At 39.0% G+C, this 63,944-nt stretch overlaps 1 protein-coding gene across 1 annotated transcript; it reads left to right on the forward strand.

Annotated features, from left to right (window-relative positions):
• The first annotated feature begins 33,689 nt into the window (after nt 1-33,689).
• NEMP2 (nuclear envelope integral membrane protein 2) lies at nt 33,690-59,457 on the forward strand. The gene is made up of 9 exons (XM_036253340.1): nt 33,690-33,798; nt 44,021-44,136; nt 48,952-49,174; nt 49,314-49,386; nt 50,594-50,687; nt 51,733-51,847; nt 53,711-53,924; nt 57,517-57,690; nt 58,434-59,457. Exons 1-9 carry the CDS (start codon nt 33,690-33,692, stop codon nt 58,555-58,557), a joined length of 1,242 nt encoding a protein of 413 aa, XP_036109233.1. The 3' UTR covers nt 58,558-59,457.
• Nucleotides 59,458-63,944: the final 4,487 nt, after the last annotated feature.

Here is a 63,944-nt window from a genome sequence, read left to right on the forward strand (position 1 = left end):
GAAGAATCATAACTGTTCACATACCCTTTGACCCAAGAATTCTAGTTCTGGGAATTTATCCTAAGGGAATCATCCCAAGAAGATGAACAAATTATACTCATGGAAAGATCTACTGTGACATTGTTTATAAGAGTGTAGAACTGGAAAGAATATCAATTTTTAATAGAAAGAGTTAAAGAATTTATTGATTATATACTCCAGGAGTTTTTATAATACTGTTACTTTATAATGATGAAGACTATGTTGTAATGAAAAAAACCTTTTGATATAATGTTAAGGTAAAAGCAAAATAAAATTGTTTTTACTGTATTACAGCTATGTGATACATTTGTGTGACAAAGACTGCTAACATACTCCATATTTCTTCTGTCTGTTTCCTTTTGGTAATAGAACCCACATCCAGTTTAAGCCGCACAGGGACAGCCAGCTACAGACCACATTTCCCAGCCTCCCTGCAATCCAAGTATTGCCATAAGACTAGGTTCTCGACAATAGAATATGAGCAGAAGGAATGTGTGCAACTTCCCAGTTCTTATGAGGCACATGTTCTTCGTGCCCTATTTACCCCCTCTCTAGAATGGAAATGGCAGCAACTAAAGCAGTTGCCTCAGGTCCAAAAGTGAAAGCCACATGTTAATGGAAATATGATATTTTTTTTAAGACTGCCTTAATATAATTTTTATTATTAAAAAGGTGAGAGAATGTTTTAGCTATAGTTTCAATGCAATTAATCATCAAAATTTCACTTAAATATTATTTTTCTGAAAGAAAAATAGATCGATCCTCTTATATTTGTGGGGTTGTTTGAGGAAGACCTCAAAAAAAATAAAATAAAACCACCCAGAAAATAATAGAGAAACACATGTAAATGACATTTTTGCTTCAATCTGGGCAGTTTATAATTTTGAGGAGCCAGAAATGATCAGAGAGCATGACTGGGAGGGACTCTGGATGGGCAAGGCATGCTACCGTGCTAGGGGTTGAAATAACAAGAATCTGTTCAGCCCTGGGACAACAGGAGACTGTTAGACCTGGTGGAGGGAGTGTAATATCATCATTACAATCTATTAAATGGAAGAAGTGGCAGAAATGGAGGGAAAAAGAGACAAGCCAGTTATTGTTCAGTGTTTACCAATGCCTAAGTTTTTTTCCTTTCATAATGCTAGTATGGGATATAACATTTATTAGCTCAAGTAAAATGTTTGACTCCAGGGATCAGCATTTTTAAGCATCTACAAGTGTAAAATCAGGAAAATATTGCATACCTGGAAATTCTTAGTAGAAAATCAGATTGTCACAGCTAAATATGATTTTAAAAGAAAATGTTTTAATTTAAGTAAAAGATATACGAATAGCTAACATTTGTTGAGCACTTACTACATGCCAGATACTGTTCAAAGTGTATTAACATGCATTAACTCATTTACTCCTCCCAAACCCTATTAGATAGGTATTATTATTTTTATCTCACCTTACCAAAAAGAAAACTAAGCACATAAGCAGTTTTCCCAAGGACACACAACTAACAAATGGAAGCCAGGCAGTCTGCATCAGAATCTGAGTTTTTAACCCCCTAGTTACACTACCATAATCATGAATTATTCAATCAAACAAAAAATATTAATCCAGACTTCAAGTAATGAATTTGCTAATTGGCCTTCCTTAATGCTTATGTTGGCATTTTTAGCAGTATATAAAATAACTGACAGACTGATTTTTATTCCACATGAATTACATAGCAGTTACTAAAACATTATGCAGACTGCTGTTCACATAGCAATTATTCATACTTCTCTCAAATTAATACAACTCCTATTTTAAGATGGACATATTGCACCTAATAAAAGACCACAATATATGATCATGTTCGCAGCTATATGGTCATGTGACTAAGTTCCTCACAATGAGACCTAAATGGAAATAGGATGGTGACTTCTGGGAAGTCTCCCTAAAAGAAAAAGGGCACACCTTTCTTCCCCTCCTCTCCAGCCTGCTCTTTGGGGTGTGGATGTGCTGGCTTGCATTCCCTAGCTGAGACTCACGCCTGAGCAATGTGCGAGCACAAGCTAAAAGCAGTGGGATCTGGTGATGAGAAGCACTGTAGCCTTGCTCTAGCTTTCTCCAGAATTCTCTTTACAGGAGAGAGTAATGATCTAATCGTCTAAACTACTAACTTGGGGTCTCTGTTAAGTTATAGCTGAATTTAATCCAAACTCATATATAAATCTAAGATGACCTAATTTCCATTCAGATTTGTGAGACATCTAAATATTATTCAAAGACTTGCTAATTTAACTACTTCTCTTTTAAATATAATAAGGAAGTAACTGAAAAAGACTTTACCTAAATGGCTATCAATTCTTATAATGTATTGTTATGGCATCTGTTTAAGGCAGTGTTTCCCAACATTTTTTATGACATAGCACAAGAAAAAATATAGTTGTATAGTACCCTGTAAAACAGGCAGCTCTGGGCCAAAGGCTGTTTGTCTGTTCCAAGAAATGTGAGGATCAATGCCTCAGTTCCCCACTCCTAACCCATTCACCACAGCCCAGCTTGAATGGCATCCCACAATTGGTGGGTTGCTTCCAGTTACTATCAGATAAAATCTGAATCTGGAACCCATTCAAAAATCACAAAGGCCTGAGAATAGCCAAGTGAGGAAACTATATTGCACTTTATTATTGAAAAAATGCACTCATTAAAAGATTAGTTGGATTACACAAAGGACATTTCTTATTTCACATAGAATATTTTTTAAATCACTTTGTTATTCACATGTACACTGAGTATTCTTTTTATACCCAAAGAGTAATGAAGGAGTCCTCTGAATCAAGGGAAAAAGAGGAGTTTCAAAGAATTAGATTATACTACTGAAAACTATTGCCTTTGTTTTATTTGTAAGAGGAAAGAAGGGGACGTTAATTGATCGTTTTCAATCTACAGAAGCTTCCAAATGTGTTTTTCATGAACTATTTATTTTAAAGATTAGGAACCTGCAAGCAGCAGAGCTAAAATTCAAAGACTTTCCTAAGTTTCTACATGCCTGGATTTATTCCTTCAAATTAATTGTTTTTATTTTTATTTTAAAATTTTCTTGAAAGTAATGTCCTCACCAGTCTACAAAACCAGTGACGACCGACTCCTCCTGTCCTGCTCCAGCACAGGAAACTACTTTCAAGCTTTATCTTTTCGCTTTTAGGGTGGTTGCCTCCAAATCTCAAAAATAATATGCCTATATTGTCATTTTTTTTTTCTAAAGTCGTTTACATTTCATTTAAGTTTAGAAGCCAAAATAAAGTCTAAAAGAAAAAGAGCAGCCCCTTTTCTTGCACAGCCTATAAGATCTAGTTCATTTCCATTCCCAAGAGCAACCCCGCTTAATTCTTTCAGCCATTTCTTCTGGCATTTATCTCCCCGTTTCTAACTGTTATTTCTTTATTTTTCTCAAGTTCTAAATATTATCTATGGCTTCCTTGTATGGAAGATACGGATTTAGTTTCTTATAACCTCTTATTCTCCCAATATAGTTATATCAAAATGTTTTTCTCAGATCACTATTCAGTATTTATATAATTAAGATTATGTAAATATTATTTAAGGCTGAGATGTAATATACTGTGATTATATTGCCTTTCTTGATACATATTTGCTTTCCCTAGAATTGATAATTACCTCATTTTATTTGAATGCTTACTTTTCTATGTACCTGTCAAAAATTAAATCCCAGAAGTGTAAATCTCTCAATACATTCAAATGCATGAAGCATTATGTTTCTTTATTTTCTTGGAGACACCCTTCCTGAAACCCTGCATTCTCTTGCTTCAAACGGAACTTGTTGCTCTCTAGGCTTCTTGCAGAGCTGCTGTGCTCCGATCACCTTCTCAATGATCATGTGGATTCCCTTTTCATATCAAATGTGACGGATCCCTTATTTCTTGGATCTTAAAGCTTCCTCTTTCTTTTGTTTTCCCCTTATTTTTCTAGATCATATTCAGCAGTAGCTTTTTATAAAAGAGGTAAATTTTCTGAATTCTTCTGCCTGAAAATTTCTTTATTCTGCCTTAACTTTGATAATTTGGCTGGGTATTATTGCATTCTAAGTTTTTAAAAAGTATCCCTCATAATTCCCAAGGCATGTCTCCATTTCTTCCTTGAGTTCAATACTGTTGTTGAGAAATCTGATGCATTCAGTTTCCACTTTTTAGTATAAAACTATTTGTTTTTCTTTTTATGGAAGCTTTAGAGAGTTCTTCATTATTTCCAGTGATGTCTCACACTTCTCAATAATGTGCCCTTTTTTATTTGTTGTGCTGAGTATTGGTAAGCACTTTTAATTTTGACACTTTGCCTTCCACTTCTGGGAAAATATTTTTACATATATATATAATTTTTCCTCCATTTCTTAATTTTTTTGGAGCTCCTTTTAGTCAGATATTGTACCTGCTGGATTGAATCTCTAAACCTCATGTCTTTTCTTTCTTGTTGTTCATCTACTCATCTTTTTATTCTATTTTCAGCACATTTCCTTGACTTTATCTTTCAATTCTTATACTTATAAAGCTTTTTTAAATTATCATATTTTTTATTTTCAAGAGCCTTCTCTCCTTTCTTCTTTTGCTTTGTTGTTTTTTGTTTAACAACATAAATTTTTTTCTTTTCAGTTTTATTGAGAAATAATTAACACACATCACTGTATAATCTAAAGGCATACAGCATGATGGTTTACTTTTCCATTTTTTCTTAATTGTTTTTTCATCATAGCATTCTGCTTTTATTTTATGTATATAAATCTTCTCATACTTTTTGAGGCTATAAATCAGCATATAAACAATATTTTTTAATCTCTATGATTTCCTTTTGTAGTCTGCTTTCTGTTTTTCATATTGATTCTTCTCTTTTAGGTTAGAAGTTAGCTTATATGCCTGGTGGTCCATCCCCCACCCTCCCCATCCCCGCCCCATTATATTTAGGAATAGGGAGCTAAAAAGCGAATGAGAAACTCTACGTGGGTGGATTGGCGTTACAGAGTGATAGGCTTTACTTTTCCATGATGGAAAAAACATTTTGTTTCTCTCTGGATCTGTTTAGCTTTTTCAGAAAACAGCCCTCTAATTTATTGCCTAAGGAAGTGACTTTTAAACATTTTTAAAATTAAGAAATGATTTTTTATCACATCCCAGTCTATATACATACATAGATATATAACTATTTAGATATGCAAAAAAGTTTGATGAAACAATATTTACCTTTTCTATATATAATGCATTCTATTCTCTATCTAGGCTTTTGGATTTTATTTTCTTTCATATTTGTGATGGACCTTGTGATATACTAATCAGATCCCTTGCAGTGAGGGACTGATTGCTCCAGTCCCTGAGAGTGCTCCTGGTGGGCAATCTTTAGCTGTCAGCCTCTTCAGGGACCGTCTCAGTGCAGAGAGCTGCCGTGCCCAAGGTCACACTTCCTGGGATAGCCACATCCAGGGAGAGGGGATATATTAATTTGCGAGGACTAACATAACAAAATGCCACAGACTAGGTGACTTAAACAACAAAAAATTATTTTCTCACAATTCTGTAGATTAGAAGTCTAAGACCAAGTGTCAGGAGTTTGTTTTCTACTAGGGCCTCCCTCCTTGGCTAGCAGATGACCACCTTCTTGCTGTGTCCTCATATGGCCTTTTCTGTGTGTGTGCATGCCCCTGATGTTTCTTCCTTTTCTTACAAGGGCACCAATCACATTGAATTACTGCGCTACCTCACTTTAACTTATCAGTCATCTCTTTAAAGACCTTAGCCCCAGTCGCCCTGGCTGGTTTGTCTCAGCAGTTATAGCATCAGTCTGCGGACCAGAGTCACTGGTTTGATCCCCGGTTGGGGGCACATACCTTGGTTGTGGGTTTGATCCCTGGCCCCATCTGGTGTGATTTCTCTCTCTCTTTCTCTCTCTCTCTCCCTTCCACTCTATCTAAAAAAAAAAATCAATGGAAAAATATCCTCTGGTGAGGATTAAAAAATAAAAAAGACCTTAGTCCCAAATAATGGGTAAAGAGGATAAAAGCCTGGCCATCTTGGCCTGACTTGAAACAATTCTGAAGAGCCATGTAGCTTCAGGATCCCCTGTGGGCCTGGCTAAAAACGTCATTGGGCCTTGAATCACAGTTCTACTTCTTTTTGCGGATATTGATCCCAAGGGCATGCCCTGATAAACATTCTGAACTTAGTTCTGTCTCAGACTCTGCTTCCTGGGGAACCCAACTCATGACCATGTTGGTTATGATTTATTAAACTGATTCCATAATCCACTAATCATAACTGATTTCATAACCCACAGTTTGAAAAACACTGGCCTAGCGGTTAGTTGCCTGATTTACAGGGACTTGATTGTGTGGCAGGTGAGAGAGTACAGATACTCCAATCATTACCTGTGTAGACTTCCGACTCACTTAGCTGTTTACATCCCCATGTTATCCATGCCTTCTGTCAGGCCTGATTTCTCTGATGCTCAGGCCTTTCCTATTGAGTGTCTCTAGGAAATAATCATCCTATCTCCTCTCCTCATGGGGCAAGAGGGCTTAGCCTGGCTGATGATTTTCTGTGCCTGAGGGTACAAGAGTAGTTGGCTATTCCATATATAAGCTTTCAATTTATCTCATGCTTTGTAACCTACACTTCACCCCCAATCTCTTCCAAATTTGGTGACCACAAGTCCTGAGCCTCTGTCTTGTTTTCAGTATCCCCCACTATTCTATTCTTTTCCCATCAAATATTTGTTGCTGTCTCTCATCCATTCATAACCTCTTTCCTGGTCTCTACTGAGAGGAGCTATACATACCTATGTTTATTCTACCATCTTTAAATAGAAGCCAGCAACTAGAAATTTCATGGTAATCATATTACACTGTAGCTGTGTAATAAGCTAGGAGGTATTTGTTTCTTGTTTTTGTTTTTTTGCATTTTGCTTGCATCATTTTGTGCAAAGACTTTCTATGTAAGGAGTTATACTCTATGAGAGGATAAAATTAAATCATATAGAGATCTAACTTAGTCCTTATGAGCCATGAAGAGTTCTAAGATTAAATATGATACACGAGAGACAGTGATAAATGCATAAAAGAGCAGATCCAGCATTGTGGGAATTTAAAAGAAAGAGTGTTCTATTCAAAATAAAGAGTAAAATGCTGGTAGATTAAAAAGTAGAATAAAATGGGTCTAAGGTTTAGTGCTGACAAGATAAATGACCAGGGATAGGAAGCAATTTTCCAGTCATGGACTGAGTGTCCCTACACATGAGACATGGTGTTACATACACCTCAGAGAGAAAAATGAGGAAGAGAAATGGTCCCAGCCTTCCTTGAGGAGTTCACATCAATTATAATATTGAGAAAGTCAAACAATAAAACCAAACAAAAATATACCAACACAAATTCAGTTGTGCATTCCTTAAAACCCACTATTATGCTCATATTTCCTATTAAAGAGTGGATTTGTAATATTGCAGAATAGATTCTGTTCACATTATGTGGCATATAATCTGAGCTCCTTGAAAAGATAAAAATAGTTGCCATGAATGGTAAGAAACTCCAGCAATATTTTTTCTTCAAACTTTAAATGTTGAGAAGGTTCAGGAATTACTCTCTAGTGCTGCAATTTTAGACACAGCAACATCAAGGTGAGGGTGCTTTTGGGAAGACCTTTCTGGTAGCCTTAAACATACACACATAAGCCCTGGCCAGTGTTGCTCAGTGGTTAGAGTATCAGCCCTCACACTGAAGGGTCTCCCTCATATCGATGTCTCTCTCTCTCTCTCTTTCCCCCATCCCTCCCTTCCACTCTCTCTCAAAATCAATGGAAGAAATATCCTTGGGTGAAGATTAACTCACACACACACACACACACACACACACACAGGTAGCAGAGGCTGGCCTCCCCAACTCAGCTGGGGCCTGCCCCACTTGGTTGGAGGAGGTGGACTTGGCAGGGATTTCATGAGCTAGCTGGCCCTTATTCCTGATGTTGGCACTGGAGTTGCTCTATCGTAATTCACAGCCAGTTAATACTGTCAGGCAGCCTGTTGATTCCAGCTATCGCTCAGACACTGTCATTACAAATAACCATCCCTATGAGCCATTGTTTCGGTGTATCCATTCATTTCAAAATGTGAGTAAAACATTTCAATTTGGGCAAAAGATAGGGCATCTGTTTTCACTAAAAAAAAAAAAAAAGATACAACCCCTCAGAAGTGCACATACATTTTGGTAGAGTTTTCAAAAATAGAAAATCCAGTTTTTGTGTATGAGGGAGTTTTTTAAAATAATCTAATAATAAAAGAACTGTTTATCAACTACTCATTTGTGGCTAGAGCTTGTTAAATTAAAAAACAAAACAAAACTATAATGGTCATTGGAAAAAATACATTTTTTCCTCTCTAACCCATTATTGTTCTTTGGCTGCTAAGCAGTGGGAGTATGAATATGTCTATCTGTGTGAAGGAGAGAAGATGAGTGGATTTGTGGGAGAATAAAGCAGAGAGTGGATAGTGGGTGCCAGGTCACTGAGTGTGTGTGTGGGAGGAGGCTGGGCCCATGAGTCAGCAAGGAGGAGGAAGCCAGGTATGTGTGGGTGATGAGTGGGCTAGAGGAGAAAACAATACAAAGCCACTTTCCAAATGTGAAGGTTTTAAGAAAATAGCCATAGAACCTTACAAGAAAAGCATTAGAAAATAATTCATTAGCAATTCTGATTTTAAAAAGCAAAGGTTTCTGATAATGCCATCTTACAGAGAGCTGTTTTGAATTTTTTAACTTTTTTTTTTAGAAGTATTTTTGTGTTATTTAGCCTGATAATTGGTGGTAAACCTGTCAATGACATTGATGAAGAATGTTTCAACATATATGTAGTTTTAAGAGGGATCTCTGAGTTGCTGCCATAAACAGGAGTGGCCCAAGGCAGTGCCAGGAAATGAGCTGAAGACTCCTTGTTGAGGTGAGCTTCAATTTTCCATCTAAAATAAGCCTTAAAATCCCAGGAAGAAAGGGGTCCCTTTCTTTCTCTGTTAGCCAAAGCCATTTATATTAAGTTTCTTTTGTAACTATAAACAGGATTTTTTAAAAATCTGCATTAACGTCTGAAACTGAAGCATACACTAATATAATATTAGGGTAAGATGGATTCTTAGAAATCATTGTGATGAACAACCACATCTACAGAATGAATTAAACTGAGACTCAGAGAGCTGAGAAGGACTTGGCCAAGGTGTGGGGTAGGGAGTCTATGAAGTTTGATGAACGAATCAATCAATCAATCAATCAATCAATCAATCGGCGAACATGAGATATAAGGGCACTGGCCTCCACCCACAGCAGTCTTTGGAATAAATGTGAAGTGGGGAGCTAGGAGGCAGAAGCTGAGGAGTGTTTATACCACCAGCAGGTGGACCAGGCAGTTGGAAGCAGACAAGAAAGAGCTACAACTCTGGTGCTGAAAGCATATCTATAGGTAGCAGGGAGGGGGACTGGGGACACTTAGTAACTATGTAACAGTTGAGCTTCCTGGCCAGGAGGTGGCCTTATCAGACTGTAGCTTAGCTAATGAGTTCATATCCCATTTCTACTGGCCTTAGCCTGTGTTTTCCCTTTGAGCTCATTCAGATCTACTGGCCTTAATTCTTGTTGAACTTCCCAAAGAGGGAGAAGACTGTTGGGATTTTTTTTTTTTTTTCAGTCAGCCTAGTGAATCCTAAACCAAAGATTGCTTGTCTTTCTATTCTCTTCTCTTCTCTTTTACAGAAGTCCTTTAATTATCCTTTTAAGGCTAGTTTTTCATGCAAATGTTTTCTATGTATTGTGGACATACAGTCAAGGGCAAGATGAAACAGTGGGCAGCAGTAACTACACAGTAAAATAAAACCTAAGATTTCCTTCTTTTAAAAAAATAAAGTTGGGTCCTGGCTGGTGTGGCTCAGTTGTTGAGCGTGGTCCTCTGCACCAAAAGTCACTGGTTTGATTTCTGGTCAGGGCACATGCCTGGGTTTTGGGCTCGATTACTGGTATGGAGTGTGCAGGAGGCAGATGATGGATGTTTCTCTCTCACATTGATGTCTCTCTCTCTCCTCTCCCCCTCCCTCTCTCATTCTTCCTTCCTCTGTTTCTAAAAAAATCAATAAAAACATATTTAAAAAAATTTTTTTTAACATGGTAGACTCTGAGACTCTTCCAAGGGCCACTAAAATAGGAAATCTATCCACAATACTATTATTTAACTAAACTCATTATACTATAAGAATAGCTGTGATGTTGCCCTGGCCGGTTTGGCTCAGTGGTTAGAGCGTTGGCCTGCAGTCCAGAGAGACCCAGGTTCGGTTCCCGCTAGGGGCATGCACCTCGGTTGCAGTTTGTCCCCAGCTCTGGTTGGTTGGGCAGGTTGGGCAGGTGGCAGCCACTCGATGTGCCCCTTTCACATTGATGTTTCTCTCTCTCTCTCTCTCTCTCTCTCTCTCTCTCTCTCCTTCTCTCTCCCTCCCACTCTATCTGAACAAAAAATGGAAAAAAATATCTTCAGGTGAGGATAAAAAAAAAAAAAAAAAAGAATACCTGTGATGTTATTTGTAATACTGGTATTTTGGCATTTATTTTGCAAAATATATGAATGTCTGTATTTGACTTTTAAGAAATAGACATGTATGGTGCTATGGCTGAATTGTGACACCTCACCACCACCACCACTACCCCCCCCACACACACAAAGAAAAAATTCATGTGTTGAAGTCTTAACCCCAGTACCTCAAAATGTGACTGTATTTGGAGATAGGGCCTTTAAAAGAGTAATTAAGTTAAAATGAAGTCTTTGGGTATGCCTCAATTCAACATGACTTGTCTTATAAGAAGAGATTAGGACACAGACACACAGAAGGAAGACCACGTGAAGACACAGGAAGAAGTCTGCCATCTACAAGCTAGGGAAAGAGACCTCAGAAGAAACCAACCCTGTTGACATCCTGATCTTGACAGTTAGCCTTCACATCCTTAAGAAAATAAATGCCATCCAGTCTGTGGTACTTTGTTATGGCAGCCCAGCAAACTAATACATACGGCCTTCTTTCTGTCATCCACTTTGCCCTCAGGTATTTTTATCTGAAAGAGGGTAAAGGTTCAAGACAGAGATTACCCTCTCCCAGTTCTTGGGTGTTCTCAAGAAGGATGATTGGAGAAGACTCTGTTTGAAATAAATTATCCAAGGAGAGAAGGGGGCAGACTGCAAGAGAATGCGTAGTGCAGAGGGGAGCAGGGAGAATCCCACCCCAGCGCAAAGGGCGTGCAGGCTCCTGGGAAAATGGTGGTGATGGGGTCTGGGAACCTCCCCTCCTCTTTCTGTTCAATAACATTAAAATGCTTCTTAATGAGTACAACTCTGTCCCATAAATTCTCTGGATACCTTTCACATGAATGATTCAGATTTCTGATTTTTAAAAATACTAAATTAATAATATCGTGCCAACACAAATACAGTGTTTCAGTACTTAAAAATAGCCTGAAGTATGAAGACTGATATTTGGATTCCTAATACTACCCAGAACTCAACCCACTAAGCTACAGTAGACAGGATTAAGTCAAAGTGGTTATACCTCCTACTCACCTGGAGGATCAGCATGTGAATGAACTGAATTCACAATAGATCCATGGCACTATTCAACAACTTTTAACATTCTTTTTTTTTTTTTAATCCTCACCAGAGGACATTTTTCCATTTTTTTGTTCAGGTAGAGTGGGAGGGAGAGAGAGGAACAGAGAGAGAAACATCGATGTGAAAGGAACACATCGAGTGGCTGCCACCCGCACAACCGACCAGGGCCAGGGACAAACCGCAACCGAGGTACGTGCCCTTAGCGGGAACCGAACCCGGGTCTCTCAGGACCGCAGGCCGACGCTCTAACCGCTGAGCCAAACCGGCCAGGGCTAACATTCTTTTTGTCAGAAGTTAATAGCTATCAACTCCTTGCCCAGAGTATGTGCTCAGTAAATATTTGTTGAATTAAAGCGATATCACCAACAAATGGCATATTTGTCCAGAAGTTCAGAGATTTAATCTAGATGCCCAACTTGTTTTTAAAAGAAGAATGATCCGTAATGGTTAGAGAAAATGTCATATTTTTTAAAATTTTGGATTATTTATGCTGTTAGAGTATAATTTTCGAAAAGATAAAATGATGAACATGCAAATAGTAAATGAATACATAGAAAACTTTTGTTCAGCACATTAAAAATGAGAAAGCAGGTACAGCACAGGGAATATCATAATAACTTTTTACAGTAACAGAGGGTTATTACATTTATCATGGTAATGGCATCATAAGGTATCTCTTTAAATGTAAAATTACACTATTTTGTACATCTGAAATTGATATAATATTGTATGTCAACTATAATTTAATATTTAAAAAAAATAGAGTAGTAAGATGTTAAAACCAGTTTAATGAGCATTTGAGAAGATAGGTGTATATAAGTAGTTGACTAAAAGAGAGAAGTGTGACCTGTGGTGATAACTAGCCTGCAGCCACTTCACTCATTATTTGCCTCTGCCCACTGCTCCCAACCCTATTAAACATTCCTGTCCTCACAACAGGGATTGCTCGACTCCTACCTACAGGCTCATAACTTAATTTAGTACTCCTTCCAGGCTGGAGAAATTGAAGCAGTTTTTATTTGAACACTCTAGAACTCAGCAATTAAATCACCTAACTTCTTATTCTGCCCTGAATTTATGTATCAGTACTTCCAAGTGGCCCTCTGCCCTGTGTCCTGAATCTGGCCCACACAATATACACCAGAGTTGGCAGCTGCCTTAATCCCTGTGCCTCAGTCACAATCTCAGAGGCCTGGCTAGAACTGCCACCCCTTAGGATTGAGCCCCTGTCTCATTCTCACCCTCCTCCTTTTCAGAAACTGGTGACTTGTCCCTGAATCCCAGAACAAAGGTAATTCTGCAACTCACTGACAGTTTTCCCAGGGCCAACTACCTTCCGGGAGCAGCCAAACCTCAGCTGTTCCTGGACCCTTTGTCATCTACCTCTCAGAACATACCTGTCATTTTTTATGACCCTTCTCCCCTAACTGCTTGCCTAAGCCACCAACCCATTTTATAACTATTTCTCAAGAAATATTGTCCTCTTTTTTTTTATAATCTTCATCCAAAGATATTTTTTCCATTTATTTTTACAGAGGGTGGAAGGGAGGGAGGAGAAAAGAGAGAAGGAGAGAGAGAGAGAGAGAGAGAGAGAGAGAGAGAGAGAAACATCGATGTGAGGAGGGACACCTGGATTGGTTGCCCCCCAGGTGCTGGGGCCAGGGATTGAACCTGCAATCCAGGTATACACCCTTGACCAGGAATCAAATCTACAACCCATTGGTCCACAGGCTGAATTCTAACCACTGAGCAACACTGGCCAGGGCAGAAATAATGTCCTCTTAATTGCTAAATCTTATTTTACTTTCCTCTGGCATTGGACACTGCTGACTACTCTCTCCTTGAAATTTCTCTTCCCTTGGCTTATGTGACACTCTGTTCTCATTTGTTTCTCAGGTTCTTCTTTCTCTGCCCTCCTCTTGAATGAAGGTGCTCTTCAGGGTTCTGTCCTTGGCTGCCTTCTCATTTGATTTTTTCCACTCACTCTTGCAATTTTTTACTCTCATTCCTTTGGCTTTAATTGGGACCCAAACCTTGCCCACATCTTCCTAAACCCCAACTCTCCTCCCCAGGTAGCTATTAGATATCTTACATGTACTTCAAAATCACTTCCATACAGAATTCATTATTTTTCCTTCTCCACTTGTAGTTTTGTTTCCCTACTCAGTAAATGGAATGGATATTCACTCAAGCCAGAAACCCAAAACCACTCTCATGAGCAATTGGAAACTAATTTCTGTGGATTCTAGCTGCATCCCCACTGCCACTGCCTTGCTTTATATCCTAGTTATTCAGACCGATCTGTACTTTGAATGGTCTTGCTGTCTCTCTTCCACCACCCTTCCTCCTTACTGCTACCAACATGATTTTTTAAAAATTTAAAAATTTTAAAAATCTATTAGGGGTTGGGCAACCAATTTAGTGGATTGCATTAACTTTTCCTAGGTGAAATAGATCAGAATGGGAAATATAAGGATAAGTAAAGTTTCATTAAATTTTCACTTCGTATATACACTGACAGAAAGTAACAATGATTTGAAGCAACTTCTGGTGAAAGTGAAAGAGGAAAGTGCCAAAGTAGGACTGCATTTGAACAACAAGACAAACATCATTGATTACGGAAGAAATACACAACTTTAACATAAAAAAAGACATTGAAGTCATTAAAAATTGTTGTCAACCTTGGTTCAGCTATCAGTTCAAATGAGACTGCAGCCAAGAAATCAAGAGAAGGCTGAGACTCACAAGGGCAGCTGTGGAAGAATTAGGAGAGATCACCACAAGCAAAGATGTGTCATTAGAGACCAAGGCTAAGATCATCCACGCCCTCATGTTCCCAATTACTGTATATGGATGTGAAAGTTAGACAATGAAGGAGCCTGAAAGGAAAACATTGATTCATTTGAAATACGGTGTTGGTGGAGAGCTCTATGGATACCCTGGACCTCCGGAAAGAGAAACAAGTGGGTCCTAGAGCAAATTAAGCCTGAAACATCGCTGGAGGCAAAAATGACAAAACTGAAGTTGTCCTACTTCAGGCACATCTGGAGAAGGCAAATTCTTTAGAAAAGACAATAATGCTGAGAAAAATAGAAGTTAGCAGGAAAAAAAGGAAAGCCAACTATGAGATGGAGTGTTTCCAAAAAAGGAACCATAGGCATGAGCCTACAGGAGCTGAGCAGGGCTGTTGAGGACAGGACATTGTAGACATCACTCATTGATAGGGTCTCCAGCAGTTGGAGTGAACTCATTGGCACATAACACACACACACACACACACACACACACACACACACCCATGTGTGTGTTTTGCAGAGATCCCTGAACAGAACATGGGAAGAATACATTCCCATGTATATATATACATATGCATATATATTATATAGTACATATATATAAATAAAATCTGTGTATGAATTGCCATGTAAAATGTATTTAGCACTGTAGATGATTATCAAAGAAGTTCAAAGCAATTCCTCTAAAATACATATTCACTTTCTTTCTTGAAATGCTTTATTGACTCCTCAGTGTCTACAGAATAAAGTCCAAATATTTAGCAAGACCTTCAAACTCCCATGATGGAGCCACAGCCTACTTCGCTCCACTTCCTCTCATGCTTCCAAACTAGGGAACACCTTAGGACTACAAGATAATATGCCAGGAAGTACTAAAAGCCATGGGAGAAACAGTCTAGGTCTCCCTATAACAGCGGTTCTCAGCCTGTGGGTCGCGACCCCTTTGGGGATCAAACGACCCTTTCACAGGGGTCGCCTAAGACCATTGGAAAACACATATTTCCAATGGTCTTAGGAATCGAGACACCGCTCCTCTATCCATCTCCTGGCGGGTCCGCCCACATGCAGATACGCTCACATACAACATGAGGAACTGTATTAAAGGGTCGTGGCATTAGGAAGGTTGAGAACCACTGCCCTAAAACAACAATTTTGCTTGCTGGCAAGTATGAAAAATACTCTTTTTGTGTTCAAATAGCATAGATATACTGCAAAGTAGAATTTTAAAGTTGCGTGAATTTTAATACTAGAATGTAATGAGAGACTCCCTGAAGGTATAATACAGGTTTCTCCTCTGCTGCTCAGGGTATACATTGGAGTAGTACTACCACAGCACCAGAAATGCTCTCACACTGTCCTTTCACATTTACCATGAATCCAAGCTACTCATGTCCCAAAACATGTAGGTGTAGAGCTAGTCTGTGCTGCAGGTCACACAAAGCTCACTGCTAAAGCTGACTTAGCTCGCAGGAAAAAACACACCAGAGGGTCTAGAGCCTGAAATTCTAGGTTCAAATGCCACTTTGTCGTGTACAAGCTCAACAGAGCTAGGCAAGGCTCTCTTAACAGAGAGATCTGCCTATAGCACCTGTTACCCCTGTGTCCTCAGGAAATAGACTGATGGAGCTGGCTAGGCAGGTTCTACTCACTCCCACGTGCTGATCAGGGATCTCTCCAAAATAACCTTCCATGAAAGAGTGAACACTTTTCACATAGAGGCAGTAGGAGTCCTTCTTGCTAAAATCTTATATCAAGTCATTTAAGTCCTCTAAGCTCAATTTCTTCTTCTGAAGAATGGGACTCATAATAGCAATACCTCCCTAAGAGGGTCATTTTGAGGATGAAATGAGATAATATATGTCAAAATACTGTATAAACACACCTCCTCTATTACAACAAGATTATTATTTTTATAATATTCAATTTATAATCTGCTTCATACCAAAGTTTTATATAAAGTTGGTTTCCCTAGAGTATCTCATATATTTAACTGGTTTAAGGACACAGAAATTTTATCTTTTTTTTTTTCCAGATAGAGTGAGGGAGAGGGAGAAAGACAGAGACAGAGAGAAACATCGATGTAATAGAGTCACATCGATTGGTTGCTTCCTGCATGACCCAACCAGGGCCAGGGACGAACCGAAGCCGAGGTATGTGCCCTTGACTGAAATTGAAACAGCGACTCATTGGTCCACAGGTTGACGTTCTAATTGCTGAGCCAAACCGGCCAGGATGAAACGTTGTCTTTTTAATTGTATCAGAAGTAGACAAAATATGCTACTCTCAAGCTCTCAGAGAGATTTTTGATGCTGAGAATACATTCCCTAAACCCTGTTGATGCTATAACAAAATGATCAAAGGTTAAGAAGTTATAAGCAGTTCACCATTTCTGATTCTTGTGAAACTATGGATTCTACTTAAAGGGAATATTTTAAATCTATTTGGTGGTTTCTGGAAACATGGCAACAGCAGAAGCATAATTTTGAACCCAAATCTCAATATAGAAACAGAGCAACAATTTAGGAAAATCAATAACCCATGGACAACATTTATACTGACACGAGGTTATAAGGCATCTACACAAAGTTCAAAATACATGTGAGTGAAGACAAACCACCAACAGCCTCCTGAATCGTACCAGCAGCATCTGAGCAGGAAATGCACAGAAGCAGTGAAGTTTGACAGTCTTTGACAGACTTGAGAAAGGAAGAAGCCCCAAACAATGACAATTCATTGGAAAGCATGTGGATAGGTTTTGCCCAATCCAGTCGATGGTGAGTTGCAAGGGCTTGTTACAAAGACTGAGGATGCTTAAGCAGTCTAGGCTTCTGAACTCTCTCTAAAGACTGACGTTCCAGTGCTTCCTTCCAGGACAGAATGTCATACTGAAGAGAAATGCTAAGAGTGGAATAAAAATTGAGCTGGACAGACAATAGAACAGACAGAAGAGGCCCAGATAAAAGTGAAGGAAGAGAACAGAACCAGGAAATCTCATAAAGCAAGAAGACCGTTCTTAATCGTACCTGAAACCAACAGAAGAGGAAGTCTGTGAACTTAGAAATGCTACTCAGCCACATCTCCTTCTAAAAGTTCTGGAAAACCATTTTCAAATTAAAATGAGAAACATGTAAGTATTGAAATCAAATCCTTTGCAATCCTTTTCTAAGATAAATAATGAGCAGGATAATATCCCCATACCTAAAAAACATGCTCACAGAAGAAAACCTATAATCTTTATCTCAAAAGAAGCTAAAATACATTTTAAATGATGTAAGATATGAAATAAAAATATTAATAAAATTTTTAATATTCAGACAATTTAAAAACTGCCACCAAGATAGCAGAATTCAGGAGACAATTAGGCATTTAAAAAAATCATTTCAGAAGTGACACTGAACTAGAAGGAACACAAACACAAACATAATAAAACATTATGCTTTAAGAGAAATAAAAGATAAAAGGAAATTTTTTAATTAAAAGATAAACATTTAACGGACAGTGAAAAATATTGAAGATGGATAAAGAACATTCAAGCACAAATAACCAAAGTCCTTGAAGAAGAAATACTAAACAAAGGGACAAAATAAATACTAAAAACTATAATTAAAGAGAGAATGTTCCTTAAATTAAAAAAATATGAAACTACATATTGAAAAAGCACACTATGTAGCTAAGAATATTGATCCAGAGTAATTAACACCAAGACATATTTCTAGTAAAAAGAGTAAATCTTTTTTAAAAAAATTTTATTGCCCTGGCCGGTTTGGCTCAGTGGTTGGAGCATCAGCCTGCGGTCCAGGGAGACCAGGGTTTGGTTCCCGCTAAGGGCATGTACATCCGTTGCGGTTTGTCCCCGGCCCTGGTTGGGTTGTGCGGGTGGCAACCACTTGATGTGTCCCTTTCACGTCAATGTTTCTCTCTCTCTCTCTCTCCCTTCCATTCTATCTGAACAAAAAATGAAAAAATGAGGAAAAACAAAATTTATTAATTTACTTTTGTTACAGATGATTCTCCTTTTCCCCCCATTGACACCCTCCTCCCAATTGCCCCCTCCCTTCACCTTGTGCCCAGCATTGTTGTCTATGTCCATGGTTATGCATACATGAATATAAGTTCTATAGTTTATCTCTTTCCTGCCCCCCAAACCCCTTCTGAAGATTGTCAGTCTGAACCGTACTTCTATGTCTCTGGGTCTATTTTGTTAATCATCTTGTTTGTTCATTATATTACACAAATACATTAAGTGAGATCATGTGATGTTTGTTTTTCTCTGATAGGCTTGTTTCACTTAGGATAATACTCTCCAGGTCCCTTCATGTCATCCCAAAGGATAAGTGATCTTTCTTTCTCACAGCTGCATAGTATTCCATTGTGTATATGTACCACTGCTTTTTTATCCACTCATCTACTGATAGACACTTGGGCTGTTTCCAGATCTTAGCTATTGTAAATAGTGCTGCTATGAACATAGGGGTACATATATTTTTTTCTGATTGGTGTTTCAGGCTTCTTAGGGTATATTCTTAGAAGTGGGATCACTGGGCCAAATGGAAGTTCAATTTTTAAATTTCTAAGGTAACACCATATTGTTTTCCATAGTGGCTGCACCAGTCTGCATTCCCACCAGCAGTGTATTAGAGTCCCCTTTTCTCCACACCCTCACCAGCACTTATTGTTTGATGATTTGTTGATGGCGGCCATTCTGACAGGTGAGAGGTGGTACCTCGTTGTTGTTTTAATTTGCATCTCTCTGATGATTAGTGACGTTGCGCGTTTCTTCATGTCTCTTAGCCTTTTGTATGTCCTGTTTGGAGAGGTATCTCTTTAGGTCCTCTGTCCATTTTTAAATTGGATTCTTTGTCTTCCTTTTGTTGAGTTGTATGAGTACTCTATATATTTTGGAAATTAACCCTTTATCTGATGTATCATCGGCAATTATGCTCTCCCTTATAGTGGGTTCCCTTTCTATTTTGATGGTTGTTTCTTTTGCTGTGCAGAAACTTTTGAGCATGATGTAGTCCTGTGTGTTCATTTTTTCCTTTGTTTCTCTTGCCATAGGCATTGTACCAATGAAAATTTTGCTGCATGTGATGCCTGAAATTTTGTTGCCTACATTTTCTTCTAGAATTTTTATGGATTCATGAGTCATATTTAAGTCTTTTATCCATTTTGAGGTTATTCTTGTGTATGGTGTAAGTTGGTGGTCTAGCTTCATTTTTTTGCACATAGCTGTCCAATTTTTCCAACACCATTTATTGAAGAGGTTGTCTTTACTCCACTGTATGCTCTTGCCACCTTTGTCTAATATTAATTGAGCATAATGACTTGGGTCAATTTCTGGGTTCTCTGTTCTGTTCCACTGATCTATATGCCTGTTCTTGTGCCAGTACCAGGCTGTTTTTATTACAGTGGCTTTGTAGTATAAACTGATATCCAGTGTTGTGATCCCTCCTACTTTGTTCTTTTTCACGATTGCTTGGCTATATGGGGTCTTTTTTGGTTCCATATGAACTTCTGAAGTATTTGTTCTAGTTCTGTGGAATATGTCATTGGTATTTTGATGGGGATTGCATTGAATCTATAGATTTCTTTGGGTAGTATGGGCATTTTAATGATGTTAATTCTTTTAATTCATGAATAAGGTATATGCTTCCACTTTTTTATATCTTCCTCTATTTTTTTTCAATGACCTGTAGTTTTCTGCAAATAGGTTCTTTACTTCTTCGGTTAAGTTTATTCCTAGGTATCTTAATTTTTTTTTTTTTTTTGCCTAAATGGTAAATGGGATTTTTTTTTTAGTTTCTCTTTTGGTGAGTTCATTGTTGATGTATAAAAATACCGTCAATTTCTTAACATTAATTTTGTATCCTGCTACTTTGCCAAATTCATTTATTAAATTGAATAGATTTTTGATGGAGTGTTTAGGATATTCTATGTACAATATCATATCATCTGCAAATAATGATAGTTTCACCTTTTCTTTTCCAATTTGGATCCCTTTTATTCGTCCTTTATATCTGATTGCTGTGCCTAAGACTGCCGGTACTATGTTAAATAAGAGTGGCAAAAGTGGGCATCCCTTTCTTGTTCCTGTTCTTAAGGGAAATGCTTTTAGTTTTTGCCTGCTGAGTATGATGTTGGCTGTAGGTCTTTCCTATATGGCCTTTATTATGTTGAGATATGATCCCTCTATTCCCACACTGCTGAGCGTTTTTATCAGAAATGGGTGCTGGATTTTGTTGAATGCTTTTTTAGCATCTATTGATATGATCATATTGTTTTTGTCTTTCATTTTGTGTATGTGGTGTGTCACATTTATTGATTTGCGAATACTGTACCATCCTTGCATCCCTGGGATGAATCTCACTTGGTCATGACGAATAATTTTTTTTGATGTATTGCTGGATTTGATTTGCTAGTATTTTAGTAAGGATTTTGGCATCTATGTTCATTAGGGATATTGGCCTTCCGTTTCCTTTCTTTGTAGTGTCTTTATCTGGGCTTGGAATTAGGATTATGCTGGTCTCATAAAATGAGTTTGGAAGTCTTTCATCTTCTTGGATTTTTTTGAATGGTTTGAGGAAAATGGGTGTTAGATCTTCTTTGAGTGTTCGGTAATACTCCCCTGTGAAGCCATCTGGGCCTGGGCTTTTGTTTGCTGGGAGAGTCTTAATTACATCTTCAATTTCCTTAGTTATTATTGGTCTGTTCAAGTTTTCTATCTCTTTCCAGTTCAGTTTTGGGAGTCTGTGTGTTTCCAGAAATTTGTCCATTTCACCTAGATTGTCCAATTTGTTGGCATATAATTGTTCACAGTATGATCCTTGTATTTATGTGATGTCAGTTGTCACTTCTCCTCTTTTGTTTCTGATTTTGTTTATTTGGGTCCTTTCTCTTTTTTCTTGGTGAATCTAGCTAAGGATCCATCAATCTTGTTTATCTTTTCGAAGAACCAGCTCTTATTTTCATTGACCTTTTCAATTGTTTTGTGTTTTGTTTTGTTTTTTGTCTCTATGTCATTTATTTCTACTCTGATCTTTACTATTTCTTTCCTTCTACTTGCTCTGGGTTTTGTTTGTTTATTTTCTAACTTCTTTAAGTTGTAGGGTTAGAAAGTCAATTAGGAATATTTTTGGTTGTTGAGGTAGGCTAGTAGTGCTATGAACTTCCCTCTCAGGACTGTTTTCACTGCGTCCCATAGATTTTGTGTTGTTGTGTGTTCATTTTCATTTGTTTCCAGGAATTTTTAAATTTCTTCCTTAATCTCCTTGGTAACCGATTTGTTGTTTAATAACATGCTATTTAGCCTTCTTGTGTTTGAATGTTTTTGTTGTAAATGATCTCTAGTTTCATGCCATTGTGATCTGTGAAGATGCTTGATATGATTTGAATCTTCTTGAATTTGTAGAGTCTTACTTTGTCTCCTAACATATGGTCTTTGTTTGAGAATGTCCTGTGTGCACTTGAGAAGAATGTATATTCTGCAGCTTTGGGGTGAATGTTCTGTAAATCAATTAAGTTCAACTGATCTAGTTGGTCATTTAAGGACTCTGTGTCCTTGTTAATTTTTTTGTGTAGAAGATCTATCCAGTGGTGTCAGTGGGGTGTTAAAGTCACCCACTATGATTGTATTGCTATTGATCTCTCCCTTGAAGTCCTCCGGGATTTTTCCATATATTTTGGTGCTCCTGTATTTGGTGCATATATGTTTACCAGGGTTATAGCCTCTAGTTGGATTAGTCCCTTTAATATTATGTAGTGACCTTCTTTGTCTCTTATTATGGCCCTTGTTTTGAAGTCTCTCTTATCAGATATGAGTATTGCTATACCAGCTTTTTTTTTTCATTTCCATTTGCTTGGAAAAATTTTTTCCATCCCTTCCCTTTCATCCTGTGTGTCTTTTGTTGTGAGGTGGGTCTCTTGTAGACAGCATATATATATGGGCCATTTACTTTTTTTTTTTTCTTCTTTTGGGCACATGCCCCCAGTGGGAACTGAACCCGGGCTCTCTGGTCCACAGGCCAACGATCCAACTGCTGAGCCAAACCAGGCAGGGCTGGGTCGTTTTCTTATCCAGTAAGCTACCCTATGTCTTTTGATTGGAGTATTTAAGCCATTTACATTTAAGGTTATTATCGATAGTTATTAGTTGCCATTTTTATTTTATGCCTGTGTTCCTCTTTCTTTCTCTGTTTCTTCTCCTTCTTACCACAGTCATTTCTTGCAGTGCTGGTTTGGTGGTGGTAAATTCCTTTAGCTTTTTTTTCTCTATATTCTCCTTCAATTTTGAATGATTCCCCTGCTGGATAGAGTAGTCTTGGATTCAGACCCTTGCCTTGCATTACTTTGTATACTTCATGCCACTCCCTTCTGGCCTGCAGTGTTTCTACTGAGAAATCAGCTGACAGTCTAATGGAGTTTCCTTGTAGGTAACTTTCTGTCTCTCTCTCTTGCTTCCTTTAAGATAAAATGAGTAAATTTAAAGGAAGAATAAACAATTCCATGAAATGTCCAAGTTCAATGAAGCCTCTGAATTCAGCTGGCAGTTTGTAGGAAATACTAAGGACAGAGGAACATGCCACACAGTTCACCGTGAGTGTGAAAACAGCAAACTCCAGGCTGTGGGAAACTCGACTGGTCAAACATCTTGGGTTCTTCAACAGATAAATCATAAGGAAAAGAAACAGGAAGGGCGAACCTGTAGAATGAGAGAGATTTACAAGACATAGCCAAAAAAAACCAAAAACTATTTTAATGGGCAAAAATATAGTGTCTATGGGTATATATACACTTGGATCATATAACTATAAAAAACACATGGAAATGATTACTGTGAAAATCAGAATGATGTATACTTTAGGGTGAGGGAGGTGGTTTGGAATTAAGATGAGGCATATGGAATAGCTTGATTTGGGTGTTGGCTATAACATTCTTATAATAACTCATTAAGGTATTCATTTTTTTATATTGTTTTCTAAACCCTTTATTTTGCAATAGATATGATTAAAAATAACAAAATTTAACATAAGGATAGCTATCACAACAAAGGGAGAATTTCAATAAGATTCTCTCATGTGTATTATTCAAGATTGATAAAATATTGAAAAGAAACCCTGGCCTGTGTGGCTCAGTTGGTTGAGTTGAGTGTCATCCCATGCACCCAAGAGGTTACCAGTTCAATTCCAGGGCACATGCCCAGATTTTGGGCTCCATCCCTGGTGTGTATGGGAGGCAGCCGATAGGTCTCTCTCTCTCTCTCTCTCTCTCTCTCTCTCTCTCTCTCTCTCTCATTGATCTTGCTCTCTCTCCCTTCCTCTCTTTCTAAAACCAATAAAAACATATTTAAAGTAGTGAAAAGAATATTTCCAGATTCGTATACCTGGCAAAGAGTAGAAAGAGAGAAAACTAGAAAAAGGCAATAAAGAACCTGGTGAAATGGAAGGCAGGAAAAGTAACCTCTTAATTCTGAAATAAATCCAAGAAATATTCCAGGGTGTAGGTGAACTTCTTTATATAAAGTGGGTTTAGATTTTACATAGAGGAATGAATCATTATAAAGCTCCAATCACTGGGAGGGTCTGGCCCTTTGAAACTGGGAGCCTAAACATTTCCTTGACCTATTCTAACCTTGCTTTCACTATTGCTGAGAGAAGTTAAAAGCCTTAAATATGTAGATGCATTATTTTCAACATTATTGTTAGGCAAATTATCTTTAAGTAAGGAAAGAGAGAGAGGAAGGAAGGAAGGAAGGAAGGAAGGAAGGAAGGAAGGAAGGAAGGAAGGAAGGAAGGAAAGAAAGAAAGAAAGAAAGAAAGAAAGAAAGAAAGAAAGAAAGAAAGAAAGAAAGAAAGAAAGAAAGAAAGAAAGAAAGAAAGACAACCTACATGAACCTGCATTTCCAGGGACACACCTACACTGCGGTTAGGACAGACAAATTCTAACCTGCAAAAGGCATGCCTGAAAAAGGAGTTGACTTCCTCCCTTTTTCCTTCTGTTTGCTCCAGTGTCTTAATGGTTTCTCTTGCCCATCATTCCAAGTGGCAAGTGACCTACTTAATTGAACTCTCACATTAGACTATCCAGATTAGTCACAGCTTATTTTACTCCTCCCCTCCTTTTTTTCTGTGATTCCTATTATCCTCTCCTTACTTTCCCCATTGTAAACCATACTCCTTTGTCTGATTTTTCTTCTCTTTCATTATTAGAATAGAAAATATTTTCTATTTAAGAAATTGAATGCTTTAGAATAAAGATGTGTAAATCTACTAAACAAAATCAATAGAAGGCAAAATACACACTTGATATAGAAGTAACTCCCATTGAGTCACTGTGTAAATTTCAAAAAGAAAACACATTTATTAAAGTTTAGAATAATGAATAAAACTCATTTATCCAGTTAGAATAAAACTTCAGATTACCATTTTCAGACACCTGTAAAGGCTTTGGGAGCTGTCAAAAATACAACTAGTGCCCTGGCCTGTGTGGTTCAGTTGGTTGAGTGTTACCCCGTGCATCAAGAGCTCACAGTTCAATTCCCAGTCAGGGCACATCTCTGTTGAAAAATGACTAATCTAGAAATTATGATTTTGTTATAGAAACAGGTCAGGACAGGCTCTTGTGTCAATTTTCTTCATTAAAATAAAATACTATTTTTATTATAAATAAAACATTACAAATTTCTTCCCAACAGTTGCTTACAATTTCTTTCCACTCCTATGATCAACAATAATATCCTGGAAAACTAAGGGAATCAAAAATCTGTATAAAAACTCTAAAATACACTTGGGTCTAGCCAGATACAGAATAAAAATAGACAGCAGTATTGGAAATAGAAGTTATTGAGATCTGACTTAGAGCGAGAGGTGGGGGTAAGGGAACATACAAGCAGAAGAACAAAAAAATATGAGAATGTTATATTTATCTCTATCTCCCAGCCCCACATGCCCTTTAAATATATATATATATATATATATATATATATATATATATATATTTGAGTTCTTTCCAAAAATACATGAAAGAAAATAGACTGAAGAATTTTCTGGATAGACTGTGACCACTGGGGACATTCCGAAGTACATGATCAGGAAGTGAGAGCAAAAGGAGAAAATCCCTGTTTTAACTGAATCGAAGGGCACCTGAATCATACACAAATCTTTTTCATTGCCAGTAAATGACTAAAAAAACAGCAAAAGAACTAAAATGAAAAGAATATCTGCAGTTTACTGCTTTCCCTAAAACAAAAAAACACGTTCAAATATAATTATCTTATTATAAATTGTTTTAATAAAACTTAATCCAATGTGTGTGGTGGTGGTGGTGGAGGGGGGCCTAGATTGTAGATAATAACTGATTAAGAAAAAAATGTTTCCTACGGGTGTGTTTGCTACAAAGAAAACTTTGGCAGAGGTTCCTTAGGAATCAAGTGAAGTAGAGTGGTGGGATTGGATGGTGTCCAGGTAAGAGATAAACTAGGGTCCCGATGCTGGGAAAATGTATTTATAGTGCAATACTAAACTTACTCACTGCAATTTAAACCTATTTCTTTCTAAATCTTTTTTTTTAACATAACAATGAGCTGGTGACCAGTTTTATGTATCTTCGTTCCTTAAATTAGCACTTAGAAGGCTGTAAGTCTTTATTCAACCTTCTTTTGTATTAACCAAGTACATCAGTCTTTTCTCATAGACACTATTTTCCAGCCATCATCAACTGATCGTCAATCACTTTGGGATATTTTTTCCACTACCAATACAGTATGTCAAAAGACTATTTGCCTCAGAATCCTAAAGATAGATTTCCAGGCTAGCCACTGGACCTACTGAATAAGGATCTTTGGAGATTCACACCAAACTTTGAGAATCACTACTTTAAAGAATTTCACTCTCAATTGGAATGGAAAGATTTTAATTGAATTTGGCTAATTATTTTTTTACAAAGGGCTTTAGCAATTTAATTTAGAGATCATATCTATTTCTTGTTAATTTAATTTTAATCCCTCCAAATATCATTTATTCACACTGAAAAGCTATCTTGCAGTTTTGACATGAATTTTTTATTATTAAAGCTACTGTACTAGTATATGGCAAGTCAATTTCAAAGTATTTCCTGTATGAAATATTCTAAGAAAAACATGATCTAACAAGTGAATTTCTATTTTCATTGTTTTTCTTTACAGAGCACTCTCAAATGGCTTAGTGTTTTTGTTTTTGTTCCATATGTAAAATTCTAAAAGTGGGACATTTTAAAAGAAGAAATGATGACATATATCTCCTGTAATCTTTATGGCATTGGCAGATATCATTGCAGTAATAAACTAAATCTTTCTTTATAAAAGAACGCAAAGTAGTAGAACTTTGCCTATTTTCTTTTTATTCGTTTAGTTAAATATTCTACCTACCTAGAAACCAAGTGAAAGCTCCTAAATAATTTCTGACATGAGCTAAATTTTACTTCTGATTCATAGTGACTGGCTATAATCCTATGACAGTTATGGAAAATTAATTAGTTATGAATAGCAAGATCTCTAGAAATAAAAAATGCAGAGGCTGAAAGTGATTTGTAATCTTTTTCACACCATGTGGAAATGGTTAAATGGAATTAAAGCACTCAGGTCTTTAAAATAATATAAAGGAAGCTCTTTATTATATATTGGTCTTATTTTCAATACATTCATGTCATAGCAATATGAATTGCTTAAAATCCACACACAATATTTTAGTTGTGACTACAAACTTGTCTAAAATGCTACTTACTGTCAGACTTAAACTTATAAAACTCAAAGTTTAGTCCTAATGCTTTTGAATCACTTGGGCAAATATTAAGGCACATTTTGGGCTCTATATCAGATGGACTGAATCAATCTTTGGAGGGTATGCCCTGGGAATCTGTACTTACAATGCTATACATTTACTTATTACCCACACTGCTAGCATTCTGGTAAGAGTGCTAACTTCTTCACTGTCTATGAGATCTAGATCCCCAAACATCAGTACCTCAATCTGTCTTAGAGATGGACATGGGGTATTTACCAGAAGTCCACAGCTAACATCTGTAGACACAATTGAGCAACTGCTTCAGAGAGGCAGTGAATTTTGTCCTCTTCAGTCATCCCTTTTGGTGTTGAACTGTGTGGGCTGGTACTAATATCCAGTTGCAATTGTTTTATGTCATCTGAGCAATGGTGAGCCCAACTACAACTTTCTCACTTTACTCACCCACTGATGAGCAAACTTTTTCTCTATTTTCTAGTGAAGAGATAGAAAGTAAGTCTACATAATGTCCTAGGAGTCTTTCAACAAAAGATTGTGCTGTTGCCCTGTTTATATGGGGTTTTGTTTTATTTAATTAGTTTAGTTCAGGTCCTAGAAAGAGATATACAAATGCTGGCATAATTTAAGAACAATAGACTACAATAATCGGTTTGTTAATCCCATCTGCTTCTCATGAGAAGGAAGTGATGTTCTATGATGATGTCAAAGGATCTACAAGTCTTCCTAAATCTGAACACACTCCTGATTCTGTCTTTCTGTATTTCTCCTTCTCACTGGTCTCTTTGTCACCACAAAGAAGCTTAGGCATGGTGCTCACCTGTTAATACCTTTAACACAAACTACTGGTCTAAGTGCTCTAACGCTCTTTATACAACTGTAACTTGGCTTTGAAATAAGACTTTGCTAAAATTAAATGTAGTGTTTTCTAAACTATATATGATTGGGATGTTAATAGATTTTATTTGGGAAAAATAATTATCAGGCTTAAATTTGGATGGAGTATATGCACAAATCAAATGTCTCACCCAGAATTTCTCAATATCAAGAAAGATAGATTATTATTACAGTAGAGTAAAAACTAATCCTTGGATCTAAACACTGGGTAGGAAATGTTAAACTAGTTTTATATTAGTTATCTATTGCTGTATACAAATTACTCTTAATCTTAGTAAGTGGAAAGAATACACATTTACTATCCTACATTTTTTTTAGTGTCAGGAATTTAGAAACAGCTTAATTAGGTGGTTCTGACTCAGTGCCATTCCAAGGCTGCAATCAAATATCAGCCAGTGCTGCAACAATCTCAAAGTTCTGTTGGGGAATATCTGTTTATTCAGATGGGTCTCTCCACTGGGTTACCTCACAACACAGTAGCTGGCTTCCCTTGGTGCCAGTGATCCAAGAGAGAGTGAGAGAAAGCACTCAAGATAGAAGCCACGATCTTTTAATAACCTAATCTTGGAAGTGGTATCTCATTACCCCTGCCATATACTATGCATTAGAAAAAAATCCGTTTTCAGCCCACACTGAAGGGGAGGGGATTGATTTACACAAGGGCATGAATACCAGGAAATAGAGGAGATCATTGTAGGCCATCCTAGAGGCTGCCTACTACAAATTTCTCGACTGCAGAAATGTTTAAGTATTTAGTATGCTATTCATCATCCTGAACATCTAAGGGGGTAATACAGTAAGCTGTATTTTCCCAAATGTTTCATATTGGAAACTTTCCACCTGCCCTCATTCTGCCAATTTATTTGTGGGCCTAGTGTTCTAAGGATTTGCTGCTCAAGAACAATCCTTAGAGTACCAGAGAGTTTGTTAGAACATGCAGAATTTCAGGCTCTAACTTAGACCCACTGAATTAATAGTAATATTCCTTGTTGCAGAATCTGTTTTATCTGGTCTTAACTTATCTACTCAACTTCCTTTTGATTGGTTTTTGGAATATATTTTTCTATCCTTTTCTTTTTAATTGATATAAGTATATCTTTATACTTAAGGTATATTTCTAGTAAATAGCATATAAATAAGCTTTTTCAGTCTGACAATGTCTGCCTTTTAATTAGGGTTTTGAGACCTTTATATTTAATGTAATTATTGACATGTTTAAATTTAAACCTGTCATCTTTTAAGTTGTTTTCTATTTGCCAATTTGTTCTTTATTCTTTTTTCCCCTATACTCTTTCCTTCTTTTGGATTTTTTATTGTTTAATTTTATCTCCACTATTAGCATTAAAAGTTATACCTCTTTTATAAATATTTTAGTGATTGACCTAAGGTTTACAATATATACCTTTAATTTATCACAGTCTATCTTAAAGTACTATTATATCACTTGTGTATAGTAAAAGAACCTTATGATAGTATACTTCGATTTCTTTACTCTCATCTTTTGTGGTATTGCTGTCATTCATTTTAATTCTACATAAAATTTCTACAATGTATTACAATTATTTTTGCTTTTGACAATTACATTTTAAAGTGATTAAAATAATAAAACACATTTACTTTTCTCTTATGATTTCTAGAGCGATTTCTTTCTTTGTCTAGATTCAGATTTCCAACTGCTATACTCCTCCTGCCTAAAGAACTTCTTTTAACATTTCTTGTAGTGCATGTCTACTGGAAATGGAAACTGCTTCACTTGCTTTCATTTTTTTGAGAGATATTGTAGCTGGGTATGGAATTCTGGATTGACAGTATTTTTTATTTCACTACTTCAAAGATGTCACTCCATTACCTTCTGGCTTGCATAGTTTCTAACAATAAATTTACTATAAGTTTTATTCCTCTGTTTGCACTGTCATTTTTCTCTGCCTTTGAGATTTTCTTTTTATCCTGTTTTCATTAATTTTGAAAAATTCTCAGCTTTGTATCCCATCCCTGCCCCTCTGGCACCAGCCAGTCTGTTCAATGTATCCATGCTTCTGGTTACATTTTGTTCATCAGTTTATTGTGTTAATTAGATTCCATATATTAGTGAGATCATATGGTATTTGTCTTTCTCTAACTGGCTTATTTTGCTTAGCATAATACTCTCCAGGTCCATCCATGCTTTCACAAAGGGTAAGAGTTCCTTCTTTTTCATAGCCGTGTAGTATTCCATTGTGTAATTGTATCACAGCTTTTTTATCCACTTATGTGCTGATGGGCATGTGGGCTGTTTCCATATCTTGGCTATTGTAAATAAGCACTACTATGAAGATAGGAGTACATATATTCTTTCTGATGGGTGTTTTCGGATTCTTAAGATATATTCCCAGAAGTGGGATTGCTGGGTCAAAAGGCAGTTCCATTTTTAAGTTTTTGAGAAAACTCCATACTGTTTTCCATAATGGCTGTACCAGTCTACATTCCCACCAGCAGTCCTTTACTCCATGCCCTTGCCAGCACTTGTTCTTTGTTGATTTATTGATGGCAGCCGTTCTGGCAGGTATGAGGCTATACCCTATTGTAGTTTTAATTTGCATCTCTCTGATGATTAGTCACATTGAGTATTTTTTCATGTCTATTGACCATCTATCTGTACGTCCTCTTTGAAGTATCTATTCAGGTCCTTTGCCATTTTCTAATTGGACTGTTTATCTTCCTGGTGTTGAGTTGAATAACTTCTTTATATATTTTGGAGATTAACCCCTTATCAGATGTATTCTTGGCAAACATATTTTCCCATACAGTGGGTTCCCTTTTCATTTTGATGTTTCTTCTGCAGTGCAGAAGCTTTTTAGTCTGATGTAGTTCTATTTATTTATGTTTTCCTTTATTTCCCTTGCCCTAGGAGACATAGTGGCAAAAATATTGTAATTCCATAAAGAGGAATGTGGGGTTTCAGTTTAGCTTCTTCAAAGATATTTATTAAGTATGTGCTACATGACTAGCACTTTAAATATTAATTTAGTATGCTTGCTTTTAATTTCTCTTCCAGATACAGCTACAGAAAAACACATTTGTCATTCAAGAATCTACCTGTTTCTTCCAGCCACTTTCCATAGTACCACCCAAAATGAATCTAAATCAAAATGAATGTGATTAGGAAAACAACCAGACATACCCATTATGCAAGAGGCAAGTACACATCAGGCTCTGCCATTTCTCTGGAGACAGTCTGCAGGATCAGATAAGGTGGGAGTTCAAGTAATAATAGTTTACTTGTAAAAATCATTCCCTGAAGAACCCTTAACAAGGATCTTTCTGAACTTTCTAAAGCCATATATCACTGTGTACATGGTGCTAGAGGTTTAGGGCAGTTGGTCAAACCTTTTTTGAAGCCAGGGAAAGGCTAGTGAGTCTTACTCAGACTTTTAGGGAAAATGAGACAGTTATTTTTAGAGGATGATTACTGTCACAGTTGGGTTCTCTGAGGTACTTCAGCAGAAGACCAGAATTAGAAAAGAGGAAATGACCTTTATATTCTAGTAAATGTTTAATATGAAATATTGAATGACATTAATGGGTTTCCAGGGCCTAAGAAGGGTCTATTTTAAAAGAAGAAAACAAAGTACAGTAAAATATTATTTAAGGCTGCAGGATCTATACTAATATTAGTATTGATAGTTCTATACTTATTTTTTTCAGTTTTATTGAGATATAACTGACATATAATAATGTATTGTTTTAGGTGTACAACATAATGGTTTGACATGTATTTTCAAAGTGGTCATCAAAATAAGTTTAGTTAACATTCGGCACCTCACATAGTTACACAATTTTTTTCTTGTGATGAGAATTTTTTTTTCTTTTATCCTCACCTGAGGACAGTTTTAAATATTTTGCTCAGATAGAGTGGAGGAGAGAGAGGGCAAGTTCAGAGTGGGAGAGAGAAACATCGACATGAAAGGGACAAACTACAACCAAGGTACCTGCCCTTAGCAGGAACCAAACGTGGGTCTCTCTCCAGACCGCAGGCCAACGCTCTGGCCACTGAGCCAAACCAGCCAGGGCTCTTGTGATGAGAATTTTTAAGATCTACTCTTAGCAACTTTCAAATATAACATAAAGTACTATTAACTTCAGTCACCATGCTGAACTTATCATGTAACCAGAAGTTCCCACCATCAATCACCTTCACCCATTTTGCCCACTTCCCCTCATGCCTTCCCTCTGGCAACCACCAATCTGTACCCTATTGCCTTTTTTTGTTCACTGCAGGGTCATTTTAAGGGGTACAGTCATCCCTCGCCACTTTGCTCTTGGACTTCCGTGGCTTCACTCTATGGCGCTTTTTAAAAATACTATACTATATTTTCTTTTTTTTAATTTTTATCCTCACTCGAGGACATTTTCCCATTTTTTGTTCAGGTAGAGTGGGAGGGAGAGAGAGGAACAGAGAGAGAGAGAGAGAGAAACACCGATGTGAAAGGAACACATCGAGTGGCTGCCACCCGCACAACCGTATAGTATTTTCAAATACTATACTATAGCCCTGGCCGGTTTGGCTCAGCAGTTAGAGCGTCGGCCTGTGGTGGGAGAGACCCGGGTTCGGTTCCCACTAAGGGCATGCACTTCAGTTGCAGTTTGTCCCCGGCCCTGGTTGGTCGGCCCCTGGCAGCCACTCAATGTGTCCCTTTCACATCAATGTTTCTCTCTCTCTCTCCCTCCCACTCTATCTGAACAAAAAATGGAAAAATGTCCTCAGGTGAGGATTAAAAAAACCCAAAAACAAATACTATACTATATTTTCAAAAACCGATAGAGTGAAGCCCTGAAAGAAGCGAAGTGGCAGGGACCACTGCCTATGTAGAATCCTACCTGGCGGCAATTCGTTTCCCAGGGTAGAGTCTGGAACTGATCAACCGCGGTAAACGAGGGCGGACTTTGTTATATTGGTGAGGGGATATTTTCCAGCTTCTTTATACCCAATCGTGGTGTGTTTTTAAACTCAGACACACAAGTCAATGTTATTTTTGCAAACAAATTGCCAACTTGTTATTGCGTGTTACAAAAAGGGAAAATAAAGAAACTGACTTTTACTTATAAGAAGGGAAGTTGCGGAAGGGCTGTCCCTGGTGGGAGCTCAGCACTGAGCCGGAAAACCGAGTCACAGGTCAGGCAAATTTTAAGCAAAATTCACAGGGGCGCGGTCCCTCCTCCCGCAGCCTCCCCAGCGCAGAGATTGGTGGGGCGAGGCCCGAGTGCCTCCAGGGGAGGCTGTAGCCCGGAAGCCGGAGGCCCGGAGGGACCCAGAGACCTTCCAGGGCCGCCCAGGCCCCGCCGCTACGTGCCCCGCGGGCGCGGGCGCGGCGGAGGCGGGAGCTTCAGGCGAGCCCTCCTCGGCCCGGGAGGCGGGACCTCCGCTTTTCCCGCGCGAGGCCTCCCCCGCCCCTCCCCCGCCGCCCCTCTTCCCTCTGTACCCCGCGCCATTTCCGCTACGGGCGGCAGAACAGGACCCCAAGGGGTCTCGCTGCACTGGGCGGGCGCGGAGCTGATCTGGCGGAATGCGGCCGCCCCCGGGGCCGTGGTGGCCGCTGCTCTGGCTGCTGCCCTCGGCCACACTGGCCGTAGGCGCGGTGCACAGGGAGGAGGCGGTGGTGGCGCCGTTGTCAGGTAACCGCGGGCGCCGGCTCCCGGACCCCCAGCCTGCCTGGTCCGCGCGGGCGCCCCCACCCCGGCGGCGAGGCTGCGGGAGCGGGAGGGCGCTTCCCTGCCCCGCGCAGACCCAGCCTCCCTTCCCGCGTGCTTGGGCTTTCCTGGTCTCGGCTGGGACTTGGACGTTTCATGCTTTTAGGACTAGAAGCATTCTCTCCTGTACAGAAGCAGCAACCTAAGCTCAGAGGTGATTAGTCCCAGGTTACACCGCTGACCCTCGTCCCCCTGCTTGCAGCACAGGGCTTTGTAGAGAACATCCGTGTAGGTTGAAAACCTTATTCTTTGTCTAGCTTCGGCTTTAAAATCTGACCTAGGTTCCCCTGCCCTTGACTAGCTAGCTCAGTGCCCTTCAGCGAGTCACGTTACCGGTCACATGTAAAACTCAGACACTAATACCTCTAGGATATTTGTGATGTTTAACATGTGCGCAATGCCTGGTACATAGGAAACAAGAAATGGTAGCTGCTCATAGGGTTGTTATGGGTTATCCGTGCAGTGCTCTCAAGATCCAGGCACAGAAGTGGAAGTCCGGAGTTCTAGCTCCAAAACTGCTACTGATTTGCTATGAGCTTAGCATTTCTATTTCATTTTTCTCCCATAAAATTCTTTAAAAGATGTCCTGGAATCACTGCCTACCAATTTCTCTTCATCACATTGGCCACCTCTGGTTGTGAGGGGGCAACCAAGTGTGGTCTTTTAGCTGGGCACCCCTGTACCACAGGAAAACAGGGTTCTTTGTCTAAGGATGGAGGCAATGATCAGATTCTGTCACAGCTGCCAACTCAGGGAAAACACCTTGGGGAACTGTTTTACACCAATTTACATCGAACAGACATTTGTTGAGTGTTTATGTGTTAGGCAGTGCTAACGTGTTTTAACTGCATTACCTTTTTTTTTTTATCCTCACTCGAGGACATTCTTTTCAATTTTTTGTTCAGATAGAGTGGGAGGGAGGGAGAGAAACATTGACGTGAAAGGTACACATCGAGTGACTACCACCCTCAGGAACAACCAGAGCCGGGGACTAACTGCAACCAAGGCACGTTGCCCCTAGCGGGAACTGAACCTGGGTCTCTCTGGACCTCAGGCTGATGCTCTAACCACTGAGCAAAACCAGCCAGGGCTTAACTGCATTATCTTACTTAATACCCACAATAATCCTATAAGGGGTAAGTAGCATTTATAAACCTATTCTACAGAAAATGAAGAAATGTGACCAGAACATACTGATAAAAACTAAATCACTACTGCCAAGAAGGAGGGTTTCTGAGCATGGCTACAGCCAGAATATAAGTAGCCCTGGACCAACACTCAGAACCTTGAGTTTCAGAGTTCAGTCATTACCTTCAGTCACCCACTTGTAGAATTATCTTGGGCCAGGCACATGATCTACGTACTATAATTTTTCTCATCAGCAAAATGAAGATGTTCTATTGCTGAATGGTTTCTAATATTTTCCTCACCTTTTTTATTTGCTTCAATGAATCTAATGATTTTCAGATTTTTGTGTTACCAGATTTAGTAGCAACAATTCTCTTTTCTGTTTTCTTAAAGGCATACCTAAATGCCTATCAGAGCTTCTGTTCTGAGACATGCTGTGTGCCCACTGAGTTGATAAAATTCTAGCCCACAGCTAAAAAAAACAAGGCAATTTATGAGCCTTATGGTGATTTACCATTCCAGATAGACTTTACAACACGGACTGTAAAGCATTGTGGATCCTGTGGTGTGCCAATGACACTGTGCTGAAACCTCTGAATTACACTAAATCGAAGAATCATTGCTGCTCTAAAACTATTAGTTTTAATGAGGAACACTGAGATCAAACAGCTGGTACTCCCTTTCATAAAATAGGGCCTGTCTATAATGTGAGAAGCTTGAATTAGATTGCTACTTCCTGTTCTAAATTTCTATCTCAAACACACACACATACACACCCTGTCTTGGAGTAGAGAAAACTAGACTGAGGCCAGCTTTCTGTTACCCTATCTGAAGTAAAGTCAGAGGCAGTTGACACAGAAAGGGCAGATCTGTCTGAGAGGAAGAGAAATTTCAAGCCAAGAGTCACCAGTGGTTTGCAACCAGTGAGTGAGGTTCCTAGAAACTGTGTATTGTCCTGTGATAAAGTCAGGCCACTACATTGAATTCCTAGGCTTGAACTATAGCAGTAGGCCATTTGAAACTAGAATATTCAGATTCATCTGTGGTAGAAGAAAAATCAATACTTAAATCATACTTGAATATATACTAGCATATGCTAATTTCAGTTTCATTTTCTTTTTTCATTGATTTTTAGAGAGAGGAAAGGAGAGGGAGAGAGAGATAGAAACATCGATGAGAGGGAACATTGATTGGCCACCTCCTACATGCCCCTCACTGGGCATCAGGCCCACAACCTGGGCATATGCCCTGACTGGGAATCGAACTGGCAACTTTGTGCATGGGTCTATGCTCAACCACTGAGCCACACTGGCTGGGCTGTTTTATTTTCTATGAATGTTTTGGAGAGAAAAAAAAAATCAAGATTTATATTCAAGTCATGTTAAAAAAACGAACTAGAATTAGAATAGAGATGTTACTTTTGTAACTTTGCTCCTGAATGCTAACTCCTTTGACAATGAATTTACAATATAATACACAAAAAAAACTTTTTCCATTGGAACTTTCAAGAGTTAAGGTTTGTTGGGTTTTTGTTTTTTGTTTTTCCTATTCTTTTGCCTCCCCTTCTTTGTCTCAAAAGAGGAGCAGTTAACAGGCTAAATGGAGAAAATGACAGTATAATGAGTGATTTAATTATTCTGTTATAGTTTCACCTGAAGATATTTTCTTCTCATATATGAGGGCCATGTAATGTTAAATTTTCAGAAAGAACATTGCCAAAATATTTTTATGTTGGAGGTTAAGATCTGCTAAGATTTGAGGCATGTATGTGCTTTTTATTTTTAGCATATTCTATAAGTAGGTTTAGTACCACCTGCCCTTTACTGAAGTTTGACTGAATAGTTTTACCTTACGTTTGACTAAACTCCAACTTAAATATATCCTTATACATTTAGGAAAACTCATAAATGGCCAAAGAACTACAAAAGAGTGATTTTATTTATTTTTAATTAATTTATTTATTTTTGTTACAGATGTTTCTCCTCTTACCCCCACTGATTCCCCCATCCCCTCCCTCCCCACCCTGTCCCCAGCCTTGTTGTCCATGTCCATTGTTCATGCATATAAGTTCTGTGGTTTATCTTTCCCCCCAACCCCTCTTCTGGGGATTGTCAGTCTGTACCCCACTTCCATGTCTCTGGGACTACCTCATTTCTCAGACTGTTACGTTCATTATATTTCACAAATAAGTGAGATCATATGATACTTGTCTTTCTCTGTTTGGCTTGTTTCGCTTACGATAATACTTTCAAGGTCCCTCCATGTCGTCTTAAACGATAAGAGATCTTTCTTTCTTACAGCTGCGTAGTACTCCATTGTGTATATGTACCACTGCTTTTTTATCCATTCGTCTACTGATGGACACTTGGCCTGTTTCCAGATCTTAGCTATTGTAAATAGTGCTGCTACGAACATGGGGATACATATATTCTTTCTGATTGGTGTTTCAGGCTTCTTAGGGTATATTCCTAGAAGTGGGATCACTGGGTCAAATGGTAGTTCAATTTTTAATTTTTTGAGGTAACACCATAGTGTTTTCCATAGTGGCTGCACCAGTCTGCATTCCCACCAGCAGTGTACTAGAGTCCCCTTTTCTCCACACCCCCACCAACACTTGTTGTTTGATGATATGTTGATGGTGGCCATTCTGACAGGTTTGAGGTGATACCTCATTGTTGTCTTAATTTGCATCTCTCAGATGATTAGTGATGCTGAGCATTTCTTCGTATGTCTCTTAGCCATTTGTATGTCCTGTGTGGAGAGGTGTCTATTTAGTTCCTCTGCCCATTTTTTAATTGGGTTCTTTGTCTTCCTTTTGTTGAGTTGTATGAGCACTCTGTATATATTGGAAATTAACCCCTTATCTGGTATATTGTTGGCAATTATGCTCTCCCATAAAGTGGGTTGCCTTTCCATTTTGGTGGTTGTTTCTTTTGCTGTGCAGAAGCTTTTGAGTTTGATGTAGTCCCATGTGTTCATTTTCTTCTTTGTTTCTGTTGCCTTAGGTGATGTATCAGTGAAAATTCTGCTGCATACGATGTCTGAAATTTTGTTGCCTACATTTTCTTCTAGGATTTTTATGGATTCATGAGTCACATTTAAGCCTTTTATCCATTTTGAGTTGATTCTTGTGTATGGTGTAAATTGATGGTCTAGTTTCATTTTTTTGCATGTAGCTGTCCAGTTTTCCCAACACCATATATTAAAGAGGCTGTCTTTACTCCACTGTATGCTCTTGCCACCTTTGTCAAATATTAATTGAGCATATTGTCTTAGGTCCATTTCTGGGTTCTCTATTCTGTTCCATTGATCTATGTGCCAGTACCAGGCTGTTTTGATTACAGGGGCTTTGTAGTATAACCTGAAATCTGGTAATGTGATCCCTCCAACTTTGTTCTTCTTTTTCAAGATTGCTCTGGCTATTCAGGTTTTTTTGGTTCCATATGAACTTTTGAAGTATTTGTTCTAGTTCTGTGAAGTATGTCGTTGGTATTTTGATGGGGATTGTATTGAATCTATAGATTGCTTTGAGTAGTATGGACATTTTAATGATGTTAATTCTTCCAATTCATGAACAGGGTATGTGCTCCCACTTTTTTATATCTTCCTCTATTTCTTTTTTCAATGACATGTAGTTTTCTGTGAATAGGTCCTTTACTTCTTTGGTTAAGTTTATTCCTAGGTATCTTAATTTTTTTGCTGCAATGGTAAATGGGATCTTTTTTTAGTTTCTCTTTCTGTGAGTTCATCATTGGTGTAGAAGAATGCCGTCAATTTCTTGACGTTAATTTTGTATCCTGCTACTTTGCCAAATTCATTTATTAAGTCTAGTAAAATTTTGATGGAGTCTTTGGGGTTTTCTACGTATAGTATCATGTCATCTGCGAATAATGACAGTTTCACTTCCTCAAAGGAGTGATTTTAAATTTATTAGTTAAGGCAGGTGATATGCAGTTGTTGCTTTTTATATATGATATGCAGTCTTAGATTAATTCAATATTTATAAATTGAGTGGTATTTAAAATGAACTAAGGGATCTCATTGGCTAAGGTAATCCTGACTGAAATTCTTTGGTAATGTAAATAATTGTGCTTTGTCTTAGCAGTTGGGGCACAACTCTTCCAGAAATACACTGTTCTCTAGAATTTAGGTTTATTAAAAGGATAAGAGAGCCTGCCAAGGACTGTGGGAAGTTAAGGAAGGCAATTCTCATTTCGTGGCTTAGAGATGTAGCTTTGCTGGGGTAGTCGTAGTAAGAATGGCATTCATGGTTGGTCCCCAGATACTCCTAAGTGCTTGGGAGGTGAGCCAGAGTTGGGATATTCTATATCTCCAGATCTTTCTCTTGATCTGACTCAGGTTTGAGGAGGTAAATACCTAAGTTATGGGGTACCCTCCAGGATGGAGACACATTTCAGCCCCAAATGGAAGCAGTAGTGCTCCCTTGGCAGTAGTTGTTCTCTCCTGATCAAATGAATTATTACTGTTGCATTTTGATGAATTCCTAGAAACTCCTCTTTGTTTTCTGGATTGCACTGTAAGGGGATTTTGTTCATATTGTTGTGGACCAGCAAGTCCTGTCCTAGGGGAATGAACCTGCTTAGACTGAGGCCCCGAATACATGACACCTGTAAACAGGCAGGCAGGTCCACAGCCTTCAGTGTCGGGGCTTGAACAAGTGATCGAGTTCAGATAAGTTGTGAAGCTGGCTGCATTTTCTATTTCCCACCTTGAGGTGGAGGTAGAGGAAATAGAAACTGAACAATGCAATGTTTCTAGAAGATCCCTGAAGGGAGGAGAGGCCTAGGAAAGACACAACCTTTATAAACAATCTCATGGCACACATACAGTAATGACTAATATTATCTGGCATACCAAAAATATGTTTTTTGCCTATCTGACCAAAAAAAATTATAATTTTGATTCATTCACACCAGATAGCAGTTGTTGTGTTGGCTATTGTCTTTTTAAAATTTTTTTTTTTTATTTGACAGTCTAAAGGAAAAGAAGTCAGTGCCCCTGACTAAATAGTCAGGTATTGCATATTTTAAAAATTCTTGTGGCACACTGGTTGAAAATTGCTGACCTAAGATAAAAAGATCTGGTCTCTCTAGGAAGACAGTAGGCCATCTACGATAACAATCTTGACTGTCACAAGTCACTGTCTTATGCTGCATCCAATTAGCCTGTGTCTTAAGGTTCATATGAACTCACTTGGAGCTAGGCTTGTGGCTTCTTGTGGCTGAGAGTTTCTAATTTCTTAGATCCTTAGGAATTCTTGGCGTGGGTTGATTGAAGTATATTCACCTTAGGACAGAAGTGATAACAATGAGGGCAGCCAGAGGACACCATGAAATGTTGACACGTTGTCTGTAATGTCTCATGTATTGTATAAATTTGACATCAACTGCATCTCAAAAGCCAGATGCGCCCTGGCCGGTTTGGCTCAGTGGTTGGAGTGTCGACCTGCAGTCCAGAGAGACCCCGGTTCGGTTCCCGCTGGGGGTGCTTATCTCGGTTGCAGTTTGTCCCCAGCCCTGGTTGGGTCATGCGGGTGGCAGCCACTCGATGTGTACCTCTCACGTCAATGTTTCTCTCTCTCTCTCTCTCTTCCTTTCTTTCCCTCCCACTCTATCTGAACAAAAAAAGGAAAAATGACCTCAGGTGAGGATAAAAAAAAAAGCCAGACGCTACTCTGGAGATTTCCTGGGGAGACACTGTTTGCTACATGCTTTTTAGTTGTTTCTAGTGGTATCAATAGCCAGGCAACCTACCTTCATTCTACTTTTCTTAATCTGGTTGAAGACTGAGGTGAAAATCAGAGCAACTTTTAGCTGGGAGTGCCCTTGCACAGAATACACTGATGTACCATATACAAGGAAACAGCTAGTAGAAAATTTGAGGCATCTTGAGGATAGGAGGGTTGATGTGACTGGAGCAGCCAAGCGGAGGGTAAGTGGAAGAGAGAAGGTCAGAGGACCCAGGTCCTTGGAAGGGAGGGTGGATTTTATTCTGGGTTCCTTGAGAAGTCAGTGGAGGGTTTTAAGTAGGTCAGTCATGTGCTCTGATTGACATATTTGAAAGATCTGTGTGCTAATTAGAGAATAGGTTGTGGGGGGAAATCGTAGGGGCATTTCTGGAAGCAGGGAGACCAGCTAGAAAGCCCTTACGGTATTCCAAGTGCAGGAGGACTGTGGCTTAGACAACAGAGAAGCATTTACTCCTGAATTCAAACTATTGCAATATACTTAAATTGCATCATCTTGCTCTTAAGAGTTACAAATAGCAAATGTTTTAGGAGACAGTCTTAGGACCAAGTGGAAAAAAACAACAACAACCTCAATTTGAAGATAGCATTTGTTTGCAAAGCTCAGGCCCCAAAGAGAATATTCCCTTAAACCACTAACAAGAGAGTAGTTCACTGTTCTTATGGGAAGTGATTCAGCTCTCGAGCCCTCTAGGAGAGGGGTTAGCAGGAGAGACCTTGGAGGCCCCAAGAAAAGCCCCTATCATTGAGCACATGTGTGGTAATAGAAGTAACTCTGAAGAAAAACTGGTTGGAAGTTGACATTCTTATAATGATCTGGGGCTGCTGGGGGTCTGTGGACGTTAGGCCTCATGCTCTTCCCTTTCCAACAGTAGGTAGAAATTCCTCTCTTATTGGGGATTCCCAGAATTAAGTTCTCAATTCGAGATGCTGATTCAGCCCTTTTCCTCCTCAAGGACCCTACAGGAAGCTGTGCAGCGGCAGAATGTGAGATATCGGAAGGCGAGTCCAGAGCCCTCCTCCCAATCCCGCTTCTGCTGCTCACTGGCTGAGGACTTTTAATGTGTTTTAATGTGTTTTAATGTGTTCTCATCACAGTTGCTCGAGCTCTTCCAGGTTCTATACTGCCTTTGACATTTGTCTTCTATACAGCAGGCCTCTGATATCCCTGGAGTGCCCTCTCCCTTTGCAGCCCTTGCTCAGGAACATTTGCATCTCAGATAATCCCAAGAATGCACCTCAGCACTAGTTGCTGTGTGTGTTGGTACCACTGGGTCTGCATTCTCCTTTTGGCTCTTGTGTACAAACAGACCATGGGGGAATGCATTTTTAATTGTTAGTATTCAGTATTTTATAGCCTCTAAAGCTTCCTTCTCATTCTAGAACCGGGACCTATGTAGGTTTATTCAATATTATTCCCCAAATGGATGTAATTGTTGACTAGTTATTACTGGTTACCCAATTCTTCCCCAACTTTGGTGTAACAGGTTGTGCTAGCTTCATTTGAGGTTCTTCTGGAAAAATGGCTGACACTTTCTTTAGAGGAACGGGGAGGGGTGTCAGTCCCATCTATCTGTGTACCCATAATCATTCCCTGTTGCTGTTTCCTGTTGACAGATGTAGTGGTGACACCCTATCCTGGATCTAGAAGAATTTATGACTTTTACCTCACTTCATTTAAAGTTCAAGTACAGTAGCAGACAAACCCCATTACTTTATAATTTTCTTGTGGCATTTACTACATTTACCTGCTCTAATACAGCACCTGTCTCTCTCTTTCACTCTCTGCACATTATATTGTGTTGTGTATTACATATTATATATTATAGTATAGATTACATATAACACACATATATTTATATACACACATGTGTATGTATCTACATCTGTCTCTAGTCAAATTTCTCCTGTGCTACAGACCTATCTATCTTCACTTGGTCCCACCAACCAAAACTCACTGTGTCCAAAATTGAAGTCACCCCCCCCATTCCCTGCACAAGTTTCATCCAGTGTTCCTTATCTAGGTGAAGGGCCTCCCCATCTCTCTATTCATCAGAACTTCACATCATCGTCTTAATCTCTAAGTCTGTTGATTCCACTTCCTAAGTGCTTTTTAATCTGTTCTTTCTACCTGCTACTTAGTTCATTTCTTGCTGAGATAGCCTCCTTAGTAGCTCTTCTGCTTTCAGTCTTCTTCCCCTCTAACATTTCATATTGCTTATAGAATGCTCTTTCTAAGACATGACTGTGTTCCTGTCACCTACTTATTGAACTGTTATTCTCTCTTTGTTCCTGCAGATCCATTCTCTGTCCTTCCCGCCCCTGCTCAGTGCCTGGAAGCTGACCTGTATGGATTACATCACCTCAGCTTCTTGGCTCTTTGGCTTCCCGTTGGGTTTGGCCAGTAGGAAAACACTGTTGGGAGGGCAGGAGACAGAGGCTGAGGTCCTCATAGCCTCACCCCACTAAAGTTCTGACAGTGATTACATTCCACTGGACTATGCGACTACTGCCCCCACCCCTGCAGTAGCTCTAGTAACATCTGGTCCTCCCTTTGCCATTTCAGGCTTAGGGCTGTTGAAGTCTTCCTGCTGAGGTTTATGCCTTATTGTCAATACCTTAATCCTGACCACAGTTTCATTGAACTCTTTTCAGTTAAATCTTTTGAGTGTCAACAGTTTCCTGCTGAGACTTTGATACTTACCTAAAATCTTTCAGTGCTCTCCTGTCAGCGTGAAGTCCTCATTCCTTAGTGTAGTAGCAGCCACTGCTTACCTCTGTAGCTGCAGGTGTCGAAATGTCCCCCCGTGTTCCCTACATTCCATCCTTGAGAATGGCTGGACCACCTCTGATTTCCCTCATCTCCATTGTTTTATACATACTTGCCACCCCCACCCCCTGAGTTTGTTTCCTTGCCTCCAGCTTAATTCTTCAGTGCTTCACTCACATTTCCTCTTTTCTGGGAAGCTGTCCTCAGTTCTTCCCTCTGCTTCAGGATTGGAGAAATGCCTAGTCTTTGTGCTTTTATAGTGTCCTCCAAATGTCGTAAAAGTATTGACACTGGACTGTAATTTTTGGTCCTTCTCCTGCTAGGTTGGAAAGACTGAAACACTATAATTACCATGTAGAAGAATTTTTTTGGTCATAGAATATAAAAACAGCTACTATTATCCCTGTGAATAAAAAAGAAAAAAATATAAGATTCTGGGCAATTAAATATTTAGGAAATGTATTTTCTTTTATATTTCTCAGCTCAAAGGTGCAGAGCTTTGAAGGAAATGGATTTAATTAAAGCTTCTGGGTCAGGCTGTTACTGCTACTATCAAAATTCCCAAATTGAGTGGAAATACATATGGTCAACTATGCAGGTAAGAGCATACTTTCAAATCATGTCATAGGAACAGGGAATTAAAATGTACTGTTTCAAGAGTAGAAAGCAGCATTTGTATGACTTAGAGCTGTGTATCAGTATGAAAGCTGACTGCGGAATCATACACAGTTCAAAGAGGAGGGGTGTGTGGGTGGGGACATTAATTCTCTATTCTCTTCTCCAGCCCTTCTCCAAAACACCCCAGATAAATATACTATCTAAGTGAGTGCGGTGTACTTGCTGTTTAGACGTAGCTCAAGACAACACCTCTTGCTTATTTTCCAAAGTAATTGCAATCCCAAGCCTCTCTATATAGAAATTCTGAAGTTACCTCTGATCCCAGGTATGGCCAAGATATAGTAGTTACTCTGGAGAGCCTAGTACAGTGATACCTCGGTTCTCGAATGCCTCGATTTTCGACGAAATGGATATTCGAGAAACTTTTGTCTCGGAATCCAAACAAATATTTGGAACTCGAACTTCCGAGATGAGTCGAATGGCGTTCATTCGGCCCAGCGCGCCTTGCTTGCGTCATCAGTGTGAGTGCAGAGAGAGAGTCACGCTTTGTGGAGTCACGCTTTCCTATTGGGTTTCATTGCTTCGGTTCTCGAACAATTCGGTTCTCGACCGTCCTCCTGGAACGAATTATGTTCAAGAACCGAGGTATCACTGTACTTTACCTCATTCAACATTTAACAAATATTTATTGAGCACCTACTAAGTGCCAAGAATTATTCTAGGTTGTTAGAATACATCAGTAAACAAAACAGATCCCTGTTCCTGTAATGTGTACACTCTTGGTGGTGGGGGTAGGGTGGGGTAAGCCATAAAAGTTAAAGAGAAGAAAATTATAAAACTAGTTAAGTTCTGCCCTGGCCAGTTTGGCTCAGTGGTTAGAACGTTGGCCCATGGACAGATGGGTCTTGGGTTTGATTCTGGTCAAGGGCACATACCTGAGTTTCAGGTTTGATTTCCAGCCTGGTTGGGGTCGTGTGGGAGGCAACCAATTGCTGTGTGTCTCTCACATCGATGTTTCTCTCTCTTCCCCTACCCCCATCCTCCCTCCCTTCCACTCTCTAAAAATCCATGGGAAAATATCCTCTGGTGAGGATTTAAAACAAATAGTTAAGTGCTATGAAATAAGAAAATGAAGAGTAAGATAAATGGAATGAGGGAGATGGGGGGCAAGTTACAGTATTTATTTAATTTTTTAAAATATGCATTTATTTATTTTTTTAGAGAGAGAGGAAGGGAGAGAGAAATAGAAACACCTATGTGAGAGAGAAACATCATTTGGGTACCTCCTGTTCACCCCCTACTGGTAATCAAGCCTGTAACTTGGGGATGTGCCCTGACTAGGAATCAAACCGGGACCTCTCCGTCCACGGGACAGTACTCAATCCACTGAGCCACACCGGCTAGGCACAAGTTGCAGTATTTTAAAAAGTAGTCAGAGTAGGAGGTGACATTTGAGTAAGATTTCAATGAAGTGAGTGAGTTACCCAAGAAAGTATTTGGGCAAGGAATGTTCTAGGTTTCCAGAATAGCTAGGATATATCAATAAGCATACAATGTTGATTTGTACCATTACTGATCATTTACACCCTCTTTGATCACTTGGTTAAGGTAGTATCTGTCAACTTAAGAGTTTTACAGCTGTAAAATGACTATTTTCACCTCTGTAAGGAGGAATATTTTTAGCAGATAATTTGAGACTCTGTAGAGATCCTATTCCTCATCAAACTCTCACCACCTAGTTTTATCATTCATTGATGATGCTTGCCTGAATCAGTTACCATGTTTGACAAAGGGTGATTTTCTAATTCCATTAGTCCTTCTATATTCATTGGCATTCTTCTATAAAGAGTAATTTTTGTCTGCAATTTATTTATATCCACATAATCTCATGAATTGCCAGTTCATTCACTGGACTACATTCCAGTACTTTGGGTTTTTTCTTTATGTTTATTTTGATATTCCAGTTGCCCTAGATTTGGTTAGTAGGAGCCCCTCTAAACTAGCTCCTGTGGCCTTTTAATTTATGCCGATCATTTGAGCACTTCTTTACCTTCTGGCAAACAAGATGTTCCAGGCTTATCTTATAATTTCTTAGACCCAGCTCTGGAATCATACATTTTTCCAAGGAGCATTCAGCGTTAATTGTGTTTAACTGTTGCCATGTTGTTATCATAATGTGTTTACACACACACACATCCCCATTCACCTGCTCATGTATTTATTTCTACCTATATTGAAAGCCATGAATTCTGATATCTCCAGTGCCACTGGGTTAATTCTAATCTCCCTCCTTTCCATATTTGTAACTTCCTTCTCTGAGAAACCTGGTTCCCATTATCCTCAATATATTGATTTATTTGCCTAATTCTAGAATACACTGAAAGTAACTTCATGTTTGCTAAGCCACACCATTGTGTAAAACAAACCTAGTAACAGGAGTTTAATATTTTTTACAGTGTGTTTTATCTTTAATTTGTAGGTATATAGTGTAAATACTGTGCTCAGAAGTTACTTGGGTTAATTTACTCCCACCCATCCCCCTTCAATATGGTCATACTATTCATTTGAAATATAATTTTTTTTATTTGTTTCCATTTCAGGGTTGATTTTAGTAGTAGTAGTAGTAGTAGTAGTAGTAGTAGTATGTACAATAGTAACATGGCTGAAAAAAACTGTACACAAAGGTATTTTTAGAGAAGTGTTACTACCCCTCATATTCCTCTACACATTCCTACCAAACCCATGTAGGTGGTTTTATTAGTTTCTGGTATATCTTTCCTCTGTTTCTTTTTGCAAAAGTGAGCAGTGATGCATATTTATAGATGGTGATTAAAGCCATGAGACTAAGGAGTGAATTTATATGGAGAAGAGAAGAGGGCCAATGACTGAGCCTGGGTCAGTCTTATATTAAGAAGAGGTCACAGAGGAGGAAGGGGCCAGCAGAGGAGACCTAGAAGGAGCAACTAATGAAGAAGATGCCCAGGAATCCCTGGGGGAAAAAAAGTGCAACAAGGAAAAGGGAATAATCAGCAGTGCTGAATACTGTTGATGGAACACATAAGATGACTGAGAATAAATTGATCACTTGATTTAGAAACATGGAGGGCACTGGTGACCGTGCCAAGGACAGCCTAATGAGAGCGAAAGCCTGATTGAAATTGGCTAAAGAGAATAGGAGGAGAGGAAGTGCAGACTACGGGGGAGAGTGGAGTCAATAGAAAGCTTTTTTGATGGGAAAAATATCAGCCTATTTGTATGCTGATAGAAATGGTCTAGTAGAACGGGAAGAAGTACTGGGTGGATGTCCTTGAGTAGGCAAAGGTAGATTAGATCCAATGCACAAGTTGGGGGCTTGCCTTGAGAATGGAGCATGTAAATCTCTGTGGTAGAAATTCCCTCCCCACAGACCAGAAGCAGAACGTGTGCCTGCAGATGCTGACAGATGGGGTTATGGGATAGGAGGAGGTGCTGGGATATTGGTGAAGAAGTGAAATATTGGGAAGAGTGACTAGACAGGAATGTGTGGTATGATTGCCTGCAGATTTCAGGTCCCACTTTGGGTTCACAGTTATGGGTTTGCAGTGAGACCACTGTGTGTTTCTCCAGCAGAATCAGTGGCACAAATGTAAGAATGGAATAGGTGGAAGGTTGGATTTTGCAGGTGGGTGTGACAAAAAAAGAGGGATTTAAGACTCAAGAATACATGTAAGGGAATGATTCCTAAAGACACATCTTAGCTGGATAAGAAGGGGTTGAGTACATCAAAGGGGTGAGGAGCAGGGTAAAGATGTTTGATCCGTGGTGGAGTCAAAGGCTTGCTGGGGTTGGGGTGCGAAAAGGGGCATGCTGGAAAGGTAGGAGGTAGTGGTCAGCCAGTGAGATGCATGAGATGCAACCTGTATTGGGGGCTTCAGTTTGGGACTGACAAGACCCAGTGTGTGGCCCTGGGAGTGATTAGCTGAGATAGGTAGAAGACTAGAACATAAGAGGAGAGGAGTCCAAGGAACCAAGAGGCCAGCGTATTGGAAGGAGTTTGGTGTGTATACTGTGTATGCTGAATCCCCGAGACATGATTGCAAGTAGTATTGGAGAGAGAAAGCAGCAGAGAGCCAGGAGCTAAAGTCCAAGAGAAAGGAGGGGTAGGTAGGCAGTGGATGATACCACCTGATGCCCGAGAGTCAGAGCTGGGGCTCTCACTCCCCTTTCAGGCTTGCCCTAATCGTGGACAAAGAGGAGACATAGAAGGGGATGGACAGAGGCAGTAGCAGAGTTGTCATTTAGTGATAACTGGGTTGTCACCATCTGCTTGGCATCATAGCCAGTGCTTTGTTGTGAGACTTGAATAGGAGTTTCTGGGTTTGGGTTCTGGTCCTTCAGGAGGCGTGGTGAGAGAAGCCAGAATTACATATGTTCTGCTTGATCCAGAAGGAAGCACTTCTCAGTCATAGTAGAAAATGGTAGAGAGACAAATCCTGTTCTCATGTTTATAACCAAATAGCTTGCCACCTATTACTTTCTATCTCATCTTTGTTTGCATGTCCCTTGGCCACAGTAAACTGCTAGAAGAAGGAATTTAATCAACCACAACTTGGGGGAACAACCATCCACTTTCAAAAGTGTCTGTGCTCGAGTGTGTGTAGGTTCATCTGTGGCATCAAAACACCACCACATACATCTGCATGTTCTTTACTCAACCCATCTTGGGCTCTCTTTACTTCTCTGCTTATGATTTTAATACACTTTTAAGAAGTTTTGACTTCTTGTATTTATGGAGTTGTTCATTCTTGTTTTATAGGTGAAAATTAGCAGTTCAGGCCTGCTCAGTATTGTATATATCTCAGAAAGACATCATTGCCAGGATCCAGAAACCATTCTATCTATTATAAAATGTGTGATGCATAAATTTTGGACACCACATGAGTCTCATGAAATAACCCTAAGCATCAATCCATATGGGGATACTGTGTGCTTCTCTGTGGAGCCTGTCAGAAATTACACAATACACGTGGATCGAAACAGTAAGTCTGTTTTTATTATTCTGGATTTTCTCAGTTCAATTTTTCTGGAGTGACATTTCAGTAAATTGACTTTTCTCTTTATTCACTAATACCATATTGACACAAAATCTTTGTTTTGTGTGTGTCTTTTTTATTCCAGTTGTGGATTTCAAACTCTTCCTTGTATTTGTGGCAGGCATTTTCCTCTTCTTTTATGCAAAGACCTTGAGTCAGTAAGTACTCATTTTTACTTTCTTAACTTTGTGAATCAAAAAGTATAGGACATTTCTGATGCTGTGCTAAATATCTCCACACTAGTTTGTAGGTAGTTCTTGCTTTAGGTTTTGCAAACAATAGGTCTGAAGCTCGTGCTTGAAAAGTCTTCAAAACCAGTAATAGTTATTTATGTAGTTATAATATGTAAATGTTGGAGTGCTTTTACATGCATTATTTTGTTATTAATATTACTATTAATGTAATTAATATTACTTATTAATATACATGATTTAAATTTATTTGATCCTCTTAACAAGTATGTGAGCCCTGTATTATTCTCATTTTGTAGATGAGAAAACAAGTATCTGTCAGGGCTGAGATTTATACTCAGGTTTTCTGATGCCAGATGCCTTGCTCTATTACATTCAGGCTGCTTTCCAGATTTATGGCTCTGATACAGAAGGTTGAATTTAACAAATATCTGATAAACATTATTCTGATATTTTGTTTCTTACAACTTCACTAGTGAAAAAGGAATCTCTTTCCAATAATATTTTACTTCTTAGCCTGCTATTCTTAACATTGTTTTTTTTAACTTTTCCTTATAGCATAATCAAGTATTTAATATCATCCATGGTCCTTATAAACTGGATGTTGCTTATATATCTTGAAGAGTAAAGCTTGGACTCAGGAGCTGGGCTGCAAGCCTGATCCGCTAGTCAGCAGATACTGACTTGGGGAAGGTCTTCAACTTCTCGGTGCCTTAGTTTCCTCCCCTGTAAAATGTAGACATGGAAAGTTGTTTCACAAGCTGTTGAGAATGCACGTAAAGCTCTCAGACAAGTGCCTGCTATATGCTAGGTGCTTAATAATTATTGTCGAAGCAGATTCTGAACAGAATATAACTCAGAAATTCTGTTTTGAGTTAGTGGCAAACTATTTACCATAAATATCAGGTAGAGATTTCATTTTTTAAGAGTATAGGATGGCCTTGGCCGGTTTGGCTCAGCGGTTGGAGCGTCAACCTGAGGACCAGAGAGTCCTGGGTTTGGTTCCCGCTAGGGGCATGTACCAAAAAAAAAAAAGTATACGATGTAATTAAAGCTGGTGAGTTTGAGTTTTTCTTAGTGTTCTTTATGGCTACTGTCATCAAGTTAAACATGTTTTTCATACTAATAGTGTAACTTGGGATTTAAATGCCTTTTTATCTGCTTGTCTTGACAGAAGCCCTATTTTCTTTTACTCTTTGGGGACTGCACTAGGTATTCTAATGACATTAGTCTTTCTCCTGCTGCTGGTAAAAAGGTTAATTCCTGAGGTAGGTATACTATGTGCAAATGAATAAAAAATGGAAATCAAGGTCTCCATAGACATGAAAAATTTATCAAATTAATTCACATTGATTATGACAATTCCTAATTGAAACTATATTTTTATATTATATAAACTAGCTTTAAAATGTTTTTTTGTTTTTTTTTTAAGATTTCATGTTTATTTGTTCCTGTATGTAGGCTTGCATATTAAGTCTTGGTGATACTTTTCTTGAGACTCTTTCATGTTCTAGATTATATGTTTTTCTTATGAGTGACAGGGACTGATTCTATGCTAAGTGAAAATTTCTCTTACCTTGGCATAGCTGAGGACTCTCACAATGCCGAACCATCAGAGCTTTGAATAACAGCATTGCTACATCAGGGGATTTCTTTATTATTATTATTTCCCCCAAACAGAATACCCTGTGCTTAGTTGAAGAGAAATAAATATTAGTTCATGATGATAACGTTGCAGTTTCTCTGATTAAAGCTTGCAATTCCAGCATTATTTTGAGATAAATTTATTCTCTAGAACAGTGCTTCTCTAACTTTAATGTACATGCAAGTCACCTGAGGATCCTGGTGAAGTGTAGATTCTGACTCAGGAGTCTGTGGGGCCTGAGAGTCTGCATCCCAGCAGCTCCCAGGTGATGCCAAAGCTGCTGGTTCATGGACCACACCTTTATTCAGACTCTAGAGCAGTGGTTCTCAACCTTCCTAATGCCGCAACCCTTTAATACAGTTCCTCGTGTTGTGGTGACCCCCAACCATAAAATTATTTTTGTTGCTACTTCATAACTGTAATTTTGCTACTGTTATGAATCACCATCAGAAATATGTGTTTTCTGATGGTCTTAGGCGACCCCTGTGAAAGGGTCATTCGACCCCTGAGGGGTCGCGACCCACAGGTTGAGAACCGCTGCTCTAGAGTATTGAATTGACTTCAATGCAGTTTGATGTAGAAGTGTCTAATACAAAAAATTTATTTGTTCTATTTTTATGAGAGTCAATGAACCAAAAACTGTGTCGTTTATTTTCTTCCACACACAGTATAGCACCTTTTTGGCTTTAATGGTTGGTTGTTGGTTTGCTTCAGTTTATGTGGTGTGCCAATTGATGGAAAATCTGAAGTGGCTGTGGTATGAAAACACAATATATATATTGGGTAGGTAAATTTTTAAAAAAATACATTCTGTTATTGGTAAAACTGAAAAGTACAACAGAGGCTTTCTATTGGCATGTTTCTGGCATCTAAATGTTTATTTTGAACTAGGAAGCACTGTTAAAAATAATATTTTATTCATATAGTTGGTGATTTTAGTTCATTAGATCTCATTTTAGACTCTTTCCGTATGACATCCTTCTTAGTTTTTTGTACTAGTGATCAAAAGAGCAAAATACTATTTGCCCCTTTTGACTACAAATACTTTTGAATTGTGGTTGAACTCTGACCACATCTAACTTGTGATGAAAAAATTTCTCTAAAATGTGGCTCTTTATATCTTTTTCTTGATGTATTTGATATGAAAATTGAGAAATCCTAAATATAAATGACTAATAAAAACTTGACTTTTCTGCCCTGGCCGGTTTGGCTCAGCGGTGAGAGTGTCGGCCTGCGGTCCAGAGAGACCCGGGTTCGGTTCCCACTAAGGGCATGTACCTCGGTTGCAGTTTGTCCCCGGCCCTGGTTGGTCGTGCGGGTGGCGGCCACTCGATGTGTCCCTTTCACATCGATGTTTCTCTCTCTCTCTCTCTCTTCCTCTCTCTCCCTATCACTCTATCTGAACAAAAAAATGGAAAAATGTCCTCTGGTGAGGATAAAAAAAAACTTGACTTTTCAGAAACAGAGACATTAAGAAACCACTTGTTCTCCTTGTTTCGCGTTACCAAAAACACCAACTTTTTCTAATTGTTTTAATTGTGAAATAATGGAAAGTGAGAGAATTATTGGTTTTCTTCTAACCCCTAACCCCAAATTTTCTCACGTAAGTTTATCCACCCAAGTCAAAAGCAATAAATTTTTGTTTCATGTTGAGATTTCATGTTTTTAGTTCATTTTTCTATGCTGAAGTATTTTTAAAGTAAATTACTGATATTATGGTATATTCCCCTAAATACTTCACCTAGCATCTCTAAAAAACAAGAACATTTTCCTCTGTAGTTAAGTATTAAATCTAAAAATAATTAATAATTACATAAAATTTTTACCCAGGCCATGTTTAAATTTCCTAAACATCTTCGATGGTTGGTTTATATAAACTAAGATATAGTCTAGAATCACATTTTGTATCTGTTTTGTCCTATAAGTCTCTTTTAATCCATAACAGGTCTTTTTTCATCACAGTGATATGCTGAAGAGACAAAGCTAGTTATTCCTATAGAATGTTCTAATTTTTTTATTTCTCTGATTATTCCTTTATGGTATTATTTAACTTTTTTTCGCTCTCCCCTGTATTTCTTATAAACTAGAAATTAGACCTTGAGGCTTGCTAAGACACAAATGAAACGCTTTTGGTGGAATGCATAAGAGGCCATGTGCACTTCACATTGAATCACCACGGGAGATGTAGAGTATCTCATCGTCCCTCCATTATTAATGCTGAAACTGAGCACTGGATTGTGAGGGCGACAGCCTGATCCCTCCTGTAAAATTACATTTTCTTTTTGTGACTAGAAAGTAAAAATTAAAAATAGGGTTTGTAGCGCGCTGTGACATGTGCCGAGGCTTATTCCTGACCAAAGCAACCATAATGACATTTGCCCTTCTAGGACTCTGGACTAAAAAATAGATATATATTATAATCATTTATGATTATTCATCCTTAATTATGACAAGTCAGCCTAGTATCTCACGCGGACGGATTAACGAGCCTTAAATGCCTTTTTAAATGTTACTTTATTGGAAAAAGAAAACAAAAATGAAGATGTTTCTGGTATGCACTTAGCTCTCAGTCAATGCTCTGCGAGGCTTTTCACATAAATTTTCAAGTTCAGATTTATGTTAGTTTACATTCTTCTGCTTTTACAGGCTATGTCTTGATAGTTGGATTTTATAGCTTTGCTGTTTGTTACAAACACGGACCCCTTGTTGATGAGAGGAGCATACGTCTTCTGACGTGGACACTGCAGCTCCTCTCCCTGTTTCTGATCTACTGTGGTGCCACCGTGCCTCAGTTCACGTATGCAGTCATGGTGCTCATCCTTTCGTCCAGGGGTCTGCACTACCCGGCGAGAGCATTCAGGTATATGAGGTGGTATGTATCTTTTATTTTCTTTATAAATTTGACTTTTTATATATATATATATATATATATTAGACATTTTGAGCTCTGGTTTTATTTATTGTTTGGGGGAATTTTTTTTTGGACAAATCATAATCTCATAGGTAACTAACTGTATTTCATCTGGAGATTTACCTCTGAGAGAGGGAAGGATAGAGAATAGAAGCATCTGATCTAATCTCCATTGCAATCTTTAGAGGTATACCACCCATCATTAGGTAATTACAGCTCACCTAGAAGTTCCTAAAATCAGCAACAAAATTACTTGGGCTCTGGGTTGCCTAAAATTTATACTTTCATTTTATATTTTCTTTATTAGGGCCAAACACTGCTTTAGGGGTATTTGTTCTGCTTGTAAGATGAGTTCGGAAACAGAAATGAATCATAAATGATTGAAAGGTTTTATTTATGTTTAGGACATTTTTTTCCCTTAGGTTTTAAGTTAAGGTTTAAGCCTTTTGAAAGCACAGAAAGATGAGGGAACGTCTGTCGTGACAGCTTTGTTTTGTCTCTCTTCATTCATTGAGTCTGACTGAACACCTGTTTTCATGTCTGGTGCACAGATTAAGTAGATGGTCCCTACCCTTGAGGTGTACTTGTTGAGACAGAGGCAGAGGCATACATTGTCATACATTTGAAGTGTTAAAATAGACCTGCCCAGGGACTAGGGCATATAAAGTTAAGATTTTCTGGAAGAGATATTTTTGGGCTTAATCTTAATGTCTCAAAATACCCAAATGACTAAATGTATGAAGGGCTTTCCTGACAGAGAGAAAGCCCAGTTTGGTAACATCATGAGGCAGGCGAGCATGATGGGCATCAGACAGGTTATGGAGGCATCGTAGGCCATGCTAATAAATCTAGTCTGACCTTTATATGGTGGAAGGAGGTAATCAATATGTATTTTAGTCAGTGCTCCCTGACTGATCCTATGTATCTAAATATTTGGGGCCCTGACAGGTACCGAATGAGTGATGCCCAGCCAGGGATAAGGCAGTGGGGTGATCATGAGAAGTATGGGAAATTTTTCAATGCAGCTTCATTGACTTGATTTTTGCCATGTGGGAATATGAGCCCTGTTTTTCCAGATCTTCTGGTTTTCTAGAAAAGCTAGGAATGTGGCTATGGCTGGTTTGGTTCTGTGGTTAGAGCATCACCTGCGGTCCAGAGAGACCCGGGTTCGGTTCCCGCTAGGGGCGCATACCTCGGTTGCAGTTTGTCCCCGGCCCTGGTTGGTCATGTGGTGGCAGCCACTCGATGTGTCCCTTTCATGTCGATGTTTCTCACTCTCTCTTCCTCTCTGTCCCTCCCACTCTATCTGAACAAAAAATGGAAAAATGTCTGCGGGTAAGGATTAAAAAAAAAAAAAAATTAAAAAAGAAAAAGAAAAGCTAGGAATGTGGATTAGAGCGTGATTCTTATGATTTTTATTTGTTGGCAACTAATCTGAAAATAAAAAGTATTCAATAAGCAAAATCCAAAGCCGAGACCATGAACACCCATCAGGCAGCAGGATGTGGCCCATCTGTCTTCTGGCACAGGGTGCATGTAAGGGGGAGGTTCTGGGGCAGGAGACATCACACTGGTCCAGGCAAGAGATGATGAGGACCTGGAGTAAGACAGTGAGACCAAAACCTAGAAGAGGGAGTTAATGAATACTTACAAGGTAGGCTTGGCTGTGGTAACTGGTAGTTTATGGATCTGGTGACTGCATGTGTGGTGATGTCACAGATCCAAAATAGACCAGTGCCAGGACAGAGTCCCATGTGCAGAGGATGTTGGCGAGGCTGAAAGGCAGCAGGGCCAGGTTGGAGGGACTGATGCTGGCTGATTTCTCTGCCCCATGTCAGAGCCCGACAGTGACTGGGATTGCCAGAGGTCCCTCTACCAAGAGGAGGCTGACCACTGCACATCTTCTAGGCCTCTGGTCATTTGCATCCTGAGGAACCCAGGATAGAATTTCTTCCTCTTTCCTTATTTTTTTATCCTCACCGGAGGACATTTTTCCATTGTTTTTGTTCAGATAGAGTGGGAGAGAGAGAGAGGAAGAGAGAGAGAGAAACATCGATGTGAAAGGGACACATCGAGTGGCTGCCTCCTGCACGACCCTAACCGGGGCCGGGGACAAACCGCAAGTGAGGTATGTGCCCTCAGCGGGAACCGAACCCTGGTCTCTCTGGACCACAGGCTGACGCTCTAACTGCTGAGCCAAACTGGCCAGGGCTCTTCCTCTTTCCTTTTAAACATTCAACTTCCCTGCCAAGAGCAGAGTGTGTTCTGTCACCTGCACAATGATTCTTTTAAGCACTTGCTGTGCATTCTATTACCGTGAATATAATAATCAAAATGTAGTATAACTTCAACTTTTCATTTTGCTAGTGAATAATTACGTGAAGTACTAGGGGATAAAACAGAAATTTATTTGTAAGTTAATAAGCCACAAAAATGATACTGCTTTCTAGTTTGCAAAGCACTGTTTGAATATATTTTTATAATATATGTTAGTTGTTTTTTTTTTGTCATACTTATTGAACACTTACTTTGGGCCACTCACTGTGCTAAACACTTTATACAAAATATTTAATCTGTACAGTGACCTCATGAGGTAGATGTTACTGCTTTTAGTTTTTTCATATGAGCAAATTGAGGCTCAGAACTGTTAAGAAATTGTCCCAGTTCACAGAGTGGGTGAACCTCAAAGCTAGGACTGTGCCCCAGTCTCCTGCTTAGAGGAAAGGGCTTTTCCTCTAGGGAGACCAGGCTAGGTATTCAGAAAAGAAGAAGGAAATCATATTAGTGGTTCCCTCACCCAGCATATCACCACCACGTGATATTTAAAAGTTAAAAGATTTTTCAGGTCCCAATGCTCAAGAAAAATTTATGTTCAGAACACCTGCTGGTAATTCTGATGCTCATTTAGATTTGGGGAGATTCTTCCCTTTAGGACTTTCCTGGTAGGGAAAAAATTCCAGTCATGAGCACTTCAGCATGTGGCAAAGCAAGAATTATTATAAATTATTGTACATGTACAAGCCTTGTACAATATTCACTCCCTCTTACTAGGATTAGTCAGAATCACTACCACTAGGTGGAGGCGATATCCCACAAATCCTCCTGCTTTTCTGTCTAGAAGATAAGTGGTGAGTGAGTCTACTAGGTCTCCATAAAAGGACATCTCAGAGGCCTGCTTCTGTTAATGCAAGAAAATCAGCAGGCCGAGCATAAAGAAGCCAGACTTTTAATTGTCTGATTTTGTGATTAGAAATCACCAAGGAAGAAAGACACGATTAACATCTCTATTGGAAATTAATCCTCAAATGCCTTAGAACATTATTTAGGATGGTCCAGAAGAGGGGAACTGTACCAGCAGGCCCAAACGGCGTGTTCTAAGTACCTCATTCACGATAACGACAATAAAAAGTATAGTATGATATAAAGGAAGTTAAGAAACATTACTGTTGCTGTCAAAGAAATGTTTTTTCAAAATCTTAAGGGTTGAATTGAATAATCAGATATGGCTAAGAATCTAGCAACCAAATGCTGCATATCTTAGGAAAATGAAGAAGTGGTTTACAGGAAAGCTGGCAGTGAAGTATCTTACTGAAGATGAATACAGGGAACAAGCTGATGCTGAAACAGCCAGCGCTTTGGAGGAACTGCGCCAAGCCTGCCGCAAACCTGACTTCCCATCGTGGCTGGCCGTCTCCAGACTCCAAGCTCCTAAAAAGTAAGCCTGTTCAGCTACTTGGACCACAACTTGGGTGAGAATTATTGTGAAAATACTGTGATGGTTTGGTCCAGATACTTCAGACTAGAAGCAGATTACTTCCCTGCATAACAGATGATGTGAAGGCTGTCGGAGGTTCTTCTTTCTCCTCAGTGCTCTGACTCGCACAGTAGAACTGCTAATGTCAGAGTAAATATTGATCTGATGTGTTTTATAGGAAAGGCCACAAAGATAACTTTCATATGAGAAGGAGAAAGGTGGAATGGGCTATGTCACTTGCTTCTCATTCTACTGGTGTGGAAAGTGATCTTTAAAGTTCACCAAGACAGACATCTCTGCCCCAACCTCTTTTCCCTTACTGCTTCCCCTTCTTCATGGCTTTATTCAAACACCAATGCACTCAAATTAAAGATTGAAGGGGGAATGTTTGACACTAAAATAATGAATAAATAGTAAATCTAAACTAATAAGAGAGAAGAGAGGAATTAGAAAACAGGAGCGGGTATATTTGACAGCACTCAGTGCCTGTGTCTGCCTGCTTCTCTAACCTTTCCCTGAGTATCTTGAGAAGGATCACATAAGCCATTCCTGTTTTTACTTCCACTGTGTAAATGCCATTCTCTGTTGCCACAAAGTCCAATTTAATTAAAGAGGATTATGTGGCAAGGGAACTGTTATCTTTCAAATAAGCCTTTCTGTGATAATATTAACTTTATTTAAAACAACAAAAAAACACTTAATAGGTTTGCAGACTTTGTTCTTGGAGGAAGCCACTTATCGCCCGAAGAAATCAGTCTTCATGAAGAACAGTACGGCCTTGGGGGTGCCTTCTTGGAAGAGCAGCTCTTTACCCCGAGGACTACCTGACAGTCCGCCTGCACACTGACTTCATTCTGGACAAGGAAGTATGTAAAAGCCAAGGATCCTTTCAAAGTCCTAGGGAACAGTGGCAAAAGAATTTGCTTTGGAGAAAAATCAAGTCACACTGGAAAGGGAAACTAAACTGTTTTGAAGATAACTTCTCATTCTTGGCCAGTTCTGCTATTTATTGTATTGTAGGTGGCCACCAGGATTCTATGACTGCCGTTACCACTTTCCTTGAATGAAGATTTTCATTAGGAACAAGGGAATTGTGTTGACCTTTAAGGGGCCAATAAGCATGAATAAGTGCCTTCTCAAAACCAGGGCATTAAATCCGCTCACTCTCCAGAGCCTGTCAGAGTGCTCTGCACGGCTCTTCCTAAATGTCGTCAGTGTAAGTGCTGGCAGAGACCTGAGATAGGCTGGACCAGTGTTTCCAAACGCATAGTCTACAGATGCTAGTAAGTGTTGGTAAAGGGATTCTGAGAGGTCAACTAAGAGGTCAACTAAGATTGATACAAAGTTAAACAAAAGTACTGCAGGACTTCTCAGAATCTTTAATAATGCTAATTCACATTGTGAATTTAAGAGAAGTGTGTAGTGGTTTCCGACTTAATTTGACGACAGAACAGTTTTTCAGGAGATGAGTATTCCTTGGCACACATGTTGAGGAAATGCTGATGATGATGGAATTGAGATTTGGGGAGGTTAAACAACTTGTTCAAGGCCACAGAGCTATTTAAAGGCAGCACTGGGACTGGAGCTTCAGCCTTGATGTTTACTCTGACTCAGGTAGAAGAGACCTTTAGAGGCGAAGTAAGAGTTCCTTACAGCCTTGGGTCTCACAATATTGGTGACTTTTTCATTTTTTAATAATGACCAACTAGCTATTTGGTAACTGTGATGGAGAGAAACATTTCCTAAGATTATATTTTAAAGTTTTGATAAGACTTTTATAGACATATAATAAAGATTAGATATTAAAAAATTACTTTTTATATTTTTTTATATATATTGAAATTGAAGGCATTTAACTTCTTGTGACTTTTATTTTTATCCTCACCCAAGGACATTTTGCACTCATCTTCAGATACAGCGGGAGAGGGAGAGGGGAGGAAGAGAGAGAGAGAGAGAGGGAGAGAGAGAGAGAAACATCAACGTTAGAGAGACACATGGAGTGCTTGCCACCCACACGACCCCAACCAGGGCAGGGGACAAACCACAACCGAGGTACATGCCCGTATCGGGAACCAAACCTGGGACTCTCTGGTCCACGGGCCAACGCGCTAACCGCTAAGCCAAACTGGCCAGGGCTCTTGAGACATTTTGAACCAGGGTCCCTGGTTCATTTTTAAAACTTGTTTAGTTTTATATGTTGGTGACAATTTCTTGCAAAACAGATTTGTGATCTTTCTTACAAATCTTTTGTTCTTGATTCATCATGTTAAACTTCAGAGTGAAATGAGGGTCTAACTGCGAGCTTTGACCCTGAGCAAAGGAGGCCTAAACATAGGTCTAAGAAAAGATCTCGGTGTGGCAAAACAATTCAAGTGTTAAGATGTTGCTAAATTGATTCTCTTTAAGAATCTAACTCAGGCTTTTTTGCTGTGATGGAACCATAAAGAATAGAGGCATAAAGAACGAGCCATCTTTCACTGAGAGAGAGGGTACAGAGGTGGGATGTTTAGAACATTTAGGCACTGCTTTCTTGAGACAAATTTGATGGAGTTGTTATAAATTGTTGAGTAAGAGTGTGGCTACCCATTTGGAACCTTCTAGATTGATTTTCAAATGGTATTTCTTCTTAAGCAGTGTGCCAGTGTTTTACAGGTTTCAGTTTTTGCCAGACACCTTTTAATATTAGGAGGCCTGTTATTTAGTGAAATGCACTAAATTCAGTCTGTGCTTTCACGTAGCCTCTGATTTTAAAAATCAAAGAGAGTATCTTCCATCCAGATTTATGATGGTGATGTTTTGTAAGTGTGAACAACTAACATCATTTTTATCATAGTTCAGTCTGATTTTTTTATAATTATATTTATTGGTTCATCAGTGGTTGTGCTCACCATGTTCCTCTCCCAAGAGGGCAGTTTGTATCCTACAGAATGTGTGTGACTAACATGCGAAGAGTCTTCTGCAGTTCCCAGGAGACATCTCAGCCAAGACAGCCCCAGACCTTACCTGTGCCAGGGTAAAGAGGCGTTGATCAAGCTGAGTTTAACCATCACAATAAAAACAAAGAAAAAGCAACAATCTTCCAGGATGTTGTTTTTCATGTTATTTGTTAGAGGAAATCATGTATTTGTCAGTGTCTATTATGTGAGTACTGTGAAAAGCTAAACAATTAAAAGCATTACTTGTAATATATTTGGTGTGTTTCTGTTGTGTTCACTTGATTTGGAGTTTATTATAGTGCTGATCACAGTTCTAATCCCCATCAAGCAATATACAGATACCGCCCATAAGAATCCTTTTCTCTGCTCCTGGAGGCACACACTGGCCACCACCTTTTGCAACCCCCAGCCTACAATCCTCGCCTTGCCCGAACCTTTGTAATCTCCCAGCCAGCAAACAAATTTTTAAAAAAGAATCTTTTCCCCTCCTTCTTCCTCCTTTCCCAGTTTCTCTTTCTCCCTCCCCTTTCTTTCTCCCTTTCTTTCTCCCTCCCTCCTGCCCTCCCTTCCTCCCTCCCTCCCTCCCTCCCTCCCTCCCTCCCTCCCTCCCTCCCTTCCTTCCTTCCTTCCTTCCTTCCTTCCTTCCTTCCTCCCTCCCTCCCTCCCTTCCCTTCCCTTCCCTTCCCCCTTCCCCTTCCCCTTCCCCTTCCCCTTCCCTTTCCTTTCTTCCTTCTTTCTTTCTCACTCTTTCTCTTTCTCTCTTCTTTCTTTTCTTTCTTTGCCTTTAAACAGGTTAAATGACCATTCAGTAAAATAGCTCTGTCCTTCACAGGTGGTTGCAGGTTTGCTTTGTGCTTCACGCCGGCAGAGGTGTGCAGCTGTGGAGCCTAGCAGAACTGTTGTGTCATTGCTTACACTAGGTGCACGAAAGCTTACTGTTATTAGAAATCCTAAATGGAAATACAGTCAAGTTGGAGTATTTGACACCAAAAAGTGGGTAAGATATAGCGGAGCTGGCCATGCTGAAATAATTGTATCATTCAAATGCTATTTTTAAAACACATTTTACATATCACAAAATATGCTTTGTGAATTTAGTTATATAGTTTGCCAAAAATACATAGGGATGGATTACAGGGGAGAGTGTTCATCTGATATTTAGGATATATGAACTTAAGACATTTTTTTTAAATTTAGAAATTTAAAATTTTAGATTTTAAGAGGTTTAAAACAGATCATGGGTTACATCAATTTATCTAAATGTACGGATGAATTAAGACTCCTGAAATGATGTCCAGAAAAGAAAAAGGATCTTATATTACTCTGTTTGTGATTATTCCCCAGAGGTAGAGAAGTATAGTTTTTAAAATCAGCCTTTTTGGTCCAGCTGATAGATCCTGTGCATAGGTGACATGATGGATGTGGGATTTTGAAGAAGCCTGCAGCGAAAGGTATTTTTAGGTGACTCCAGGAGCAAGCTGCCTTCTGAGATACCCCACTGGGTATGACATTGATGACTTAACCTTATAGATGTGACTCTTGGCCGTACTGATTCAGAACCTTGATTTCTGTCATTGCACCCTAAGAAGACCTTCTCACGTTAGCCAGTTCATATAGTCTGTCCATTTAGTGATTCATAGCCAACAATATAACTAGCATAAGGATAGAAACAGTGGTTTGATATGACTAGCAGATTTTCTCTCAGAAGGCTGAGCCTTACAAGAGCTCAAAGGGTCATAAAAACATTGCTTGGTCAGCAGAAAGAGGACGAAGGGAGTTCACTATATTATTCATGTTTACTGTCATCAGACCAAAAAGGCTAATGCAAACACCCCCCAAGGGGACTAACCTTGCTCAAGTGATGAGATACCCAGTCTGTTGGTAAAGACCACTCCTTTCTTTCAGCCCCTGACAGCTGTTCTTCTTTGTGACTGTTGTTTCTCAAATCTTTTGTTATTGATCAACATCTGAATACCCTTCTAATGAACATGTTCTTAAGATATGTTCAAATCTTCGGTCTTCCTCTGGCAGCTAGGAGTCTAGTTGTCCTAAGGTAACTTTGCATATTTCTGCTATAATCCCTGAATTTGCTACCTTAATGAGTCACTAGGGATTAGGGATGTATATATATTTACCAGGATAAATCTTAGGAGGTGCATTCCGTGGGATATCTGCTCTTGTTATTTGTTTTAAATAATTTGGGGGGAATCTTGTTTTTTGATTTGGTCCATTTTCCAAAAAAAGTAGTGATGAAAAGGAGAAAGAGGAAGAGTATCAGTATTTATTGGAGATCTATCAGGCTTATAATAGGCTCTTTCAATGCCTCTTCATTTGAATCTCATAACCACTCTAATATATATTAATATTGTTTCCACTTTGCAGATGAAGAAAAACTCAGAGAAGGTAAGAGAAGGTTGTTGAAGAACAAACATAAGCGATAGAATCAGAATTTGAGCCCTAGTGTGTCAGTTCCCATGCCCTTTCTACTTCCTTTATTGCCAGCTTTACAAAAAAAATAATTAGTCAAGGAAGTGACCTCATAGCTAATCTTTTCAAGAGATGACTGCATCTGTTGCTGTTATGCTCATGCCAATCGTATGTACCTTGTAGTCAATGTGTACAGTAGATCACGGTCCACAGTGGTGCTTCTAAACTATTTGGAATGATGGACCAGTCCCCCTGCCACCTGGTTCATCACAAGCAATACTTTTTAAAAATACACTACAAGTAAATTAGAAAATGAAATAATTCTTTTTAAAAGGACAAACCAAATATAAGCTCTCCCTGACTTCTGTGGCACTGGTCTTCCCTGCCAACCTCTGAGTGTTCTCTGCCAGGTTGCCAAACTATCCAAGTCACCTCCAGAGTGGATGGGGTCTGGCACTCACAACTAACAAAGCAGCTGGGTTTGAAGGTGCTGGATTTCTAGGTATCTGGGAATATCTAGAAATCCTAAATGGAAAAACAGCCACACACAGGTATCAGGCACATGAGATAGGGGTTCATACCAGTGCTGCTTTCTGGCTTGTTTTACAAAAGCAGGAGTGTCCTCCATGCATTCTGGGGGTGGAAGGTGCTAGTGGACCTGCACTTTGGCATTAGATTTGAGTTAGAATCCTTGCTTTGTGACCTTGGTCCCATAACTAAGCTGTGTCAGCTCCAGAAACTACATAAAGTGGGGATAGTGATAAGGATAAAGCAATACAGTCATCCCTCGTTTATCGCTGTTAATCAGTTCTAGACTAGCCATTGCACCTGGCATTGGAGGATTCCTGGGGT

The sequence above is a fragment of the Molossus molossus genome, unplaced genomic scaffold (genome assembly GCF_014108415.1).
Source record: "Molossus molossus isolate mMolMol1 unplaced genomic scaffold, mMolMol1.p scaffold_m16_p_11, whole genome shotgun sequence".
Classification (NCBI taxonomy): domain Eukaryota; kingdom Metazoa; phylum Chordata; class Mammalia; order Chiroptera; family Molossidae; genus Molossus; species Molossus molossus.

Coding starts and splice junctions, on each gene's coding strand:
- NEMP2 (XM_036253340.1), top strand. CDS start 33,690: ATGCGGCCGCCCCCGGGGCCGTGGTGGCCGCTGCTCTGGCTGCTGCCC. Junction 51,848..53,710: donor AAACACAATATATATATTGG/GTAGGTAAATTT, acceptor CTGCTTTTACAG/GCTATGTCTTGATAGTTGGA. Junction 53,925..57,516: donor TACCCGGCGAGAGCATTCAG/GTATATGAGGTG, acceptor TGCATATCTTAG/GAAAATGAAGAAGTGGTTTA.